The 72,089-nt window shown below is 44.2% G+C and overlaps 2 protein-coding genes across 2 annotated transcripts; both read left to right on the top strand.

Annotated features, from left to right (window-relative positions):
- Positions 1-8,530: 8,530 nt before the first annotated feature.
- LOC109733188 (uncharacterized) lies at positions 8,531-10,868 on the top strand. The gene is made up of 3 exons (XM_073506760.1): positions 8,531-8,660; positions 8,737-9,364; positions 9,506-10,868. The coding sequence occupies exons 1-3, from the start codon at positions 8,531-8,533 to the stop codon at positions 10,866-10,868; spliced, it is 2,121 nt and encodes a 706-aa protein (XP_073362861.1).
- A 7,400-nt stretch (positions 10,869-18,268) lies between these two features.
- Positions 18,269-19,066, top strand: LOC141040643 (uncharacterized). Its single transcript, XM_073506761.1, has one exon. The coding sequence runs from the start codon at positions 18,269-18,271 to the stop codon at positions 19,064-19,066; it is 798 nt and encodes a 265-aa protein (XP_073362862.1).
- The last annotated feature ends 53,023 nt before the right edge of the window (positions 19,067-72,089 follow it).

Genomic DNA, 72,089 nt, shown 5'->3' on the forward strand with positions numbered 1-72,089 from the left:
TTATCAATTCCAGTGGAATCTTGATCTATCTTCTCATTAACTTTGGGTTCTTTTTCTCGAAAAAAATTCAGAGTAACTCCTACCTTAGATCCATATTGGGTGATTTGGTTGTGGATCTTTTTATCCAAATTCTCGATCAACTCTACAGTGGCAACTTTATTTTCGATAATTTCAAGCCTTTGCATCACATGTTCCAAAGTTAAAATAGTTCCATTAACCAAAAGAGGCAGCGGGCCAAACAAATCTATCATAGCATTATAAGAATCAAAATTATGGCTACCCAAGAAATTCCCTCCGGTAATGGTGTCAAGAATATATCTGTTCCAAGGAGTGATGCCCACTTAAAAATTGCGAAGAAGAACGGAAGTAGATTGCTTCCTAGTGGATCTATTCTGAGCATTGCAAATTCTATACCAAGCATCTTTTAGATTTTCTCCCTCCCTTTGTTTAAAATTAAGAACTTCATGATAGGGAGTACTAACAATGATAGAAGGACTGGCCATGACGGCAAAACAAACGTTCTAACATACAAGCAAACAAGAAGCAAGCGGAAAAAGGCGAACGAAAAGGGCGAATAAAACGGCAAGGGTGAAGTGGGGGAGAGAAAAACGAGAGCCAAATGCCAAATAATGTAATGCGAGGGAGAAGAGTTTGTGATGGGTACTTGGTATGTCTTGACTTGAGCGTAGATCTCCCCGGCAACGACGCTAGAAATCCGCACGTTGGCGGGAGATCAAATCTTGACTTGACTTGGCGTAAACCTCCCCGGCAACGGCGCCAGAAATCCTTCTTGCAACCTCTTGAGCATGTGTTGGTTTTCCCTTGAAGAGGAAAGGGTGATGCAGCAAAGTAGCGTAAGTATTTCCCTTGGTTTTTGAGAACCAAGATATCAATCCAGTAGGAGGATACATGCCAGTCGCCTAGTACCTGCACAAACAATCAAGAACCTTGCAACGAACGCGATAAAGGGGTTGTCACTCCCTTCACGGCCACTTGCAAAAGTGAGATATAATAAAGATAATAAGATAATATTTTTGGTATTTTTGCTGTATAGATTGGAAAGTAAAGATTGCAAAATAAATAGTAAACTAAAATTGTAGATCGGTAACTTATATGATGTAAAGTAGACCCGGGGCCATAGGTTTAACTAGTGGCTTCTCTCATGATAGCATATATTACGGTGGGTGAAGAAATTACTGCTGAGCAATTGATAGAAAAGCGCATAGTTATGAGAATATCTAGGAATGATCATGAACATAGGCATCACATTCGTGTCAAGTAGACCGAAACGATTCTGCACCTACTACTATTACTCCACACATCGACCGCTATCCAGCATGCATCTAGAGTATTAAGTTCATAAGAACGGAGTAACGCATTAGGAAAGATGAAATGGTGTAGAGGGATAAACTCAAGCAATATGTTATAAACCCCATCTCTTTATCCTCGATGGCAACAATACAATACGTGTCGTTTCCCTTTCTGTCACTGGGATCGAGCACCGCAAGATTGAACCCAAAGCTAAACACTTCTCCCATTGCAAGAAAGATCAATCTAGTAGGCCAAACTAAACCGATAATTCGAAGAGACTTGCAAAGATATTAAATCATGCATATAAGAATTCAGAGAAGAACCAAATATTGTTCATAGATAATCTTGAGCATAAACCCACAATTCATCGAATCTTGGCAAACACACCGCAAAAAGAATTACATTGAATAGATCTCCAAGAAGATCGAGGAGAACTTTGTATTGAGATCAAAAGAGAGAGAAGAAGCCATCTAGCTAATAACTATGGACCCGATGGTCTGTGGTAAACTACTCACACATCATCTAAGAGGCTATAGTGTTGATGTCGAAGCCCTCCGTGATCGATTCCCCCTCCGGGGGAGCGCCGGAAAATGCCCCAAGATGGGATCTCACGGGTACAGAAGGTTGCGGTGGTGGAAAAGTGGTTTCGTGGCTCCCCTGGATGTTTTCAGGGTATAAGAGTATATATAGGCGAAGGTAGTAGGTCGGTGGAGCTGCGAGGGCCCCACGAGGGTGGGGGCTCGCCCTCCTGCCTCGTGGCTTCCTCGCTGCTTTCTTGACGTCACTCCAAGTCTCCTAGATTGCGTTTGTTCCAAAAACGATCCTCGCGAAGGTTTCATTCCGTTTGGATTCCGTTTGATATTCCTTTGCTGCGAAACACTGAAATAGGTAAAAAAGTAGCAATTTGGACTGGGCCTTCGGTTAGTAGGTTTGTCCCAAAAATAATATAAAAGAGCATATTAAAGGCCATTAAACATCCAAAACAGATAATATAACAGCATGGAACAATCAAAAATTATAGATACGTTCGGGACGTATCAGGTATTGAAGTGGACAAAGCTAAGGTTTATGCAATTGGGAAAATGCCATGTCCTAAGGATATCAAAGGTATTCGTAGTTTCCTTGGTCATGCTGGTTTCTATAGGAGATTTATCAAAGACTTTTCTAAAATTTCTAGGCCTCTTACAAATCTTTTGCAAAAAGATATTCATTTTGTTTTCGATGATTGTTGTTTAGAAGCCTTTGAAACACTAAAGAAAGCCTTAATTTATGCACCTATTGTTCAACCACCTGATTGGAACTTGCCTTTTTAGATCATGTGTGATACTAGTGATTATGCTGTTGGTGATGTACGTTCTAGGACAAAGAGTTGATAAGAAACTGAATGTTATTCATTATGGTAGTAAAACTCTAGACAGTGCTCAACGAAATTATGCTACTACTGAAAAGGAATTTCTAGCAGTGGTGTTTTCTTGTGATAAATTTAGATTTTACATTGTTGATTCTAAAGTTATTGTTCACACCGACCATGTTGCTATTAAATATCGTATGGAAAAGAAAGATGCTAAACATAGACTTATTCGATGGGTTCTCATATTAGGGATGTTGTGTAGGCGCTGTGAGAGTGTTGTCATGGTGCTTGGGCGTGGCATCCAGGGCCCCTCGGTTAGGCCCAAGGATCACACAGATTAATATTTCTACCTGATTCATACAAGTGCAGATAACTGGAAGAACGTAAATTTGTTTATCATGCATGGTGCTAAAATTGTATGTTGTGTTGTTAAAATTGATGTATTTGAAATTGTAGTTCTTCATGTAGCAAAGAGAGACAATGAATTAACAAAAAGTTTATTCTCCCTATCCCCAGTATACCCTGATTAGTGTCAGCAGGAAAACTAATACACATTATGTATATTTTGTTGCAGATTTTGCACCAACTTGTTTTTCTTCTGAATTCTGATGAATGACACACATTCATATGTGATTAGATCTTAGAGACACGTATCGATTTTATTCAGAACCGAACAACTATATCTTTTGTCTTTGCGCATTCAGAACTTTGCTAATTAATTTATGTTACCGTTTGTAGATATTTTAAGATATCCTTCTTTTAAATGTAAAATAGCAGTTGAATTTCTCACTGAACTGTTGTTGATCTGTTCTTGTGCGAATACTTGATAACGGGGCCCACTTTTATAACTAGGTTGCTTTTCAGTGCAGCTTTCATGCTGAAATTTTCATGGTAGACAATTTCAATGGATTAATTCCATTAGTCTTCGTTCTGATGCTCCTGTGCAGTTGATATCATCTTTGTTTCAGCTACCTTGTTGATATTGGAACACATTCCATGTTAGTGTTGTTATGCACAGATATTTTTATTATTTTTTGTTTATAGTTGTGCTGCTGGCTTAGGGCATGTTTGGTAGGGTGTATGAAGGGTGCATGAGAGTAAAAGTTTCCTTCAACTGCACACGTATCTTCCTTCAAGCTTACCTGGTTACAATAGATGACTTTAAGCTTCAATTCATTGATCCGTTCCACTTGCTGTCTCACTTTGGCTCTGTTTGCTCCTTTCAAGCAAGAGTGGACTACTTCAGTTGCTGCCTATTCGTGGGAGTTCTCTGCTACAGAGGAAAGCATAATCTATATGTTCACCTGTTGTGTTTATGAACTTAATTTTGTGAAAGGTTTAGGTACTTCTGTGTGGCAGCCGTGTCATATTCTTCACCTGTTCTGTTCATCAACTTATGTTACTACTTACTACTTTCATGAGATAGCAGCGCTGACCACATGATTCTCGTGTTTGTTGTTGCCTGAAGCTTAAAGTAGCAACCTTGTGTTATATAGGTCTTGCCAGATACTCCCTCAGTAAATAAATATAAGAGCGTAAACACTCTTATATTTTCTACCAGAGGGAGTAGAAATTAGGTGATCTGCAGAGAATATGAAAAGCAAATGAGTTGGGGAAGGACAAAGGGGTACATGCAAGAGAGGTACGTAGATGGGAAGACAGGACCCAAGGGATAGTCTTCTGCTCGGTTTGGTTCTGGTTCTAGTATATTTTCATTTGTCCAACTCTTCAGGCCTCTATGTCCCATCCCCCAGCAGGACCATTCAAATTAGTGTTTGAAGTTCGATTCTTGAAATTGAGCTGTCAAGATTGGTTGTTTTAGAATTCTGTAAATACATGCTAGATTGAGTAGTGAATTCCTGCCGGCTGCCGAATTGAGAGAGGATAAATGATAGCAGCACAAATTGGTTATTCCTAAGGCTTATTTGGTTTGGTGAGGAGATTAACAAAACAAACCCCTAAACGGGCCTCCAAGGAAATGGTTATGAGAGTACATGAGCAGATGTGCAAGAAAAATGCTCATCTTTTTTCTTCCACCAAAGGAAGGACAAATGCTCATCTGTTTTCATGTAGCCAAGTCTCTTCTAATGATTGTTTTAATCTGTTTCCAGATGCGACATCTGTAATCATACCTGCACCCTTCATCCCAGTAGTAAATTGCACTGGACTCATACATAAATACGCGCAAAACATATATCATTATCACTTTTAAATATAATTGCATTTCATGAGAGGAAACAGAAGCAAATTAAGGACAATATAGCAGTTCTTAACATAAATTCTTCAGACTACATAGTTGAGAACATACTATGGAGTACTCCCTCCGTCCCAAAACAAGTGTCTTAAGTTTGAGCAATGATTCCCTTCAACCGGCTGATTTCTTGGATCTCATCCGTCGCCTCGATTTTTTTGGCAAGTTCTGCAACATCACCAATGTTGCACCAGTTTCTTCCGTAACATTAGCTATATTGCAAAAAGACGAAGACGATAAAAGAAGGACGCTGATAACGCCCACAGGTGGGAGCAACACTCGCCCACACGCCCTATAACACACAGATTACGCCATGTCACCGCATGCATGCATGTGGAAATCTTTTTAGATTTCCAGTTTTTAAAATGTTTTATCTCTTAAATGGAAAATCCGATTGAAGATCCGTTTTCACCATTAAATCCATCGCGACGAGATCTTCGAAACTAGATCTCATATCAATATGTTTCGACAACATTTTTGAGGGGGTTAAAAGTTGACATGTCTATTGCACATGAATAGTCATGGTGTTCACAATGAAGTTGCCATGATATGTTTCAGGTATTTTTTTCTACCTTTAAGAGTAAATTTTGTCATATTATAAAACGGGGAATTAAGAGACTAGACTTGTCATGAACCATAAACTAAAATTGCCATGACACATGCACTTAAAATTGCCATGCTTCATAGAAAAAATAATTTCCATGGTCAAAGTACTGGATTTGCCATGGTCAAAATACTAAAATTGCCATGATCTATAAATTAATTGCCACATGGCAAATTTTGTGTGAACACTATGGCAACTAGAGTGTAAACACCATGGCAACTTTTGGCCCAAAAAAAATATCATCGAAACTTATCAACATGGGATCTAGTTTTGAAGATCTCATCGAGACGGATTTAATGGTGAAAATGGATTTTTAATTAGGAGATAAAAAATTAAGCCAAAACCTAAAAAGATTCCCGCTGATGTCATCTATTTTGACGTGGCAAAATGAATGGTAATGGAGGCGTTTGGGGCATGTTGCTTCGTGCCACACGTGTGGGCGTTATCATATGGACAAAAGTAATTCTGAAACAAAGCCTGCTACTAAAAAACTCTACAATAAAGCCTCAGTTGCAAAAAAATTGCAAAAAGATGAAGGCGAAAAAAAAATTATGCAACAAAGCCTCTGTTACAAAAAAACTGCAACAAAACCTCAGTTGCAAAAAAATTATGCAACAAGATTTTGTTGCAGAAATTTTCTGCAACAATACTTATGTTGCAATGATGGAGGGCGCCGATGCACCAGATCTGATGGCCCGTGAGCCAGCCGATCTTTTAAAAAGATCAGCTGGTGGACGTGTAGCAGTCCCAATGATTGGGATCATCCGACGGTAGCGACGCGTGCGTCCGTCGCCTCCGTGGATGTTGGATCTGATTTTAATCAACGTATTACCTAGATTAGGTTTCGAAACTCAGCCGTTGTTGCAATTTCCCCCACCGCAACGACTAGTGTGTTGCGGGATCTGGATCTGGATCCCACAAGAGCAGTGGCCACTCGTGCATCTCCCGAGCTCCATGTCAAGGCAACGCCTCCTCGTGCTGCTTCGACCGCCTCCACCGACGACTCCTCCTGCCGCTTCGACTGCCACCACCGACGCTCGCCGCTAGCATAGGCGTCGCCGCTGCCGCCCTCCTCCACAACGTCGGCCATCGCGGTGCGCACAAACTCAAGCTGCATCCGCCGTCCTGTGGAAGAATCGGCGTCCGCGTCTACCGCGAGGGGCTGCATCCATCGTTGCCCTGCCGTCCCAAGGGAGCTGGCCTTTCTTTCGGCTGACATGGTCGCTGCATGTTGCTTGCTACAGCAAATTAATGCAACAAGGTCTCTGTTACAAAATAAGAAAGTAACAAGACCTCTGTTGCAAAAAAAGGCACACCGGTGCATGTAGCTCCCGCTTGCACAGGGCCCGGAGAAGGGTCCGACCACTTTGGGTCTATAGTACACAGGCTTTCCCTACATTTCTGTAAGAGGTTGATTCCAGAACTTGAACCCGTGACCTCATGGTAACAAGACCTTTGTTGAAAAACGAATTAAATTGCAGTAAGACCTCAGTTGCCAAAGAAATTGCAACAAGACCTCTGTTGCAAAAAACACTATAACAAGACATCTATTGCAAAAATAATCTGCAACTTGACCTATATTACAAAAATTTCCGCAACATAACCCATGTTGCGGAAATTTTCTGCAACACGACATTTGTTGCTGCGGCAGAAGGTGAGCCTCGATCGCTCAATCAATCAGATCCAACAGCTCACGATCCACCGGCCGATGCGTAGCAGCGCGCATCTAGTATTGGTTTAACGTGAATCGAAATCAGCTTGTAGGGACTTACATCTCTTCCTCTCTTCCAGTTCTCTATTCTGAATTCTAGTACAACTCTCAATCCTTTGTGGGAAAGGCACGCTTGTGTACCTGCCACGCTATCATAAAAGAAAAAAAAATTGTGTCTTGACATTTTCTAAAAGTAAATAACATAGGATAAGTTACAGCGATGAAAAAAATGGAACCTAATTAATACTTCCCATAACCATTTCGCTGCTAAAACTAGGACTCGCCTCCATCCATTGAATCTTGTTCACATAATGCTACTTGTGTTGTTCCTCTCGGCCTCACTAAACCGTGGAACCACACCAAAATCCAATGCTCGTCGGAGTGCCTCCTTCACTGAGGTGAGAAGCTTCATGCATGACCGTGTCGTCTGGTATGTGTTCTTTATCTCGTCCATCCAAGTATTCATTTCGCTAATATATATCACCCTGCCCCTTTCCTTACCCCAATTTGTTTTCAGATACAATGGAAAACAGTCATGGCGCTCAGGGCCGGATCTGGGCCTATGCGGCCTGGTGCGGCGGCCAGGGGCCCATATCTAAAGGGGGCCCATAATTTTGTATACCCTTATATATATATATATATATATATATATATATATATATATATATATATATATATATATATATATATATATATATATATATATATATATATATATTACTATACATCTAAAAAAATAGAAGCCTTGGCCCGGCCGGCCGGCCCAGCAGTCCAGCACGTAGGCGCTCGACGCCTCGACAGGAGCGGAGGTCGCGACGGATCGCGAGTCGCGACGAGTCGACTCCTCGAGGCTGGACTGGTCCTCGTATCTAGAGTCCAGACTCCAGCGTCATCGGTCATCTTCGCCGAGTCGCCGATCGGCGATCGCGTCCAGCCTCCGAATCTCCGATCCAGGAACCAGGATTCGATCGCCAGGGCCTGCGCTTGCCTCTGGGCTCTGGCTCCTAAGTCCTATCGCCCCTGTCTCCGACACTCCGAGGCTCCGACGATCGCTCCGGTGTCTCCGAATCTCTGATCGCCCTTCTCTGGTATAGTTAATATGGGGCTTTTTTCCTATCTTTTTTCTTTAGATGACGCGTATAATAGTAACAGGAGAGCTCAATGTTTAATTCTTTATGTAATGTTGTTGATTACTTCATTATTTTAGGTGATATGGCACCGAAACATAAATCCGGTTGTGCGAAAAGGAAAAAATGTAAAAGGGATCTTGCACTTGCTGAATCACAAAAAGGGGCTCTAAAAATGTATTTTCCGGCAACAAGTAGTGTTGATGTCAATAATGATAATCAAATTGAAGAATCTGAACATGATCAAGATGATGATCATGATTCAAATGTTGATCATGAGGTCAATGAACAGTCCTCGGGCCAGGGTAAGTAATTAAATACCTTCAATTTTTTGCAGAAGTAAGTTAGTAACTAATTATAATTTCTTAAATTTAAATGTAGGTCTTGATGTTAATAAGGACAATACGGAGGAGGAAAATTTGCAGCCTTCACCCGATGCTCCGAATATTGATGAGCAGGTTGATTCTCTGTTATCTCTATACGATCCTAGAACATGGGATAATCTTGACAACAGCAAACAGGATATTCTAATTGAAAAGGGGCCTGTGAGAGAAATGGATCTGGTGTTCCCAAAGGATGATGAGGGTAGACATTTCTCATATTTTCACTACACCAGAAAGTTAGCTAATGAAGAGGTTATTCACAGAGAGTGGTTGGTTTACTCTAAAGAGGTTGACAAAGTTTATTGTTTTTGTTGCAAGTTATTCAAATCAAATCAGAACAGGTCATTGCTAGCATCTGATGGATTGAGGGACTGGAGACGTATTAGTGCAAGACTCAAAGAACATGAGGTTAGTGTTGAACACTTTACCAACATGAATACATGGAATGAACTAAGGTTGAGGTTAAGCAGAAACAAAACAATTGATGATGAGATGCAGCAGAAGGTTGCAAAGGAAAAAGAGCGTTGGAGACAGGTATTGCTCAGGATAGTTTCTTTAGTGAAGTTTCTTGCAAAACGTAATTTGGGATTTCGAGGAACAAATGAGAAGCTATTTGAACATAATAATGGCAATTTTTTGGGCTCAGTTGAAATGATTGTTGAATTTGATCCGGTGATGCAAGAACATATTAGGCGCATTCAAAACAAGGAAATACATCATCATTATCTTGGCCATGGTATTCAGGATGAGTTGATCTTACTTCTTGCTGATTCCGTCAAAAAGTTTATCTTAAAGACCATCAAGGATGCCAAGTATTTCTCTGTTATATTGGACTGTACTCCAGATGTGAGCCATGAAGAACAAATGAAGCTAATTGTGCATTATGTGAATATGTCAAGTAACATTCCAAGAGTCGAGGAGTTTTTCCTAGAGTTTTTAAAGGTTCATGATACATTAGGATTAGGGCTTTTTAATGTGTTGATGGATACATTGGACTCTCTTGATCTGGACGTTGCTGATGTAAGAGGGCAAGGTTATGACAATGGTTCTAACATGCAGGGAAAAAATCAAGGTGTTCAGAATCGCTTGCTTGAAGTTAATCCCAAAGCATTATATATGCCATGTGCATGTCATAGTTTGAATCTCACTCTTTGTGATATGGCAAAATCTTGCGAACATGCCATTTCATTCTTCGGTATTATCCAGCGTATATATGTACTGTTTGCACGTTCTACTAAAAGGTGGAAGATTTTGCTTGATAATGTTCCAGGTCTGACTCTCAAACCTTTGTTTGATACTCGTTGGGAGAGCCGAATAAAGAGTGTGCAACCTATAAGGTACCAAACTTCCCAAGTAAGATCAGCTTTGAAGGAGTTGGAGAAGACTGCTAGGGAGGATAATGATCCAGCTACAGTAAGTGATGCTCAATCTTTGTTCAAAGCACTTGGGCAATTTGAGACTTTAGTTGGTATGATTATTTGGCATGACATACTATTTTCTATTAATATGGTGAGCAAAATGTTACAAGAAAAAATGGTGTGCATCGATGCTACTCTAAAACACATTGATGGGGTCAAGTCATATTTTCAGAAGTATAGAGATGAAGGCTTCAATTCTAGTATTGAAAGTGCCAAAGCCATTGCGTTGGATATGGGCATAGAGCCCCAATTTCGTACAAAACGTAAAAGTAGAAGGAAGAAGCATTTTGATGAAATCAGTGATGAAGATGAAGATCTACAACTGTCAGCTATTGAATCCTTCAGAGTTACATACTTTCTTGTCATTGTTGACACCGCAATTGCTTCATTGTCTAGTCGATTTGATCAGCTGAAGGCATTTGAAGATTTGTTTGGTTTCTTATTCAACTCAAATAATCTGAAGTCTTTGGATGAAAGTAGTCTACGCAAATCATGCACCACTTTTGCAAAAGCTTTTACTCATAAGAAGTCGCGAGATGTTGATCTTGATGATTTTTTCTCCGAGTTAAAAGTATTGCAACTAACCTTGCCAGATGCTTTGATGTCAGCACTTGAGATTCTTCAGTTTTGTTACCGCTGCAAATTGCTATCCAAATGTATCAGTTGCCTATCGGATCCTCTTGACTATACCTGTGACTGTAGCCTCAGCTGAAAGAAGTTTCTCTAAACTGAAACTATTGAAGAATTGTTTGAGGTCAACTATGTTACAAGACAGATTGAATGGCTTGGCTACATGTTGCATTGAGAAGGATATCTTGGATAAAATTGATCTTGAGATTATAATCAATGATTTTGCATCTAGAAATGCCCGGAGAAGCTTTTTTATGAAGCATTGACGCATTATTGTCATTGGACTCATTGGAATTATTTTTTATTTAAGGTAATCAAATTCGCGGCAAATACTACTTGTTATATTTTAAGACTACAATGTGTGGTTTGATGTTACATTTACTATTTTATAAGCAAAACTACATACATATATGTTTATTTTTAGATATGTGTACATATACATTAGACTTAGGGCCCATACCATTTACTTGGCCAAGGGCCCCGCCCAATATAGATCCGGCCCTGATGGCGCTGGCAGGATGCCACCATTGATATGAGTAAATGTGAGACCTAAATGTTATTGTGAATATGGTTAGTTCATATTCTTTGCTGAAAACCTGAATGATGGCTATACTTATTTGCAACAACAAGATCAAACAGAGTTTGTAAAAGTTGTTCTTTGTCACTTTCAGTTTATCAACTGAATTGCTTGAGGACAAGCAATGGGTTAAGCTTGGGAGAGTTGATATGTCTCCATCGTATCTACTTTTCCAAACTCTTTGCCCTGTTTTGGACTCTAATTTGCATGATTTGAATGGAACTAACCCAGACTGACGCTGTTTTCAACATAATTGCCATGGTGTTATTTTTGTGCAGAAATAAGATTTCTTGGATTGACTTAAAAATTTACAGAGAATATTTTTGGAATAAATAAAAAATACTAGCTAAAGAATCAACCAGAGGGGACCCACCAGGTGACCACAAGGGTAGGGGCGCGCCCTACCCCCCTGGGCTTGCCCCCTGGCTTGTGGGTCCCCTGGACCTCCTCCGACCTGAACTCCAACTCCATATAACCCTATTTGGGGAGAGAAAAATCAAAGAGAAGGATTCATTGCGTTTTACGATGCAAAGCCGCCGTCACCTCCTGTTCTTCATCGGGAGGGCTGATCTGGAGTCCGTTCGAGGCTCCGGAGAGGGGGATTCATCGCCATCATTAGCACCAACCTTCCTCCATCACCAATTTCATGATGCTCACCGCCGTGCGTGAGTAATTCCATCGCAGGCTTGCTGGACGGTGATGGGTTGGATGAGGTTTATCCTGTAATTGAGTTAGTTTTGTTAGGGTTTGATCCATAGTATCCACTATGTTCTGACATTGATGTTGCTATGACTTTGCTATGCTTAATGCTTGTCACTAGGGCCCGAGTGCCATGATTTCAGATCTGAACCTATTATGTTTTCATGAATATATTTGTGTTCTTGATCCGATCTTGCAAGTTGTAGACACCTATTACGAGTTATGATCCGCATACCCCAAGGTGACAATAATTGGGATTCTTTCGGGTGATTACTGTAGTTTGAGGAGTTCATGTATTCACTAAGTGCTAATGCTTTGTTCCGGTTCTCTATTAAAAAGAGGCCTTAATATCCCTGAATATTCATTAGGACCCCGCTGCCACGGGAAGGTAGGACAAAAGATGTCATGCAAGTTCTTTTCCATAAGCACGTATGACTATATATGGAATACATGCCTACATTATATTGATGAATTGGAGTTATTTCTGTGTCACCCTAGGTTATAACTATTGCATGACATAATTATCCATTGTCTACGAGCTTTTAACATATTGAGAAAATGTGATATGTGGTCTAGTTGTTGGGAAAATTAACAAATATGAATTTTGACTTTATTTGCAAAATCTCTCTGGAATTTGTAAAAATGGGCATAGCTTTTGCATACGAACTCGGATGAAAAAGTTTTTTATATGAAAAATCATCTATTCGAAAAGTTAAATCCGAATTAAATAGGGGAACTTGGTTATACATTTTCAAAATCCTCAAAAACCTAACAGAAAAAAAGTTACGGGGCTTTTAAGATCTAGAGTGGAAAAAATCGAAATTTTTTAAAACTGTGGTAAAACAATGGTCAAACTAATTATTCTAGAATATTAGTGTTACTAAATAATTATTTCAGTTATTTTGAATTTTGGTCAAATCTGGTCAAACTGTGGTCAAACAATGGTCAAACTAATTATTCAAGAAATATTAGTGTTACTAAATAATTTGTTTTTTAAAACAATAGTTTCAAACTCAAACAGTGAAATGTGTCACTTCATGCTCAAGCAAAATTCCTGAGGGTTAATAGGATTGACATCTTACTATTGTCAGGAAAACAACAAGTGTAGACTTGGAAACAAGGGAGAATAGAACCCGGAAGTTAAGCGTGCTCAGGCTGGGGGAGTAGGAGGATGGGTGACCGTTCGGGAAGATGGGTGACCGTTCGGGAAGTTAGATGATTTGGAATGATGAGGGGTGATTAGAGATTAGAGGATAAATTGAGCAGTGATGAGGGGTGATGATTAGAGATTAGAGGTTAAAATAATTAAGAAATTTGAAAATAAAAAAAATCAAAAAAAATTCAAAAAAATTCAAAAACAATCATAAAATTTCCGTTAGTCCCGGTTGGTAACACCATCCAGGACTAAAGGTGGAGCTCCACGTGGCCGCGGCCTTTAGTCCCGGTTTGTGTAAGAACCGGGACTAAAGGGGAGAGGCATTAGTAACGACCCTTTAGTCCCGGTTCAAAAACTGGGACTAAAGGGCCTTACCAACCGGGACAAAAGCCCCTTTTTCTACTAGTGATAGTAGTGGGGTTGGTCCGAGTGACGGCCACTACACAACTCATGCCTTTTTTCCATTCAGGTCCACCTCCTTATCGAGGTTGTGGTGACCTCCTGATTTTTTTAAAAACATATCAGCATTTTACTTTGGAAAAAGCGTTAATTTCTGGAAAAGGCAAAAAAACTTGAAATAGGAAGATTTTTCAAAATTCACAAACATTATTTGAAAACAAGACCATTTTTAAGGCGGAGAAACGGACATTTTTCGAATTTGTGAAACATTTTTGTAAATGGAACTTGTTTTGAACTTTCAAAACCATTTTGAGAAATGTGTTTTTTATCACGAACATTATTTTGAACTTGTAAATATTTCAAAAAAATATTTTTCGAATTACTATTATTTTTAAAATGAAATTTATTTTGTATGTCTTGAAAAATTTTGGCTTTTTTTAAAATGCGAACATTTTTTTAATTTCGAGAAAATAATGAACGAAAATATAAATTTAAAGTTCCCAATAATTTCGAAAATTGGAACAAAATTTTGAAATTCTAAGATTTAATGAAAAGTATTACAAGAAACGAAATTTGGGAAAATTAAGAAAATAAATTTATCAAAAAGGAAAATATATCTTGGAAGGGAAATTGAAAACTGAAGAAAATACACAGAAAAAACGGAAATGGGCCGGCCCAACATTGGGCGACAGATGGGAAGCTCCAACTATATGTGGCTCTGTGCGACAAATAAGTTTCTCCAGCAGCGTGCGCAGGGTATAAATGTGGGGCTTTTCTGGGCCTTAGCGCGTGCGGCCCATGTACGAAATTCTGGACAAAACTCTTTTGTTTTCTTTTCTAGCAGCTGGACCACAAAAATTTAGTACCACCTCGGATATAAAAAAAATATTTTCGGCCAATATTGGTTGTCCTGTGGGAAACTCAACTATTTCTCGCCCTGTGTGGAAAATACAATTTTCCCAAGTGCGTGGGCAGAAGAATACGTGGGCTGGCTTTGCTGGGCCATAGCGTGCGGCCCACATACGAAAATTCTTTTTCGAGCACACAAACAGATATAAATTTTGTTCCACCTCGGATAGGGAAAAAAAATTATTTTCAGCGGTGAACGGATGAAAAAATTGGTGAAACGCACCTTGCTTTATTAGTAGGTAGAGAAATAGAAGTGTGATGATCATCATTCATAGAGCATTGTCCCAAAAAAGGCCAAAAAAAGGGGCAACGCTACGGACGCGGCTAATCTGCTCCCGAGCTCAAATGAGCTCGGGTGAACAGTAAAATCAAAACTAAATCAAAAAAATTCCAAAAATTCCAAATTTTTTTGAGAGAAACATTGACAAAAGTTCTAAGTGCCTGCAAAAATTCGTCATGAAATCACATTCCTAGAAGGCGTGGCAAAAAAAAACAAAAATAGTACTATGAAAAAGCTACTTTCAAACGCATTTTGGAGCACTGAATTTGTTTTTTTTGCCACGCCTTACAGGAATGTAATTTCATGATGAATTTTTGCAGGCACTTAGAACTTTTGTCAATGTTTCTCTCAAAAAAATTGGAATTTTCTGAATTATTTTCGATTTTTTTTCGATTTTACTGTTCATGCCGGAGGATATGAGCTCGGGATGAAACGATGACTTTCGCAATGCTACTATCTTTTTCCATACTTGTGCTTCAAAGTAGCACCATGATCCTTATGATAGATAGTCTCTTGATTTGTCACTTTCATATACTAGTGGGAATTTTTCGTTACAGAACTTGTCTTGTATATTCCAACAATGGGCTTCCTCAAATGCCCTAGGTCTTCGTGAGCAAGCAAGTTGGATGCACACCCACTTAGTTTCTTTTGTTGAGTTTTCATACATTTATAGCTCTAGTGCATCTGTTGCATGACAATCCCTACTCCTCACATTAACATCAATTGACGGGCATCTCCATAGCCCGTTGATTAGCCGCGTTGATGTGAGACTTTCTCCTTTTTTGTCTTCTCCACATAACACCCATTTTTATATTATATTCCACCCATAGTGCTATATCCATGGCTGACGCTCATGTATTGCGTGAAAGTTGAAAAAAGTTTGAGATTACAAGAGTATGAAACAATTGCTTGGCTTGTCATCGGGGTTGTGCATGATGAGAGCATTCTTGTGTGACAAAAATGGAGCATGAACAAACTATATGATTTTGTAGGGATGAACTTTCTTTGGCCATGTTATTTTAAGAAGACATAATTGCTTAGTTAGTATGCTTAAATTATTATTACTTTTATGTCAATATTAAACTTGTATCTTGAATCTTTCGGATCTGAATATTCATACCACAATTAAGAGGGTTACATTGAAAATTATGCTAGGCAGCATTCCACATCAAAAATTCTGTTTTTATCATTTACTTACTCGAGGACGAGCAGGAATTATGCTTGGGGATGCTTGATACGTCTCCAACGTATCTATAATTTTTGATTGTTCCATGCTATATTATATTCTGTTTTGGATGTTTAATGGGCTTTATTATACACTTTTATATTATTTTTGGGACTAACCTATTAACCGGAGGCCCAACCCAAATTGCTGTTTTTTTGCCTATTTCAGTATTTCGCAGAAAAAGAATATCAAACGGAGCCCAAACGGAACTGGGAGTGGACGTCAAGCAACAGACGAGGAAGCCGCGAGGTAGGGGGCGCGCCTACCCCCCATGGGCAAGCCGTCCACCCTCGTGGGCCCCTCGTTGCTCCACCGACGTACTTCTTCCTCCTATATATACCCATATACCCTGGAAACATCATATACGAAGCCAAAACCCTATTTCCACCGCCGCAACCTTCTGTACCCGTGAGATCCCATCTTGGGGCCTTTCCCGGCGCTCCGCCGAGGGGGCATTGATCACGGAGGGCTTCTACATCAACACCATAGCCTCTCCGATGATGTGTGAGTACTTTACCTTAGACCTTCGGGTCCATAGTTATTATCAAGATGACTTCTTCTCTCTCTTTGGATCTCAATACAAAGTTTTCATTGATTGTCTTGGAGATCTATTTGATATAACTCTTCTTTTGCGGTGTGTTTGTCGAGATCCGATGAACTGTGGGTTTATGATCAAGTTTATCTATGAACAATATTTGAATCCCCTCTGAATTCTTTTATGTATGATTGGTTATCTTTGCAAGTCTCTTCGAATTATCAGTTTGGTTTGGCCTACTAGATTGATCTTTCTTGCAACGGGAGAAGTGCTTAGCTTTAGGTTCAATCTTGCGGTGTCCTTTCCCAGTGACAGCAGGGGCAGCAAGGCATGTATTGTATTGTTGCCATCGAGGATAAAAAGATGGGGTTTATATTATATTGCATGAGTTTATCCCTCTACATCATGTCATCTTGCTTAAAGCATCACTCTGTTCTTATGAACTTAATACTCTAGATGCATGCTGGATAACGGTCGATGTGTGGAGTAATAGTAGTAGATGCAGGCAGGAGTCGGTCTACTTCTCACCGACGTGATGCCTATATACATGATCATACCTATATATTCTCATAACTATGCTCAATTCTATCAATTGCTCAACAATAATTCGCTTACCCACAGAAGGGATAAAAGTGAGATATCTTGGATTGCCACCTTACATTGGAAAGGCAAAATCAAGTGCTTTCCAGTATATAAAGGAAAAAGTGTGGAAGAGAATCCAAGGTTGGAAAGAGAAGTTATTATCGAAAGCGGGAAAAGAGATCTTAATCAAGGCAGTAGCACAGGCAATCCTAGTATATGCAATGGCTTGTTTCGACCTAACCAAGTCCTTATGTGATGACCTTAGTTCCGTAATATGCAGACTTTGGTGGAGCCATATGGATAAGGTCAATAAAATCCACTGGACAAGTTGGGAGAAACTATCTAAACCAAAGAGAGTGGGAGGTTTGGGATTCAGAGACCTGCACTCTTTTAATATGGCCATGCTTGCAAGACAAGGATGGCGGCTACTGCAAAACCCTTCCTCTATCTGTGCACGAGCACTTGAAGCGAAATATCATCCCGGCCGAAGCATAATTGAAGCAACGCCACAAAATGGGATGTCTTATGCACGGCGCAATATTTTGAAAGGTGTACAACTCTTAAAGAAAGGCATAACTTGGCGAGTCGGAGATGGAAGAAATATTAATATTTGGAAAGACCCTTGGCTTCCAAGAGGCATCACCAGAAGAGTTACCACACTGCAAGGACGAAATTTAGTCACAAGGGTGGCGGAACTTATTGATCCAATAACTAATGGTTGGGACAAAGACCTAGTGTGCCAAACTTTCAATGCAGAAGATGCTAAGATAATCCTACAAATCTCCATTTATGAGCATACAAAGGACTGTGTGGCTTGGCACTTTGACAAGAAAGGGATTTTTTCTGTGAAGTCGGCATACAAAGTAGCAGTAGATTGTGCAGAAAGGGAATCAAGATATGGCCAGCCATCTAGCTCTGCAAGCAGAGGAGAAACAACTAATTTTGAATGGAAGAAAATATGGGCCTTACCTCTCCCGAATAAAATTTTGCACTTCCTATGGCTTATGGCAACATACAGCTTACCTTTAAGAATGAAACTGAGGAATAGAGGTATGGAAGTGGATACTAGATGTCCAGTTTGTAAAAGATACGATGAGGATGGGGGGCACTGCTTTCTGAAATGCAAGAAAGTGAGGAGGCTTTAGTGGCTAGCCCAAATGGAAGAAATCAGAGAGAAACTTCTAAAAGCAGTGACCCAATAAGTATGTTCGATGAGATATTTCGCCTGACCGAGGAAGATCGCATGAAGGTGTGTATTCTGTTCTGGGTGTGGTGGCATGAGAGAAATAAGGCCAATGCCGGAGATCAGATGAAATCTCTAGATGATATAATTGCTTCTATCAACTACCATGTGTTTGAATGCAGGAACCATAAGAAGCAGAGCAGCACCCAGAAACAAGATTCTATCATATGTTGGTCTCCTCCCCCAAGTGGGATCCTCAAAATAAATACTGATGGTGCTTTTCATGAATCATCTTTGTCTGGTGGATGGGGTTTTACTGTCAGAAATGACAGTGTTGTGCTTATGGCAGCAGGAGCAGGAAATCTGGAACATGTATCCAATGCTCTCCACACCGAAGCCCTGGCCATGCTATATGCAATCAGCACTACTACACAAATGGGATGTAATCGTGTGATATTTGAAACAGACTCCGTGGTGTTGAAGCAGGCGATCTCAAGCGAGGAGTATGACTTGTCGACTTTAGGTGCCGTGTTTCAGGAAATAAAATTTCAGTTGAATGTGGCTTTTGATGATGTAAATGTTAGTGTTTGTCCAAGATCTTGTAATGTAGCAGCTCACAGCCTAGCAGCAGATGGTGTAAGATTAGGAGATGGTGAATATGAAACTTGGCTAGGCTATTTCCCTGAGTTTGTTGTAAACTCTGTAGCTGGCGATTCGCCCAGTCTAAATTTGTAATGGAATACAAGGTTCTTCCGTAAAAAAAAAGCACTAACTTGTGCTAGAGACATCCATTTGCGAAACAAGCTTTTTCGGACGAGGGGAGTATATCAATACATGCAAAACTCATGAAATAATGTTAATTGCTTCCTAACCTCATGAAATGGTGTGATAAGGCAGAACATATATCGTTATCACTTTGAAATATAATTGCATTTCATGAGAGGAAACAGAAGAAAATTAAGGATAGTATAGCAGTTCTTACATAAATTCTTCAGACTACATACTTGAGAACATGCTACGGAGTACTCCTCCGTCCCAAAATAAGTGTCTCAAGTTTAATACAACTTTATACTGGTGAGATATACAAAAAGTTATACAAAAAGTTAGTAGTTACCAGTGAAAACATCTGAAACGATACTGGTGAGATATACAAAAAGTTCTAGTTCGAACATCCGAAATGGTCAGTATGTAAGAACACGAGAACATGCATAGCAAACCAAGGGTCCTACTCAAAGATGAACGGGTGCACACCATCTTCTTCTTGCACCTCAAAGAACGGAAATGGCAAAATGCTCGAGTGAATTGCAAAAAACATCGACATTGAAGACTAGGTTTGCAGAAACCACAAGTCTACGTAATTGTGCCCAAAACCACTAACTTCTTTTCCAATTTTTTTTCAAAAAACACTAGTTGACGAATTTGGACGTTTTGATGACGATTATGATAAGTGGGCCCCACTTTTACTGACGTGGCGTAACGGTTTACAGGCGATGCCGTAAGATTGGGGATTTTACACCAACACCCTTCTTCAAAAACTTAAAAAGCAATCAGCTCCCTCCTCCTTGTCTCTTCTCTCTAGTCATGTGCCATGGCCTGCCCTTAGCGCTGCCCCCTTCCACCCTGGAGCAGCAGCTGCCGCGAGCGCCGAAGCACCGGCAGCAACAGCTTTTGCGGGCGCGAAGCTGCTGGGGGAGCCGAACACCGGAGCAGAAGCTGATTTCGCAAGCGCTGGTGCCGGGCGGGGGCGGTGGAGGGCACGACATAATTTTGGTAACAACGCGTATAGAGGAAACTTTAATCCTAGGCCGTATCCTAGTAATTTCTCTAATAATTATGGTAATTCCTACAACAATTCTTATGGAAATTTTAATAAGATGCCCTCTGAATTTGAGACTAGTGTTAAAGAATTTATGAATTCGCAAAAGAATTTCAATGCTTTGCTGGAAGAAAAGTTGCCTAAGATTGATGAATTGGCAAGGAACATGGACAAAATTTCTCTTGATGTTGATTCTTTGAAACTTAGATCTATTCCACCTAAGCATGATATAAATGAGTCTCTCAAAGCCATGAGAATTTCCATTGATGAGTGCAAAGAAAGAACTGCTAGGATGCGTGCTAAGAAAGATTGCTTTGTGAAAGCGTGCTCTTCTAATTTTTATGAGAATAAAGGTGACGATCCAAAAGTTATTGATGTGTCCCCTATTAAATCTTTGTCTTTGCAATATTAATCTTGATAATGATGGGACTAAAGATGATCCACCTTTACCTAGAAGGCGTTCCAAAAATTCGGAGTTTTTAGATCTTGATGCAAAAATTGATAAAAGTGGGATTGAAGAAGTCAAAACTTTCGATAGCAATGAACCCACTATTTTGGATTTCAAGGAATTTAATTATGATAATTGCTCTTTGATAGATTGTATTTCTTTGTTGCAATCCATGCTAAATTCTCCGCATGCTTATAGTCAACATAAAGCTTTTACCAAACATATCGTTGATGCTTTGATGCAATCTTATGAAGAAAAACTTGAGTTGGAAGTTTCTATCCCTAGACAACTTTATGATGAGTGGGAACCTACTATTAAAATTAAAATTAAAGATCATGAATGCTATGCTTTGTGTGATTTGGGTGCTAGTGTTTCCAGGATTCCAAAAACCTTGTGTGATTTGTTAGGTTTCCGCGAATTTGATGATTGCTCTTTGAACTTACACCTTGCGGATTCTGTAGGGTAACGCAGCAGAAAACAAAAAATTTCCGACCTACGCACCAGCCCAGGACCACTATGGAGACTGCATACAAGGTTTGATCTTTTTCGTTACCGACTCGTAGCACAGCGGGAAGTAGAGTCGATGACGATCGGCGGTGCAGATCCCCGCAGCTAGGATTTACAACCTCCCAACCGCGAGGATGTATACCCTCATCTGCTCCTCAGACAGCCCTCCGGGAGGCACTCGAACAGTCCCCCGGACGGTGTTGCGGACAGCCCTTCGGGAGGACCTTCGAAACTCGGACGGTCACTCGGACAGCCCTTCGGGAGGACTCACAGAACTCGGACCGTCACTTGGACAGCCCTTCGGGAGGCACTCTCAAAACAGCCCCTCGGGCAAAAGGATCGAAACTACGACCTCTCTACGGGGTTGCACACATACGGCGTCATCTATCCGGCAGGGCTTCGCCGTCCAAAACTAGTTCCTGCCGGAACCCAGACAGCCTTTCGGCTCTACGAAACAGTTTCGCTGGGAGGGAGAGAGAAGCCAGATCATGCATGGCACTTGTATGTGAGAAAGAGTGTGTCTTTAGGCAGCCCCCTCCACCCCTATTTATAGGCCAAGCCCAAGGGTGGCTTCTCCAAGAAGCCATGGGGATAATACCAAAAGGCCCTCAAGGTGGCTTCTACAAGAAGCCAAGTAAAAAGCACTTTCACTATACATGACGACATTTTTCAGCGTCCGTTCAAACTGAAAATATTTATGTGGGCTCAGAACATATCCAGTACCCACAAAAACAATTTTCAACGCGTTCAGAAACAATTTCGGTTTAGTGATTTTCATCTGCGAAAAGCAAACAAGAATGTGTTTTTACTATTCATGAAGACAATTTTTCGCGTCCATTAAATCCGAAAATATTTCTGTGGGTCTAAGAATAATTCCAGTACCCACTAAAATGATTTTGGATTCGTTCCAAAACAATTTCAGACAAGTGAATTTCATGTGCGAAAAACAACCAAAGCGGTACCGGCAGCTCCGGAACATTTCCGGTTTTTATCCCGAAAAATTCCCAAAAGTTTCCAGAATAATTCTGACACCCTCCAAGAATTATCACGCGTGTCCCGAAAGCAATTTGACTTCATGGTATATCCCGAAACAACTTTTCGGTTTTATGAAACTATTTCGCTATTCTCTCTCCGAAACTCTTCCATTGTCTCCGAAACTTTTTCGGCAAATTTCTCTCAGACTCCCTGTCTAGTATTCACCAGATAGATGACCCTTAAGCGTGTGACCTTATAGGCTCGGTGAAGTATATACATGACCCGGAACCCCTTCCGATCAATGATCAACATCGGAGCCGTGGACACCCATATTGACCCCTATACCCACACGAATGAATATTCGAGTGAACCTCCAGTTGCAGTGAGCTATTCCTGTTGCTTCGCGATATGTCACAAACACCCGAGGTGAGATTTATTGCATCCCCGTGGACGAACAATTTGTCCACCATGCAAGTTACCTCGTTACCGGTTTTGTTCTCTTTTCTCGTTTCCGTGTTCCGGCATCCCTGTGATCAAATCACACTGTGTCTAGCCTGATGATGATGGATACCATAACACCGAGAGGGCCCGAGAATATCTCTCCATCGTCGGAGGAGCAAATCCCAATCTTGAGCTATCAAGTTACTTGACACACTTTTCCATGACCCCGTAAGCCGCCGTAATAGCCACCCATTTACGGATGACGTTTAACAAACCCCAAAGTTCATCAAGCAAGTATGAAGAAAATCGATACTCTCATGGTCTTAGGAATTATGCAAACATTAACCATCTCTGTGTTATCAACCATAAACTTGTGACGAATGAATCTCATAGCATAACATCAATCCGGGTCGATTCAACACAAATGTTCTCTTAACATTGTGCCCTCAAAGTTGCTGGCATAGACATGCCCATGATCAGGAAAACAGAACCATCATGCAACACTTGAGGTAGTCTTAGAGGCTAGACTAGGAATACTTCTTACCATTTATTATTCCACACGTGCATATGAGTCTTCCTCCGAGCCTCGTGTTATTGCAGACTCGAGAACCATAGCAGTTATAGCATGGAACATAAACATAATATGAACTCGGAGATAAATAATATCATTTATTATTGCCTCTAGGGCATATCTCCGACAGACTCCCACTTGCACTAGAGTCAGTAATCTAGTTAATGCTAATGCACTTTACACCTATGGCATACTGGTGTAAAAAATGCTTCACATGTGGTATAGCCTAATGCCATCAGATCTGACAACTTCAGCTCCATGTGTATCTCTGCATATCCTCACATTTTCATGCTTTCACAAAATTCATATTTTGTGTGGACTTGGCTTTGTATATATGTGAATCATTGGTCGAAACCTGATTCCTCAGACTGAGTTATGGAGCAACTATCTGCAATAGTGTTCCATTGACCAAAGCCTTCCTGGAACCATACTAAGTTCATGAATGAACTATATGATTCAACATCTTTGTCTTTGTCGCTTCTAAAGCGGCAACATACTTCGCCTATGTTATAGAATTCGCCACAGTAACTTGTTTGGAACAATTTCCAACTAACGTGCCACCATATTGTGTATTAGACAAAACCCTTAACTTAAATCGAAAATCGCATGGAGAAAAGCTGAAGACTGTATCGATGTAACATTTTACAACGAACTCTTCATGATCTCCGCTTGCGAGAAAACATATCATCAGTACTTACTCTAGTACTCAATGACATCTTTCTCTGTTGTCCCATGATCAGTACTTTGATCATATTAGTATCCATACTCGCAACACCTTGGGAGTATCAGACGTATCTGGTTGTTTTACATACCATGGAATACATGATTAATCCAAACACAAAAGTGTGGGGAATCTGCATCATGTATTTTGCTCATCAGTGTTTTGGGACACCGAGTCTTGCAAAAAACTCTTCCATGTGACTCCGGCAAGAATCACTCCCTGGCGGTTTTAAATGCTAAAAGGTTTTAGCACCTTGTCAATATGTATTCATTGCTTAGCCCTATTAGGTAAACCTATCTCCATAGATCATTATGCCTAATATTGAGGCTATTTAGCTTAAGCACTTCATGAAAAAACTATTTTCAAATAAAGTCCTAATTCGTGTCAAGAAATTTATTTCCAATTAACAATGTGTCAAGCACACAAGGTTTTTAGAAATATTATTACGCTCCCACTTACTTTCTTGAATTACAAGCATCTTAGTTACCCATTGATGAAGTCAAACCCCTTTGACCATTTCATCAAAGCACGAAGATTCCAACTCCATTTTGCTCTCTTCTGTCCATGCTGGAACTCTGAAGTTTGCACCCTTGCTAGCATCCTCTGGATAGACAAAATTCCTTGGACTATAACACATGCAAGTCCTTGGTTTCATTTCCATCAGATGGAAATCCTATTGTCATCCATGTTTCATATCTCATGATTGAAATATGTATTAATTGCTAGTTCAACCCGAACCGACTTTAAGCATCACTACGATGAAAACAACCTCATCGTAGTCAACTCTTGAACTTGTTATTTCAACAAGTCGAGATTTATGGATAAAACATTTTTATCCTTATCAGTTTTAAGTTCCATAAATATTCGTTAGACTCTAAGTGTTCCGAAAGGTGTATCAAGGTTTTAATCTTGAATCACTTATATGGAAACTAACTCGGGTTGTATTGGCATTTAGCCAATTCCGGAGTCAGGGCCCATCAACGCTTCCTTGTGTATCGTAGGTATAATGTTGTCTAACAACAATATCTCATTTGCGCACCTGAGAGGTTTGCACAAGCCTTGCCTACGTGGTTCAGCTACAAGTTCGACCGAAGTTCATACATTTTATTGTAGAGACTTCCGTATCAGTCGCAGTAGGAAACATTGGCATTACTTCCAAGGTCTCTTTCCTTTGATCTGATGACGAAGATACTGTTTATCTCGTCGAGTTGCACTATTCTCCCACTCAACTTTTTGAAAGAATCATTCTCTTTAAAAGCACACCGTTTCGCGGCAAAACTATTTGCCTCGGTATAGTGAGGGAGGAATACCCAACATTTTGGTATGACCTACAAAGTAGCACTTGTCTGATTTGGAATAGGTTTGTAACCTTTTACACAAGCCCCATATTCCAAATGTTAAGAAAAGACATAACATGGTTGGGCGTACCATACCATGGCTTCATTTCAACACACCCGATGTAGCTCTTATCAGTGTAAAAGCCGCAGTCTCTAAAGCATCACTTTAAAAAGGATAATGGCAAATTTATTTATGTCATCTTTGACCTTACCATGTCATAAATGGTTAAATTACATCTCCACGGACTTTTCACTTGCAGTGGTGTTCCGGGAGGTGCAAGTTATGAAACCCCTTTCACAACTCATCAGACATTCGCTAAACATGTAACTCAAATATTCCTTTGTGCAATCAAATTGCAGAAACATAATTTTCTTGTTACAATAACTTCTACTTCATTTTTAAAAACCTTTCGAATGATTTCAAAAGATCCAGACTTACGTCTCATCAAGCAAATATCCATATATCTACTTGAGTCATTTCTGAAAATATATGAATCCACTACTTGCAACAACATTTATTGAACTACACACATCAAAATGTATGATCACCAATAAGTTTGTTGCTCGTTCCTTATGGCCTGTGAACGGTATTTCAGTCACTTCTCTTTTCGGAGAAAAGTTGCAAGTGTCAGATGATTCAATAATCAAACGACTTCAAAATCCATTACAATGGAATTTTTCCATGCGGGTTTCTCCAATGTGACCAAATACAGTGCCACACATGTGTGGTATTCTCATAGTCTTGTGACATTTAGCGTCAGTGTTATGGATGTATTATATTTACCATCAATATTCATAACATACATCCATCTTGGATGGAAGCATTGCCCTTCATGTTATTCATAATACTTAACAACAATTGATGTTTTTATGAACAACTCTTTTGCAACAAACATTGTGCAATGGGCTAGAGTGTATGAAACTCTAAAATGAATTATGAAAGTAAACCCAGAGCTATTGTATTATTATCAATATTCATAACATACATCTCATTCATAATGAAAGTATGGCCCTTGTGTTATTCATAACATCGAACATAAAAGGTTCTTGTATTAACAACCTTCTTGCAAGATACCTTATGCAATGGGCTAGAGTTTGTAAAACTCTAAATGAATTATGAAAATAAATACAGACGGCAATACACCGATGGAAGGTATAGTAACATTTACTATGTTCCCTGTGTATACCTTAACCTCATTTCTGCCTAGTCTTTTTAGGCCATAGTAGCTCTTACAATGATTCGCAACTGAATGCAATCGAGCGGGTATCTTTGTGATTAACTCACAATACCCAAGAATTAGTGATTAACATGTTTAACCATAATTCCCAAGAACTATATCTTTGACCAGCCTACTATACATCAAAAACTTTATGACATTCATACATGAGCTAGATATTCTAGTCATGTTTCTTTCTACCTTTATACTTCTAACAGTTTAACTTTTAGTATTTCTCCTACTCGCAAAAGAAGCACCCAACTTAAGAGTGGCCTTAGCCCCCGACTTCCTAGGTGCGTAAGTCATACTAACACCCTTTGGACACCCTTTGGACACTTCCTTTCTCTTTAAGTTGTTGTTTTATTCACCTTTCATTATATGACATGCGTTCTTCTGGACCCCTTTCACAACAATCAAATGCATAGGAAACACTTTTACTAATACTTGCAAACAAACATTGCTTTGTTTGTATCTGAAAACAATTTTCAGATCCATGAATATCATATAACTATCCCAACTTTCGAAGTTTGCGTTTCATGGAAGCAAACATATTCCACTTGACCATAACAGAATTCTAGCTTTTGGATCGAAGGACGAGAGTCACATGATCCATAGCATTAGCGGGAGGATACGGAAAGCATGCGATAGGACAACGTCCTTCTCGGCACTTTTGAGGACAATCCTCACATTACGTTACCAATCGTAAAGTTTTAACCAGATATTTAACAGCTATTCATTTTAATAGGGAAGGTGGAAACGCGAGCCATCATTCTACAACTATTTTGCAAGAAACACTTAGAAAGTGTTCATAGTTAGTTGCACAAAGAATTAAACATGTTAATTCAACAGTGCTCTCCCACTCAAATCAATATCTCTCAAAATTGATTGTGAATGATACAAGACCCACATTTCAATTGTTCGCCATTGGTGTAACACCACTGATGACGAAAAATCTCAACCGGTAGGCCAACTTGCCAATCACATCTCTATGTGACTCTTGTTCATCTTTCGATGTGTGTGTTCCGAGCTCATGACGGTCATGCCTGAACATCAAGACAACCAAGTGATCTCGCTGCGAGGTCTCAACTCACCCGCCTCACACTTCTCTAATCGTCCGTACCCATGTGACATGGCGCACCCCGAAAAGATAGGTGTCATGACGGTGCTACACTTGGGAGAACACTAACTACTTGGTATTTTTGTGAGAGATCACCCTAATAAAAAGCGACAACCATGCAATCAAGAAGGGTGCATCATAAGGGATAAACATCTCAGGCAATTCATAATAGCATGATATGGTATAGCCCTTTCTGACAGAGAAGTATTTCATTTCTTCGTCTTCGGCATTCGTGTTGGTGTTCACCTTCGCGAAGATTGCCACCACCTTGTCGATGCACCAGATAATATTGCTATCTCCATAGCGTATAAAATTAATGCATTACATAAGGTTGACACAGAGGTCATTAAAGTGCAATCATATGGCTCCAGCCATCATGCCGAATCATGACACACAGGTCATGTTAATCAAATTACATCATATAGTCATCTCATACATAATTGAATTAGTATGAGCACTGCTATACCACATCACATGCACATCCTGCAAAACCAAGTTAGACGCCTCTAATTGGTTTATGCAAAATTTATTTTACGTGGCTTCTAAGGTTTTGACTTAAACCGCAGCGACCAACGTTCATCATCAAGTATGATAGTTCATGTCGCTAGATTAACTTTGCAGGGTGTATGAAGCACGAGACAATAAAATCTCGAACCCCATACTAAACTTCGTCATACGCATGACCCCCGTGCATATCATATCTGCATTGCCCTGTCGTCTGCGAATTTCATCTTTCTTTTGACTACGGCAGAACCCAAAGAACTGATAGAACTTCAATGATCAATCAGGATCACGGATTGCCAGAACTTTGTCAAATTCCACCATGCCGTATTGAGATTGAGCAAACGCAAATTCTAGGGAAGCAACAAGAACATCGGGTAACAGATTTCATCTATCACCCGCATAAATAATTTTCAGCAATAGATCTCATCTACTACCTAATTATATTATGCAATACCCATACATCTCTATGTATTCTAGATCGCAACCTACATCTACGCATAGCACGGCTCATGATGCCACTTTAGGGTAACGCAGTAGAAAACAAAAAATTTCCGACCTACGCACCAGCCTAGGACCACTATGGAGACTGCATACAAGGTTTGGTCTTTTTCGTTACCGACTCATAGCGCAGCGGAAAGTAGAGTCGATGACAATCGGGGGTGCAGATCCCTGTAGCTAGGATTTACAACCTCCCAACCGCGAGGATGTATGCCCTCATCTGCTCCTCAGACAGCCCTCCGAAGGCGGTCCAACAGTCCCCCGGATGGTGTTGCGGACAGCCCTTCGGGAGGACCTTCGAAACTCGGACGGTCACTCGGACAGCCTTTCGGGACGACTCACAGAACTCGGACCGTCACTTGGACAGCCCTTCAGGAGGCACCCTCAAAACAGCCCCTCGGGCAAAAGGATCAAAACTACGACCTCTCTACGGTGTTGCACACATACGGTGTCATCTATCCGGCAGGGCTTCGCCGTCCAGAACTAGTTCCTGCCGGAACCCAGACAACCTTTCCGCTCTACGAAACTATTTCACTGGCAGGGAGAGAGAAGCCAGATCATGCATGGCACTTGTATGTGAGAAAGAGTGTGTCTTTAGGCAGCCCCTCGACCCTTATTTATAGGCCAAGCCCAAGGGCGGCTTCTCCAAGAAGCCAAGGGGATAATACCAAAAGGCCCTCAAGGTGGCTTCTCCAAGAAGCCAAGTAAAAAGCACTTTCACTATTGATGACGACATTTTTCAGCGTCCGTTCGAACTGAAAATATTTATGTGGGCTCAGAACATTTCCAGTACCCACTAAAACAATTTTCAACGCGTTCAGAAACAATTTCAGTTTAGTGATTTTCATCTGCAAAAAGCAAACAAGAATGCGTCTTCACTATTCATGAAGACAATTTTTCGCGTCCATTAAATCCGAAAATATTTCTGTGGGTCTTAGAATAATCCCAGTACCCACTAAAATGATTTTGTATTCATTCCGAAACAATTTCAGATAAGTGAATTTCATCTGCGAAAAACAACCAAAGCGGTACCGGCAGCTCCGGAACATTTCCGGTTTTTATCCCGAAAAATTCCCAGAAGTTTCCAGAATAATTCTGACACCCTCCAAGAATTATCAGGCGTGTCCCGAAACCAATTTGACTTCATGGAATATCCCGAAACAACTTTTCGGTTTTACGAAACTATTTTGCTATTCTCTCTCCGGAACTCTTCCATTGTCTCCGAAACTTTTTCGGCCAATTTCTCTCAGACTCCCTGTCTAGTATTCAGCAGATAGATGACCCTTAAGCGTGTGACCCTATAGCTTCGGTGAAGTATAGACATGACCCGGAACCCCTTCCGGTCAATGATCAACATCGGAGCCGTGGACACCCATATTGACCCCTATACCCACACGAATGAATATTGGAGTGAACCTCCAGTTGCAGTGAGCTATTCATGTTGCTTCGCGATATGTCACAAACACCCGAGGTGAGATTTATTGCATCCCCGTGGACGAACAATTTGTCCACCATGCACGTTACCTCGTTACCGGTTTTTTTCTCTTTTCTCGTTTCCGTGTTCCGGCATCCCTGTGATCAAATCACAGTGTGTCTGGCCAGACGATGATGGATACCATAACGCCGAGAGGGCCCGAGAATATCTCTCTATCGTCGGAGGAGCAAATCCCAATCTTGAGCTATCAAGTTACTTGACACACTTTTCCATGAACCCGTAAGCCGCCGTAATAGCCACCCATTTACGGATGACGTTTAACAAACCCCAAAGTTCATGAAGCAACACTGCAAAAAAGGACACATCCGTGACATTTTGGGCCGAACGAATTTTTTTTCTGTCATACATATGACACTTCTATGACGATAATTGTGACAAAACCCGGTATCATCATAGATGTGGTGGGCTCCTACTTCTATGACAAAAAATCATGACCGAAAATGGGCTTCTCGTCCTGGGCGGGCCGGAGACACAGCTGCATGACATTCTTTGGGCCGTCCATGACGGAAAAAACCGTGGTAGAAGCGAGGGGGAGGAAAATTTCGGGGAGTTCCCGGTTACGGTGGGAGGTTGGGGGCCGAGCGATGCGCGTTTCTCTCGTACACGCGTACGCACGTGTGTGCGAGGTGTTGGCTCTAACTGAACCCGAGCGAGGCGTTGGGCTCTAACTGAACCCGAGCGATTGCACTACAGGGTACGCGTTACTGAACCCGAGTGATCGATCGATGGCTGTTAACTGAACCCGATCAAGCGATTCCTTCTCTACTGCTGCTAACTGAAGCCGATCGATTGGATGAACAGTGAGCGTTGCGGGGGGGTGGGTTGGATGAACAGTGAGCGATGGTGTTGCCTCTGGATGAACAGGACCCCGTGGTGTGGAGGGTGGATGAACAGTAGACGGTGGAGGGGTGCCCGTGGAGGGGTGGTTGAACAGGACCCTGTGGTGTGGAGGGCTGGATGAACAGTAGACGGTGGAGGGGTGCCCATGGAGGGGTGGCTGAACAGTAGTCGGTGGAGTAGCGCGCGGTGGAGGCTGGATGAACAGGAGCCCGTGGAGGCTGGAGGAGGTCGACGGTGGAGATGAACAGTATCGCGTGCAGTCCCGTTTTGCGGTAAGCCACACCCCTCCCGATGAACAGGACCCCCGTTTCGACCGTAGGAGGTCCGTTTAGCGGTACGCCACACCCCTCCCGATCAACATGACCCCCGTTTCGACCGTAGGAGGTCCATTTCATCCGTTTTGCGGTACGCCACACCCCTCCCGATCAACAGGACCCCCGTTTCGACCGTAGGAGGTCCGTTTCCTCCGTTTTGCGGTACGCCACACCCCTCCCGATCAACAGGACCCCTGTTTCGACCGTAGGAGGTCCGTTTCCTCCATTTTGCGGTACGCCACACCCTTCCGGATCAACATGACCCCGTTCCGAACGTAGGAGGTCCGTTTCCTCTGTTTTGCGGTACGCCAGGCCTCGTGTCCATCGCCTGTTCCGTCCAAGCCCTCTCGATGAACACGACCACGCATTCTGTTCCGACCCAATCGGTTGTCTCCCACGCGTTCCGTTGCCTCCCGATGAACACGACGCATTCCGTTGCCTCCCCATGAAAACGATGCATTCTGTTGCCTCCGCATGAACACGACGCATTCCGTTGCCTCCCCATGAACACGACGATGATGCTATTTCTCCGTTCCGACCGAGCCATGTACACGAGCCCTGGCCGTACGTATGCGCGAGTAGGCGTTCGAGACCCCGCCTGTATGTACACATACGTGGTCGTATTTTCTTTCTTGCACCCTGGCCGTTGTACGTACGTGTACATGCTACGTGCGCGCCTCTACTACGACACGTACGTGCCTCTACTACGATATGTGCGCGCCTCTACATCCACCAGTATATATGTACGTACACGTTCGCGACTAGAATGACAACGCTACATACGCTTCGACCAGGTGGGTCCCGACTGTCAGGCACTTCCTTGCATGCGAAGATGTAGCTGGTGGGTCCTAGCAGTCAGGGGGGTGAATCACTTTTTTTGCCCGGACGCACTTCCTTGCGTGCGAAGATGTAGCTGGTGGGTCCCAGCAGTCAGGGGGGCGAATCGTTTTTTTTTTGCCCGGACGCACTTCCTTTCATGCGAAGATGTAGCTGGTGGGTCCCAGCAGTCAGGGGGAAATGTTTTTTCGTGAAATACGGTGGCCCGCCCGGTGGGTCCCCGCTGTCAGGTGGAGGAATAATTATTTTGCGCGTAATAAGGAGGCACTTCCTTGCTGCGGCCGTGGACCCAGCTGTCAGCCTCTCCACGTACAGTCCACGTCCGATGGAAGTCGTTCCTTGACCACGTTGACCACGCCGCGCCGAGAGCACCACGGCGGTGGACGATGGCGAGGACTAGGAAGGGGATGACTCGGAGCCGGGGAAGACGCAGCAGTGGATGCCCTCGCGAAGAGGAGTACGATGGTTCACTGGTTCGGCTGCGGTATGAGGCTGCTGTCGCCGCAGAATAACAGGGGGTGTGGGTGAGTGGAGGGAAGGCCTGGCCAGCGGTGGGAGTAGTAGGGGGCGGTGAGGCCTCCGCAGCATCACAGCCGGCCACGGAAGGCAGAAGCACGCGGCACGACCGTCACTGGTTTGGGCGGCTGGAGCAAGAAGACCAGAGGTTGAAGAAGCACTACGGCCGTTGGATGAACATCGTACGGTAACAGGAGCTAGAATCGTTCATATTGACTAAGTTGACAAAGCCCTCCGTCCCCGTCAACTTGGTAGGCCCACAAGTCAGCCTTCTACTATGCTGGGTTCCAGCTGGCAGGGGGAGTATTCATTTTTGTGTGTGTAATAAGGAGGCACTTCCTTGCGTGCGAAGATAGCTGGTGGGTCCGACATGTCAGCGAGGGGCACGTTATTTTCACGAAATACGGAGGCCCTTCCGGTGGGTCCCAGATGTCTGGTGGAGTAATCATTATTTTGCGCGTAATAAGGAGGCATTTCCTTGTGTGCGGCCGTGGACCCAGCTGTCAGCCTCTCCACGCACACTGTACTTCCGATGGTGTCGTTCGTTGACCACGTTGGCCAGGCCGCGCCGAGCGCATCCAAGGTGGTGGACGACGGCGAGGCCCCGGACAGCAACGAGCCGGAGATGGGAAGACGCGGGAGTAGAGTCGCAGACGGAGAGGTGTATGAGGGTTAACTGGTTCTAGTGCGGTGTGGTTCGGCAGTCGGTGGAGAAGAACAGGAGGTGTGGAGGGGTGGAGGGATGGCCTGGCCAACGGTGGTGTAGCGCTTCATACCGAAGCGTGCTAAGCAGAGCTGCTAGCAGCAGGAAGCGGGAGGTGGTCCCGGAGGCGCTGGAGGAAGAAAACGAGAGATTGAAGATGGATGCCGGTCGTTGGATGTAAATCCAACGGCTAACATGTCAGAATTATTTGTTGACTAAATTGACAACGACTTGCGTTGGCTTCGACCTATTGGCCCACATTTCAGCCTCCAAAAATGTGGCACGTATTCAACCCATTTTTCAGAATTTATAGTCTTTTTTTTGCGCGGTAGAATTTACAGTCAATTTGATCTTTTTTTTGAATTACAGCCATTAGCTGGGCTGGGTGAACAAATAATGTAGCGTCCATGCAGCCCATTTATTTTATTTCCTAAAAAATTACAGGCCATTTGCACTTTCTCGAAATACACGATTTTCCTGGGCTGATTCTAATTATAATGTTGAGTTGGGCCAGCAATGTTATCAAAAAATAAAAAGGGGCTGAGCATTTTGTTATAAATATATTTAAATAATAAGTGATATTATTACATTTGTCCTTAAATCTTACCAAGCTTTTGTACACAATCACTAGGATTTTCGTGCCAAAACAATCCAGGAGTTTATTTGTTAAGAAATTATGTTTATAAGTTAATAAGATGTGGGATATTGTTTTCTTACATATGTATCTGTTAAATATATGATGACAATAAAAATAATATATAATAACATATAAAATAATTTAAATATATATAATATAGTTAGAAGGGAAACATAAGTTGGACCTGGCATTCCTATTCTTATATAGAAAAATAGAAAAGACCTCTGCGTTTTCTTCAAAAAAATACATAAATTGGGCTGCCAAAAATAAAACCTCGGATGGGAGGTCCATAGGCCGGTCGATACATGACGGCCCTAAGAAAATACAAACAGGCCTATGGACCTCCCATCCGAGGTCGTGGGCTGCGCATGTTAAAAATGAAAGCCTAGACGGGGCAGCCCAAAACCACGTCCAACACTTGCCAAAACTTCGTCCCTCGTTTTCTCTGTGTTTCGCACACTCGACATTGTGTGGGCATTTTGACTGTGCATCATATGAAGATGTGCTATGCATGAATGTTGATCAGCATGATCTTAACTGGCTGGTAGTTCCATTTTCGACCATGAATAAAACTTCCAACATGATGTTAACCCTATTTGAAAAGGCCATGTTAATATAAATGCTCTGCGTCTGAAAGTTGCAGTTTCTTATCTGAAACTAAAACTTGCAGTTTCTTCTCTGAGAATCACATTGTCTGCACTTTTGTACTCCTATGAAACTACATTTCTTTAAGTGCTAAAAATAGATCTCTAGAATTCATAAAATACTTCATATGCTCAATATTGCAAATCTGAAATTCAAAAGACATTCATATCTGAAAGTACCCTCAAAATACACAACACAAAACACAATTCACAACCTGCAAATACTGACAACCCTAAGCTCCTCCTGAACATTCACAACCTGCCCGACTATTGGGCTGGGGGGGGGGGGCAGCCCCCTCCTATTCCTCGGCGGCAGACAGCCGCCCCGTGAGACGATGTGAATGGCGAGGGAGACGATGGAGGGGAAGCGTTGTCGGGCCAACTGCTTTTCTCCTCTTGCAGTTGGGTTCGGTCGACGAAGACTCCACTGGCTCGCTCTGGCAGGACACCCTCACAAACGGCACCCTGTAGATGCTCGATCCTTCAATCTCTGGTGGATGCTCCATCTGGGATCGATACTCCCACCACCGCTCCCTCACGATCGGATTCGGTGAATCCGTTTGCTCCATGGCCCAGAGGAGCAGCTCTATGTACTCCGGCGCGACTCCCTCCGGGAGTATCGCTGCCTTTTCGCTCTGTTGCAGATATGTGGCCATGGATGTCGCCGTCGCCGCTAGTTGGTCCTTGTTGTCAAACCAAGACTGTATCTCCAACATCCTAGCTAGCTTCACAGGGTCGCCGTCTGCGATCCTCATGTATCGGTTGTACTCCTCCATCGATCTACTTCTCCACAGCACCTTCACTCGCCGGCGGTGGTTTTTGAATGGAAGAGGAGAGGAGAAGTGCTGGTTTTGGATTAGAATGGGAGAGGAGCGACGCTGGTTTTGGACTAGAACAGGAGAGGAGGGGCGGTGGTTTTGAAATGGAAGAGGAGAGGAGCGGCGCTGCATTTAGATTGGAACAGGAGAGGAGCGGCGGTGGTTTAAGAGGAGAAGAGCGGAAGAGCGGCGCTGGTCTTGGAAGTATTTTTTTGTTGTTTTGCGTATTTTGGGTCAAAGTTTGACCACGTACTGTATTTGACAAGCAAAATGTGAATGCATGTCACCAAAAATTGTATCGTTTGGCTCGTATCCGAATGTACTTTCAAATTATATTATTTTTGCAACGTATAACATATATTTTATTTGTGAAAATCATGGTCAATTATGACCCAGAAGAAAAGGTAGACTAGTTAATGTGGGGTCGCTTTCTTAATTGAAGGGTAAATTGATTTTGATTTTGATCCAGTCACAGCGCCCCGGCCCTCTCGTCCAATCCTAAATCGCTGCCGCACGCTCCTCTCCCTCTTCTCCATTGCAAAAGCACCTCCTCTCCTCTCCATCATCTTCATTCCCAAACCACCGTCTCGCCTCTCCCTCTTCTGATTTTCTCCATTGCAAAACCACCTTCTCTCCTCTCCATCATCTCCATTCCAAAACCACCGTCTCGCCTCTCCCTCTTCTGATCTTCTCCATTGCAAAACCACCTCCTCTCCTCTCCATCATCTCCATTCCAAAACCACCATCTCGCCTCTCCCTCTTCTCTATTGCAAGACCACCGTCTCTCCTCCCATCTTCCAAAGCTAGCACCGGACCACTCAGAAGGACATCTATGGAGAGGATGCAGCAGCGAATCAGGCAGATCGCCGGCGGCGACCAGGCAAAGTTAGCCAGTTTGAAAGAGATCCTTAGTTGGTTTGAAAATGAGTGGGAGATTTCAAGGACGGTGCGGGCCATGTGGCAATGTATGTGAAAGAGCGAGAAGGCCGTGATGAGGGCGGCGATGTACATGTACTCCTCGGCGGCAGTCATGCTGCAGTCCTCCGAGTTCATCGAGTATCTCCTCTAGGCGATGGAGCAGACTGATTCGCCCGAGGCGACAGTCAGGCGGAGGTGGTGGGCGTACAGGTCGAAGGTCGAGCACCCAGAGGATAACGAATCGATCGAGTATGGTGTGCCGTTCGTGAAGGTGCAGAGCCAGCCGGAGCCACAGGAGTATTCGTTCTGCCACCGCAAGAGGAGGCCGGATGGCGCGACGTCGCTTCCCCGCCGTTCTCCACGATTCCCTCGACGCTCGCCTCGTTTCGACGGCGGCGGTAGGATTTAAGGTAAGCTTCGCACTAACCTAATCTTCCACCTGCTCATGCTTACAATCAGTGTGACAGCTAATGAAAATCATGCTTACAATCAGTCTCCGAGTACTACGCCAATCACCCTAAAATAGCTCTAGACCTTTGGGTCAAAGTTGTGACACAGTGTACAAATAAAGAAAAATAGATTGGTGCTTCTTTTAGACAAGAGTACTCCCTAGAAAACTGCCAATATAAGCTACTAGTATTTGGTTAGGTGATTTGCTGCCGAGAAAGATCCGTCCACAGAGAGTGCCACACATCCCACTGGTGGTGGTGGATGCCAATGCGTGCATGCATCATGGTTGGTGTCGGTAATTTTTACTTGGCACACCTCGCACTCTGCATATATGCCGGTTCCATACGTACATTTGTGCAGTTCCACCAAAATGCAGCTGAATAACCCTGTTTGCACAGATAATGAAAAAGCGTGATTACATTATAGTGGCACTAGTTGATGAAACACACAAAATAAATAGAAGAGAATATTGCGATAGTATCATAGTATGCCATGCTGCGAGGGCGAGATGGGCCCTGCGACGCCTCATACGGTACGCCTCATACTAGACATCGTCCCAAGTCTCCCAGATACACCTTCTGCCAGTGATGAACATCAGTGTACAACGGTAGTACAAGGAGGCGCCTTGAGACATTCAAATCTCTATTTTTGTACATATCAACTAAAATTAAGCACCCCAGTTTGCAGAAACGCTTAAACATTAACAATGGGACTAGTTGATGAATCATACATTAACAAAGAGAAGCACTTACTTTATCTACATTGGAAATGAAATGATAGAGATGACACTCGCTCTATTTTAACTAGATTATTACTTCATTTTATCAGTGACACAAGGGTCGAGCAGGTGGCAAACGAGGTGTACCGTGCGTCGCAAGGATGGAGACCGGGGGTGCTTAGACTGGGATGCTGAAGCTGGCTCTTTCAGTCACCAACATGGATGATTCAATTCATGGGACCTTTTGGTGCAGTTCACCTAAAATGAAGCAATGTCCCGTGAGCTAGCAGCTTCTTCTTCAACTTTTTTTACAAAAAGGGCTCCAGCCCCGGTCCCATTTCCATCAGAAAACGAAACCCATAGAGCTTCTTCTTCATTAGTTGCAATAAAATTGAGCAACATCAAGGTTGGTTGTGAAGCTACTGGAATGCTCAACGATAATTTGGATATCATTTGTGCAGTTCAACTAAGATCGAGCGTGAAATGTATATCTCTGTTTGCACAAAAAAGGTGGAAAGGAGGGTGACTAACAAGTGATGAAACATGCATCAAATGAAAATAAGCATGTTCCTTATCTGAATGGCAATCCTACAAGGACAGTAGCAATTTCTAAAGCACTGGCATTGCTAGATATTAGTGTGGGCATTAGGATTAACTATGACAACCATTAAATACGACATTACTTTGGGTACGGGAGAGTAGGCGGACCGGGACAGTTGCATTTCTAACGAAAAGAACCAACTTATCTTAATGGGAAATTTTAGCAGGACATGTAAAGAAGTGCCATTGATTCATATTACTGGAGGCATTACATTGAAAACAACATTGGTTTAACGTGTCCTTACTTTTAACAGTGTGACTGCTACATTTTACCAGTGGCATTACATAAGAGTGGCTCGGGGCAACAAACATCAGAACAGGATATCTGGGTTGGTCCCATTTTTGTTCGGTATAGCCACCTTATACTGTGTGAGGCAAGCAACTCTAGTGCTGGACTTACTCTGTTGACTTGTCCCCCAGTCCCCACTTTCTTTCCTTTTTCAACCAATAGATCGGGTTTATATTGAGTTTGTATTGCGTTTCCCTTTATTTCCCTATTAGACCTAGAGACCAGTTGGATAGCCAGTCTCTGCTACCTTTCGCCCCCATTATTTCCTCTTTCGACCAAGTCCTAGATTCAGGTAACAAATCATCGCCCACCCCCACCCCCTTTCTTCCTTGTTTGAACCAAGTAGTACTAGATTCGAGTGCATGAACTAGTTTTACCTCTTAAACGTAAAAAAATTAGGTGGGTTTCGAACAGCCGATTGATCCTATCTACGAGGGGGCCTGAGAAATAGTAAAAGATACAAATGCAGCGACGTCAGGAGCTCGGGAAGTAGAGCAAGGCCGGTTTCGAAGGAAGTTATACCTGATGGTCGCCGGGATGTCGCTAGGTGGGCGGCGGGAGGCCGGATCAGCCCACACTACGGCAGCGAGGAAGAAGGGGTCGGAGGCCCTCCCTCGCGAGAGGTCCTTGGGAGAGAACGGCAAGGCAGGCTGATCGGGACGCGCCCAGCAGTGGGTAAGAGTCGTCGCGAAGGAAGACCGCGTGAACGTTGCACCTTCTCACCTTCCCCGGTGGAGAGGATCCGGCTGGATCAGTGACCAGCGGTGGGCAGAGAGAGAGAGAGAGTGTGGCCACCACTGTCGTGTTTAGATCTGGAGAGGCCGAGACAGTGTGAAGAGAGCAACACTAGCAAGCAAGCGCAGAGGCTCCTGCCTATATAGTGGAGTAGTACTAGTTTTCTTTTGTCTACCGGAGCCGGCTTGACCTCGTCAATGACTGTCGAGAAGTCTTCCTGCATGTGGCCCGGAGGGGCAGTTGTCATTTTGATCTAAAGCGCCGGATTATAATATATAACACGAAACAATGCCACATGACAAGAAATCATAACCTCACTGCCCAAAGGAGACAACATGAATCCCGACGGACAAACTAGACGAGGAACAAAGCTCAAATTAAAGATAAACTCGTAGAAAAGGGGTCCGTCGATAGATGTCCTAATTAACATAGCCGGCTTGACCTAGATGGCAGTAGAGTAGTCACTGTTCGTGCATGTGCCCCCAATGACTAGCCCAACTCAGTTGTCGCTGTTTAACCCTCGCAGTGATCCGAAGCACATGACACCTAATTTTGCGAGATGACAAGAAACCTTTTTTTAGATTTCTCACCACAACTATAGCCATGTACAACACATCATGCACGATATGTACACGATAGCCAATCCAGGCGTGTCTGCTGGAGTCTGGTCACATGTGTGGACGAACTAATCTTCCGTGTCTTGCAGGGATCATCCAGGCACCAACGTAGTGCAACACTTCTCTAGTACTATCGCTCGTCTCCCTCTTCTATTAAGTCACCCGACTTGCGGGGCCGGGAAGTGTGCCTATGGTCGGTTCTCAATTTCCGTCCCACATGTGTGTGCAAACACAATATGACACGCGTTCTATTCGGAGACCAGCGTGCCAGACCGACCGACCGTCTGGGCTGCAACGCGAACGCGAGGGGCGTGCTGTATACTCCGTACATGTGTACCGTCGTTTTCTAGACGCTTTGCTCCATGGCACGGGCGCAATCCATGGATACAAAATTAGTATACTGTATACTATTTAAAAGTCGAGGGCGGGGCTTTTCCTGCGCGGTAGGCGGCAGGGCAGTTCCGCCTAGTCGGTTCGACAGATACGCGAGAAGACGAGGGAGTAGGCTGCTGCAAACGTAGGGCTGTGTGATTTGACAGCGAGTTACTGCTGGACAGGTGGGGCCCCGTGATTTGACTTGCCATTATCATTTTAACTGCGGCGCTACGACCGGCGTGAGTCTCCCGATTCCTGACCACCTCCATACAGGTGCATCTCCCAATGCTCCACCATGTAGTAGAGGCTGGCTCTTGCATGAGAGCCCACTTCTCCACTTTTTCCTTGCCTCTCTTTCCTCCAAATATGCAAAAATGCCATGTAAAGTGCACTATTGTACTTACTTTTACTTGCTCCTACAGGTGCTTAAGCTTGCCACATAGGCATAAAGTCTGATGTGGCAAGTTAATCAAGAAGAGAGAGACTAGTTTGGTGACCCAAGGAAGAAACGGTGCTAAGCACGTGTACCTAGGTGAAAAGACAATATTGAGTCTATAGCTAATTAAATGAAGCAAACTTAGCAACACCATTTCATTGGAAGAGGTCACTCCTTGGCAAATGCAATAAATACTAGTACTCCCTGTGTCCCATAATATAAGAACGTTTTTGGCACTACACTAGTGTCAAAAACGTTCTTATATTATGGGACGGAGGGAGTACGAAGAAAGAGATAGAGAGGAGTAAAAAATACACTTATAGCCAACCTTATAGCCAACCTTGTTGTAGTATGAGTGACTAAGTGATGACTATGTATGACATGCCAACATCAGATAGCCTAACGCACCGTGTTAAATCTCCAAGGGCGCGACCGCGCGAGCAACGCGACGGTCGTGGTAGGCGCGACCATGATACGGGCTGCTGGCAGCCCTTGGATCTGAGATCAAACGGTCGCATGCTAAGTTGCTGAAAATTTACAGAAAAACCCTCCAGGATAGGATATTCACCCATAGGTCTAGAATCACGCCATGCAACCGTTCGATCTGAGATCCAAGGGCTCTCGGAAGCCCGTATCATGGGAGAATGGAAAGCCACTACCCTGCCGTTCGCACGCTGGCAGTTCGCTCCTACTAGTCCCCGCACGTCCTTCAATACTACGGCGGTTCGCTCCTAGTCGTCCCGTCCATTCACATTACGGCAGTTCCACTAATCCTAACCCTCCTCCCAAATCCATGGCGTCCCAAATCTCCACGATCGGCGGTGAATACAAGGTTAGAACCATCACCGGCGATGAGTTCGACGTCATCTACACCCGTTCTTTCGCGATGGTGAAAGGATGCCTTTCTCGCTTCAAACGCATGTTCGAAGACTCAGATGATGAGTGGGTCGTTGGGCTAGATGTTGAGTACACCACAGTCCTGGGACGAGAGAAGGATTTAAAGGACGAAGAGAGGAAGAAGCCCGCCGTGATCCAGGTTTGCGTGCATGACTTATGCTTGGTCTACCACATATGCCATGCCGACGTTGAGTGCCAGGATTTTAAGGACTTCCTCGAGAGCAACCTAGTCAAATTCGTCACTGTAGACTTTGGTAATGACAAAGAAGTCCTGCGTCAGATAGGCCTCGTTGTAGGAAACACCTTCGACCTCCAGAAGAATCGGCTGGTGTCCTCTCGTCAGCCTTCAATGCTGACCCTGGCAAGAGCCATGGTTCATCCTTCGTACGGTAAACTGGAGAAACCTCCATACACGGTTCATCGTCATGCATGGCAGCGGAATGTACTAGATATATACCACATCCACTACGCTGCAATGGATGGCTACCTTTGCTTCAATATCTACAAGTTTTGGATGAAGAGCAACAGCCAAGTGTGCGGTTCAAGCAAAGAAGTATCGGCCAATTGGAAGAGGGACAAGGACGAAGTCGAGGATGCGGACGAAGACTCCGAGTAAGGTGGCAGTGTCGTTGCTCATGGTGGTTCTAATGCAGTGTCTACCGGAATAGTTGCAAAGTTTAATTTCAGGTGTGCTTAATTTAATTTGAGGGGTGTGTTGTGCTGAGCCCCCAGCAGAACTATGTTATGTTTCTTCTCGTTACCTTAACTCTTCAGTACGTACATACTAGTATTTCTTACATTTCATCTTTTAGTTGGTATAGTACTACCACTCGTTTCTTCACATTATATACGTACAATATATATGGCCAACATCATATAGCCAGCAGTTTAGTTGTCAAAGAATTTCAGGGTGCTTAGTTTTGTCAAAGAATTCCAGGAAGCTTAGAGGGTGCTTGGATCCAAGGGACTTATTTTAGTCTGACTAAAAATAGTCTCTTTAAGAGGCTAAAGTTCCAAGCACCCCTGACTAAAGAGGGGCTACAACGAGTCTTGAGACTAATTTTTTTAGTCAGGGGTAACCCTACTAAAATGTGGATTAGTCCTCTATCTACACATTTAATTCCTCTCCTTTAACACAGGCGAGTTCTGGATTGGAGGGTTTGGAGGATAATAAATGCTCATTAACTTGATTTTAGCCTTTTTAGTATTTGGATCCAAGCATGGGTGAGGCTAGCATGTTTTACTCCCACTACTTTTAGTCATGGGACTAAAACGTATCCAAGCACCCTCTTAGTTTTATTTGAGGGGTGGGTTGTGCTGGACACCATTATTGTGACTAGCCTTTTCAATAGTACTATATGCATAATTTGGCGACGAGCGCTCTCTATATGTACCACCTTTTTTTAATTTCAAGTTTTGCTCCATGGCCCAATCCATCGATACTACTGCTGTACAAAAGTATACATTTTTTAAAAGGCTAGAGGGCGGGGCAGTCTAGCTTGGTCGGTTTCACGAGAGGCGAGGGCCTTTGTGATTTGACGGCTCATTACTGGTGGAAGGCGGGGCCTTGTGATTTGAATGATCGTATAAATGCGCCGACGACCAGATCGAGGAGGAGCAAAGAACCGTGCGGTATACTCAAGTTTTCCACTGGAGTAGTACTACGACGGAGGAGCACGAAACACGGCAGCCCCGTGCCATATGGCGATAAAAAATGATCTAATTTGCTAGTCATCTCGTTGTTAGCATTGTTCTATTCATTCCCTAAAAAAAACCATTGTTCTATTCATGCCTCGCAGAGAACGTGACACGTGCGGCGAAACACCCGAAGCAAAAGATGAAACACAGGAGCAAAAGAAGAAGGAAGATTATCACCCCAAATGATCTAATGCGCCGCGGAGTCATAACTGCTTCTTCATCGCCTCCACGACCTCCATCTCCTTGCGCGTCTCCTCCGCCATCTTCTTCATTCTGTCCATGATGCGGGATTTCTCGACGCGAGCCTTCATCATCTATTCCACGGCCGCATTACGTACCGTGACAGCAGCCGGGTGCTCGATGCGGAGCTTCGCCAATTCCTCCTTCTCTTCCATGAGGAGGGCCTGCAACATCTTCATCGAGGAACTACTATTCTCATGCAGCTTCTTCCAGCCGGTGTTCTTCTCCTTCAACAGGTCGATCTCGTGGCAGAGGTTCGCCTTGTCCTCCTGAAGTCGCAGGATTTCGCCGGTCGCCTTCTTCTCCGAGGCAATGCTCTTCTTCAGCAGCTTCACCAAGCCGGCGGTCAACTCCCCCTGCTGATTGAGCTCAGCGGGCATGTCGTCGAGGCTCTCCTTTAGGAACTCCATCAAGCCTTGGATGAACTCCTTCTGCTTATTGAGCTGATCGGGCATGCCGTCGAGGGATAACGACTCCAGCTCCACCGGCTCGGCATGTTCGCCTCCGCGGCTAGGGCGCTCTTGGGAGCCATCGCCTGCCCGTGAGAGATCTTTCGAGGTGTCTGCGTGGCGGCGAGCCCTCTCTTTTTTTCCGCAGCCTTGGTTGCCGCTCCCTTGTCACGAGTAATTCTCGACCTAGAGCTCTACTCACCGGCCATGGCAACGACGGACGAAGAAGAAGCACTTATGAGGAGGAAAGGTAGAGTAATTTTCAGTTAAGTAGTTCCCCTTTTTATAACCTAAGTACTGGCATTAGTACTAATACCTGCATAGTGGGAACACGTTCAGGTTTGGTACGTACTAGTAGGTGTGAGCAGGCTTTCGAATGTGATGGGAACAATGTAAAGATTAATTGATGGTTTTGGTTTCGAGGCCCGAAACGGCTCCTCGATGAGTTTAGCGGAACATAAATTTCAAGTACTACACTGCTCAAATGCGTAAATATTATGTTACTGTCAAAAATTGGCACAAAATACGAAGGAGACCAATGGAAGTACTACTAGCAACCCACAATTTAACTACTCGCATGCGCGCAGTGGAGTAATAATGTCTTTCTTCCGCCCTCATGTCCACTCAATTTGCATGCGCTGTATTAATTGACCATCAATGAAGTGGACAACTTTACACGCGTCAAATTATCACATGGGGTGGATCTTGGTACAAAATTGCGTCCGCCCGTGTACCCGCGTGTGCGTGCGAGGGAATGAGTGCGTGCGTGGCGTGCGTGCACATCTTCGCTTCGTGCATGTACCGCCAGTATGGCTCAGGGAGGACGAGTACATTCTTCTGGAACCAGCAGCACGTCACTGTGATCAATCCACGCAAGGAGGTCGCGACAACGCCTCCACATGTGCCACGTGGCTTCATGAACTGTAAGAGAGACACTGTGTAGCGTGCCATTGGTATTCTAATTTGCGTGTTTTGCACATACTCGAAGTACTAGTAAGGTACACGTGCATTGCACGCATCAGATTTTGCAACCAAATTATGAATAAATACCACACTATAGCATGTAAGCTCTGAGTCATATATGCCTGATGTAGCCCTTCGTTTAATTCTTATAGTTCATCTCATTCAAAATCAATTAGTTTTTATAAAAAAACTAAGAACGCGGGAATAGGAAAAACATGGGATTATAGTGGAATGTCGTCTTGAATCCTACAGGATTGTATGAGTGTTTGATTGTGCATAGAAAAAATGCAGAATTCTTTCAAAGAGGTTTGAGTGGATGAGATGTTTCCTATGAAATCTAGTGCAAATGAATCATATGGAAAAATTCCTATGGTTTACAATCCTATGAATCAAACAACCAAGATAGGAAAAATTCCTAATGATTAGAATCCTCCAAAATTCCTTTGAGAATCCTTTGAATCAAAGAAGCCCTTAACCTATTTTATGATTCATGGAATTGTGCGTTGTAAAGCATAAAGTAAAAAAAGTAATGGCAATTCAACTAGAAAAAAAGTTTGGGCAGTTATGATACGGAAGATTCTAGAACAAAAGAGAACCACTATTGTTTTGAGGTTTGTGCATTATGCTTAAGTTCAACCATGGAGTCTGCTAGATTGTACATGTGGCAAAATCCGGTGGGGGGCTAGAAGATGGTGCGAGGGGCCGAGTGGAGGGAGACTATGAAGGAATGCACAAGTGCGAGATCGATGTTTAGAGAGAGGGGGCGAACACGTGCGCTGTTGCGCGCAGTGGCGGAGCCATGAAAAATAAATGAGCTAGGGGGCCAAGCATTGCTAATCCTTTACGAGGAGGGTCAATTCATGAACTTAAACCATTTTTATCAGCAATTGTCTAACGATCACATTCATATTAGCCTCGATATATAGTGATGTTAGGGGGGGAGGGGGGGAGGGCCCTTACTGCCCCCAGTCTTCGCCATTGTGCACGCGTCTGAGAGATGAAGCGGAAGGCATGGATGATGAGAGGGGGACGTTGGATATATAATTAATGTGGGTGTATTAGCTATATATGTTAATCCTATATAGAGGGGTATAGATTGATCGATGTGGACGTGGGAAAGAGGGTGAGACCTCACTGGATATATCGATTGATCGGTTTGTGTGGAAAACTATGAAAGACCTAGCTATATACACACATACATAGAGGAACATCGATCGTTGCGCATGCACGCGTGAGAGATAAAGAATGCCCGATATGATGGAGAGGGGGATGTGCGTGGGTGTGTGCCTTCATGGGAGACCGACCTGAAGAAAAAGATTGCATGCGTGCGATGGATAATGCCGACTGGTAGTGTGTGTGCATGCATGCACGAGAGAAAGTTAGTGGTACAATTATAAAGAGAAGACTACTGTGTGGGTGTAAAAGAATAGGTGAGGTCATAATCAATGTAAAGTTGAATTCAAATATTTGAATAAGAGATCCTGATGTTTGAAACCCATGCATGCGTGAATATAACGGAGATCTGCGTGGTGTGGTTTGGAAACGGGCATGTTGTAATGTATACACATTGAACAAGGTCAGACTGATTTGAATTTGAGATACTGATGGCAGACATCATTTGGCCACTATGCATCCGTGCATGGACACACTATTCTAATTGGAGATGATGGGCGGCTTTCGCATCACATATCTATATCTATACCCCTATATATATTATATTTTATATTTTTTATATTGTGTGCGGTAACATTAACTTTGAAAGATGGTAGTTGGATGAGGTGAATCCGATTGTCCAAAGATGGCAAATTTGAGCACTACTGGCCGTTGGATATCATCTAGATTCCACCAGGTTTCGCCACATGTATAATCTAGAAGACTCCATGGTTGAACTTAAGCATAATGCACAAACATCAAAACACAAGCACTTCTTATTTGTTCTAGAATCTTCCGTATCAGAATTGCCCAAATGTTTTTCTACATGATTCGCCATAATTTGTTTTTAATTTATGTCTTACGACGCACAATTCCATGAATCTTAAAATAGATTAGCTTTCTTATAAAAACTAGATGATTTTGAATGAAATGAACTATAAGAATTAAACGAACATCTACATCATGCATATATGACTCAAAGCTTGCATGCTATAATGTGGTATTTATTCATAATTTGGTTGCCAAATCTCATGCGTGCAATGCACGTGTACCTTACTCTAGTCTAAATGGTGTTTGTGTGTGTGTTGTGCGTGTTGAGGTGCAAATTGTCTTTTTTTTGGTACACGTTAAGCTTGTTCTTCCGAAATTTCAAGCCGCACCTTGTTATGCCGAAAATTCAAGCTAGCGTCTCTGTCTATCGTGCTGCGAAACTCCCGCCTCTTCAACCCATGCCTTGTTAGCCCGAAATATTTAAGATATATCTTTGTCTCATTGTGCTCCGAAAACTCCCTCCATCTCAACCCGCGCCTTGCTATTCCGAAATTACAACGCGCGCGAAAACTCCCACCTCCTGTGAAATCCCGACACGCAAAATGCCCGTGGTACCCCTGAACCGAAAGAACCGCCTCAAATCGGTGGGGGTACTTTCATAACTTACCCCACATTTCGGACAAGCGCGTCTCTAAGCCATGGTTCCCCACTGCCATCCCATCCGCCCACCCATTCGTACGCCGAGGCCGCGTAAACCCGCGACGAAACCCCACACCCTGCTCCGTCCGTCACCCAGCCGGAGCCTCTTCCCCGACGACGTCGTCCATAGCAACACCTCGACGTCCCTCATCCACCGTACCGGATGAGGATCTGTCGTCGATCTCATCATCCCGCCGGTTCAGCCACCCCGTCCTCCACCTCCAAGGAGCTGCCCCGACGTACCCTCGTCTTTTGCGCCACCTCCATTCCCACACCGCCGTCTTCATCCGCACCACCGGAAGAGCATCATCATCACCGTTTCCTCGGATGAAGCTGCGGCCTAATCGGTGCCACCAAAGAGGTTGTACACTAATCGCCGCATTCTCTTCTTGATTCGATCTCACGATGGTGCCGGCGCTTGGTCCCAAGCCGACACGGCGGCTCCATCCACGGCGGCGTCGCCGGCCACTTCCTCCACGGCGTCGCTCCCTCGGCGGCGACGTCCACATCAGTAGGAGCTGCTGCTGCTTTAGCTCTCGCTCGCGCTGCTGCTCTGCTCTGGCTCTCGGTCCCCTGCCTGGTCTGCTCTTGCTATTGCTCTTGCTCGCGCTGCTGCTCTCGCTCTTGCTCTTGCTTGCGATGCTACTCCGATTTAGCTACACTTCAGTCGACTGAATCAACTTTTGGGTCAGTCAATTTTCATGGGGTGGGGGGGGGCTCGCCGGGGTGAAGGAAGAACCAGCCGCAGCGGGGAGGGGGCTCGCCGGAGAGGTACCCTACTATCTATCTTAGGGTTCAGGATGGGGGCGGTGGTCGCCGGCGGTGGCGGGGCGTTGGCGGGGCGGTGGCGTGGGGATCGCCGGAGAAAAAGCTCGGCACGGGGGGGCTAGAGGGATGGCCGGGGTGGTGGCCGACCGGCGGTGGGGAGTGTTTTCGGGGCGGGTGGGGCGGCGCACCGCCGGCCATGGCGGTGGGGGGCTGCTGTTTGGCCGGTGGTGGCTGGCGTCTCAGGGGGTGGAGGTTGAAGATGAACCGCAAGCCCTTGATTTCGTATCCAACGGCTGCAAAATCGACTGACCAGAGATGAAAAAGTCAGTCGACCGACATAGCCTCACCTTGCTTGCGTTTAGTTACGACAGCAAAATTCAGTTTCGACAGTTAAGTTCAGTTTCGACAGTTAAGTTCAGTCTCGACAGTTAAGTTCAGAGATGAGCGGCTGATGTATTTTACATCTAGCACTTTGTGGTTATGTATTTTACGTCATGTATTGGAGATGCTATTAGAATTCCACTCAGGTTAATGTTGTTCGTTGTCTCTGTTGTCCTGCTTTAGCCTCGGCGTCGTACAACTCACCGGAGCTGATCCAACGACGAAACCCTCCATCACAGCGGAGCAGTACCTCGGGCTCCATCTCCAGACGCCTAAGATCTTCTTCCCCTCCTCCGACAGCCAAGTCAGCCGGAGCATCCTCACCGGCCAACCCAATCACGCTGAGGTCGACATGGCTTCGCAAGAGAGGTTGTACACTTGTTGCATCTCTTTTTTACTCTACATGTTATATATATTGTCCACTGAGCACTCATAGTAATGGGAAATACGATTATTTTATCCTACTATATGACAAGCAGTGAGGTACCAGGCAACTTAGCTATCCGTGATGGACTCTCTTGAACGCCATCATTATTTATCTCTGCGCGTTTGAGCTGTGCAGTTGTCGATGGGCCTGGGAGTTGAGCTAGTATGACAGTGGCCTGGGTCCAAAGTAATAGAAGTAGCACAAAAACATTTTTTTAGTGTAGGATTTTCCTTGCTCAAGCCTGCCTACTAGAATCGCCAGTGCTTGAAAGGAAAAGTGAATGAAAAAAATCAGAATTGGAATGTTTCCTATGGTACTACTTTTCATGAATTTGGTGCAAACGAATGGAGCAAAGGAAAACTGTAGGATTTGTTCCTTTAGTGTCTCCTTGAAAGAAAAACCGTAGGAATTCTAATTTCCACTTCTCCTCCTTTTCATATTCCTATTCATCAAGCACAAGACTAAGAGATAGTAGCATAATAGAATTATAACCGTACATTTTCTTGTGGTTTGACTTAATCTCACCATGCTTTTTTGCATCATGTGATCTTCCAATTGTTGTGAATCAAACACCCAGATTGGCAGAAATCCTGTGTTTTTAAATTCTCTGTTTTGCACGTGCATTCCTATCCTATTCCTGTCTATTTCCTATCCCTGCATTGTTAGAATCCTCAAATTCACACAAGCCCTTACTCAATTACTTCTGTTATAGATATGTGTCAAAGAAAACCTTGTGTGGTTTGTCCTGCTCCTGCGGCGCTGTGTTCCACCCCAGCTCAGCTGCTCCAACGACGGAAGGGTTCACCACAGTAGGGATCCGCTCTCCAGACTGTCTTTCGCTGCCTCAGATCTTCTTCGCCGCCGCCGGCAGCCACGGCAACTGCATTACCATCATCAACTGAGCAGATGACCTTGAGGACTACACGGGTCTGCAAGAGAGGTCGCACTCTTTCGTGTATGCTTACGTTATGCGTCGCTTAATATGATGACATGCTACATTATCGTCGTGTTCACCTATTAGACTCCGAGTCAGGTCCAAACTAATGCTGAAACTTGAGTTTTTAAATGGTTGTGGGGTACATATTGGGGCACCAATCAGTACTATCTGTCTACTATCTGGTTAATCTCCGGTGTCTACTATGAGTTTCATGTTGGGTGCACACAAACATTAAAGGAGCCATTATCTGTATTTTTTTACTAAAGCTATTATCTGCCTGCTATCATTGGTTTTGGGTCTATCCACAGTTTGCTACCATCACTCTGGATTTGTGCAGGCACTCCTTACATAATCTCACTATGTTTTATTCCTATGCATGCCAGTTATTGTACACAATGGAACTGATCATGTAGAGCAAAAGAGACGAGCCTTGCGTGGCAATAAAATTTCATGCAGACATCGTTCTATGGTGGGCGCAAAGGCAGCCCCCCTCCACCCATTTCGGATCGTAATCAAGAGGAAGATAACTGTTCTGAGGGGGATTCAGAAGGAGAAGACCACTCCTATTTACCCCATGAGGTCTTCGCTCTAACTTGGCATGCTGATGTTGGTAATATCATGCATACGGTGCCTTGCATTGCTTACTGTATACATTAAAGATGTCATCTGCTTAGTTTAGACATGCTTTGTGTCAATGCCATCTGTTTAGTTTCTTTATCGTATATGTGAATCATGCAATGCCATCTTGTCTAGCCAGGCATCATATATGTGAATTTTGCAATGCCACCCTGGTTAGCCAGTCATCTTATATGTGAATTATATCATCCCATCATTTTTTTATTACGTGTTAAATTTGTCAACAATTTTGGTACATTCAATTACTCTTCCTGTGCATCAGCCATTCGGCACGGTCATGGAAAAATCTGGAGTGGAAACAAGGTCTTCAGAGTAGACAATGCTATCTGACGAAGCGCATGTCTTGCTGGTTACCGATAGCTCCTCAGAGGAGGATTCACAGACAGATGACCAGTGATATCCCCCCCCCCCGAGGTGCATGCCCTAACTTGGCACGGTTATGTTGCTCATATCGTGCATATGGTATCTTGCATTGCTGTGTCATTTGCTTAGTTTAGACATGCTTTGTGTGAATGCCACCTGTTTAGTGTCTAATTACCATATATGTGAATTATGCAATGCCATCTTGTTGCAAGACATTATATATGTGAATTATGCAATGTTATCTTGTTGCAAGGCATTATGTATGTGGATTATGCAATGCCATGCTGTTTAGGCAAGCGTCATATATGTGAATTATATCATGCCGTCCTTTTTTTGTATTTCTCATTGCTTTTGTCGACAATGTTTGTATATTCAACTGCTCTTCCTGTGCATCAGCCATTTGAATTGGTTATGGAGAAATCTGGAGTGAAAACAAGGTCTTCAGAGCAGACAATGCTACCTACTGAAGCAGATATCTTGCTGGTTACAGATAGCTCTTCAGAGGAGGATTCAGAGGCAGATGACCAGCCCTATTATCCCCTGAGGTGTATGCTCCAACTTGGCAGGGTTATATTACTCATATAATGCATATGTTGTATTGCAATGCTTAGTTTTTACATCATATACTCAATATTGAATGCCATCTCCTTAGTTGACACATCATATATGCGATTGCCCTCTGCTCACTTCCTTAGTATATAAATCATATATTTGAATTATGTCATGCCATGATGTTTACATAGACAGCATGTATCTGAATTATGGCATGCCAACCCATTTTCTAAAGACATAATATAGTTATATCATCTCATCCTGTTTAGATAGTCATCATATTTTAAATTTTGTCATTCTATCCGTGAATTATATCATGCCATCATGTTTCCATCGATGGCATGTTTGTGATTTATGGCATGCCAACCACTTTAATAGACACATCGTATAGTTATATCATGTCATCCTGTTTACATAGTCATCATATTTTGAAGTATGTCATTCTATCATGTTTAGTTAGCCATCATACATGTGAAATTGTGTCATGCTATCCTGTTTAATTAGCCATCATAAATGTGAATTATTTCATGCCCTGTTTTCTTCCCTACTATCCATTGCACCTGTCTATCTTACAATGTCTGTACATTCAATTACTTTTCTTGTTTATCAGCCATTTCAACTGGAGGGAGTGATGGCAGTATCTGTGGGAGTAAAAACACGGTCTTCAGAAAAGATAGTGCTACCTGTCCAGGTAGATAGAACCACGGTTGTACTTGCCCAAGAACCAGCCCCACCACACATAACCCACACTCATGCAGATTGTACCCCTACCCAGTTGGACAGAGAACCAGCTACACCCCTTCTAACCCCAACCCCAGCAGATAGACACCCAGTTCCCGTTGACACAGCACCGTCTCCTCCACAGAGCACCCAAACACGAGCAGTTGTAAGGCAACTGCAGTGCCCAAATCACGAGGACCACCACTCCGAACCCGAAGTCAACGCTTAAAGCAGAAGAAGAATTGTTCTTAGGTCAGGTTCCGTAGCTATGGTTCATACTAATTTGCTCTTGCATCACTGTATTTACTGATACCAACTAATTTCAAATTTGAAGGATGCAATTGAAAGTCCAATGGCGCAACAGGTATGTTTTAAACCTGTTTCTTCAACGTGTTTGGCTATTTGCTGTTGTAACTTACTCTATGTTGATTTCAGTTTCAATTGAATAAACAGTTATGTTCTCATGCCATGCACATTACAAGTGTTGTTATTGCTGTGTAGTTTCTCACACTTATATTCTGTCTATGCTGCTTTGTCTTAAATAGATATGATTCGAACTGTATCTATCTTGATTTGGCAACATAAACTAGAATGATATAGACCATACAGTGACCATACTACATAGATATATGTTTGTTTCATGCTGTTATCCTGTCCACCTTACTACTGAACTGGTTTACCGAAATGAGTTTCATATACTACATTGTAAACCTGAGATGTGTTTGTTTTTTCTCTTTTAGAACATGGATAAAATATTGAGAAGAGTACCTTGTTATGCAATGGTAAAGGAAGTAATGCAGATAAGGTTCAAGATAGTGAGACATCCCTGTTGGTCTCCAAGAAAGCTGATAAAAACTATATTGAAGACACTGAGACAACCCCAAAGTCCTGTCTTGATTTAGTGTTTGAGTTACTGGCTACCACTGCTGGCACCAGCTCTTCGAACTCATTGCCTGAATAGTTCGACTTCTTGAGTCTCAACTTCATGTTGAAATACATCGATCAGATGTTATTCGACAGGAAGCCAAAGGACTGAGGAAGTCCCTGCAGAATTCAGATGCATACTTTCTGGTGCAACAGCAAGCGCTTGAGAACTTAAGCGCGAAACATGAGAAAGTTAATAAGCTTGCTAAGCATCTTGCCAGCATTATGGGTACCCAGGATATTGTTTCTTGAGCTGTTCTGAAGTGGTTTCAGTTCTGGACTTGTTTTGATGCGGCGTTTATATGCTGCTGTGTTCCCTATATTTGCACTAGTGGCGAACTTTGATGCCCAGTGGATGTAATGTGTGTAATAGCCGTGATAGCCTAGTGTAAGTTCCTTGCTTATTTATTTCCTTGTTGTCTTGTTTATTTGTTTGCTTGTAGTCAGTGCAGTTCTTTTTCTGCGGTTTGCTAGTGGCTGCAATAACCTATTTTTTAAAACTAGGCCACAATAACCATGGGCTAATATTTACTGCAGTGACACTCGGCCTCCTACGGGCCATAGAAACAGTGGGCCTTCTACGGGCCGTATAAACAGTGGGCCTTCTACGGGCCGTAGAAATAGTGGGCCTTCTATGGGCCGTAGAAACAATGGCCTTCTACGGGCCGTATCATCAATGGGCCTTATACGGGCCGTATCATCGATTGCCCAAACATGGGCCAAACAGACCGCATTCTGGTCGTAAACGGGCTAGAGTTGGAATCGTCCGTTCATGGGCCGACCATAACGGGCCATCGTTAATAGGCCATATTTAATGACGCTATGAAAACGGCCCAACGTATTAACGGACCACAAACGGGCCGACTGTAACGACGGGCTGAATTTGGCCCACAAGCAGAAAATGATAGCGAATGCTGGAAAATAGCCCAAGAATAAATGGGCTCTGAGAAGGCCGAAAGATAACATGGGCTGGAAACGGCCCAACGGAATAACGAGCCGTTAATGGGTATAAAGTGATACACTGTTCATTACAGGCTAGTTTCACCACGGGCCGTTAATGGGTGTAAAGTAATACACTGTTCATTACGGGCCAGTTTCAGCACGGGCCATTAATAGGCCAAGAGTTACATAGGGCCTCATATGGGCCGAAAGACGTCATGGGCCATACATGGGCCAGAAGTGAAAACAGGCTGGAATCATATTGGATGGCCCAGATGACACTACTGGGCCTAATTCGAATAGGGTGTAACGGGCCTTGGGTTAGCGGGTTGTAAATGGGCTATATGCGAACAAGCCGTTAACAGGCTTTCCACGGGCCGGCCCGCCAGCTTTTGACCAAGTCAAACGGGCCGGCTTTTTCACATGAATGGGCCACTGTTGGGCCGTGCCACGTGTCGACGTATCCACTACTAGGAAAAGGGCTATAGATGGAATGGCCACTAATGGCGCACCAGACATGTGGTGCGTCATTGCTATGTAGCAGTGGCGCACCATGTGCTGGTGCGCCATTAGTGTGAAATACACTAATGGCGCACCAGACACACGGTGCGCCATTAGTAACAAAATTTTTTATTTTTTATTTTTCCAGACATACTAATGGCGCACCAAGGCACAGTGCGCCATTACTAGTTCTAACTACTAATGGCGCACCAGCCACATAGTGCGCCACTACAATATTTTTTTATTTTTTACTTTTTTGCAAAAGTACTAATGGCGCACCTGGGGACAGTGCGCCATTACTAGTTTAAGCTAGTAATGGCGCACTGTTCCCTGGTGCGCCATTAGTGTCTTTTTTTTGCAAAACTACTAATGGCGCACCACCAGCAGGTGCGCCATTAGTAACCAGGGTTACTAATGGCGCATTAGGTGGTGGTGCGCCATTAGTAACCTGGGACGAGCTAGATATTTTGGACAGCCACACCTACCCACTCACTTCCCCACTTCATTCTCTCCTCCTCCTCCTCCAAGCTTGTCTCGGCTGCCTCCTCCTCCTCACCTCATTTGCACCATAAATTCATCCAAATTAAGTGGTTAAACCCCCTTTTTTTATAGGTAAGTAAAGGGGAAGCTATCTTTATGTTGTTCTCCCTCGAACAACGTGCACATGCACTTTTTATGTCCTAGCTAGATCTATGTATGTTTGTGGTGTTGCATATGTTTGTGGTGTTGCATATATGTTTGTGTTTGCAGGTACCGGTATTTGAAATGCGATAGTTGCCAATATTTTGTCGGAATGTTGATTCATTTCCGTTTCGGCGAGAATTTTGGCAGTATGCATTCTTTTTGGTCCTCTTTTTAGGGAAAGTCATGCCAAATCATTTCTTGGTTCTAAAATATTGTTTTGCTCTACCCCGCAGGCGACCATGGTCCGCACAATGTCCGAAGGCATCGTGAATAGGTTTTTGAGCTCCGCGAAGGCCGAGATGCTTGAAAAGAACGAGATGGAGATAAGATGTCCGTGTCGAAGATGCAAGCTGAAGAGCCTTATTGCGGACCCGGATTCCGGGCAGGTGCAGGACCACCTGCTCTTGCGTGGTTTCATGGATGGCTATCGGTGGCAAGGTGATGAAGATGACTATGAAGTCGTCCATGGGGGTCGGGCAAGAAATGAGGATGGGCAGCAAGACAACCACGGCGGCTCGGGCGGGCGAGAAGACGAAGAATCTCCAGGACATGATCACGACGGTGATGCTGTACACAGTCATCATGTAGAAGATGCCGGACATGATGATGAGGAAGATGCGGGAGCAGACAAAGGGCATGATCATGAAGATGAAGATGCCGGCGGAGCAGACGACGATGGACCATCGATGGGCTGGGTGTAGGACCCTCATATTCAAGAGCTGCTTCTCAAGCAGACGGATAACGCAAGAGCTGCCGCCCGAGAGAAAGCCAAGCTGGATCAACTGGAGATAGGCGCGGTTACTCCATTGTATGAAGGATGCAGGCCCGAGGATACCCGCCTGAAAGTAACGCTCATGGCTCTGGAGATGAAGGTAAAACACAAAATGACCGACGCTTGCTTCGACGAGAACATGTCATTCTGGCACGAACGTCTTCCCAAGGGGAACAAGTGCCCGACCAGTTTCGAGGAGGCGAAGAAAATCGTGTGTCCTCTGGATTTACCGCACGTGAAATACCATGTGTGCATGAACAATTGCATCATTTATCGGGACGAGCACGCGGAGTCTACCATATGTCCGGTGTGCTGCGTCACTCGATACAAGAAGAGGAAGAAAGCTCCTCGAAAAGTGGTGTGGTACTTTCCGATCACTCCTCGTCTGCAGCGGTATTTCGCGGACCCTAAGGTAGCAAAGCTCCTGCGTTTGCACACGGATAGGGAGGAGAAGAAGCGAGAAGATGACGCAAATGATCCGGAGATAAATAAAAAAGACAAGATGCCGAGTCACCCTAAGGATGGGAGCCAGTGGCAAGCGTTGAACTTCGAACGCCCAGAATTTGGGAACGATCCAAGGAACATCGTGCTGGGCGCGAGCACCGATGGAGTCAATCCGTTTGGCAGCCAGAGAAGCACACATAGCACCTGGCCCGTGTTTGTGTGGATGTACAACCTCCCCCCTGGTTGTGCATGAAGAGGAAGTACATTCACATGAGTATGCTAATTGAAGGGCCAAAACAACCAGGGAACGACATCAATCTGTATCTGGGGCTGCTGAAAGAGGAGCTAGACACGCTGTGGAAAACGCCAGCCAATACGTGGGACGCCGCAGAGAAAGAATATTTCCCTATGAGAGCCGCACTGCTCACGACAGTGCATGACTATATCGGTTACGGATATCTCGTGGGGCAGGTGGTCCACGGATTTTCTGGATGCGTCAGGTGCATGGATGACACAACATATCGCCAGCTAGATAGAGATCCCGGGTCTTCGAAAACCGTGTTCATGGGACATCGAAGGTGGCTTCGCGACGATGACCCATGGAGGAAACGCAAGGATCTGTTCGATGGTGAAACTGAACACTGACGATGAAGACGCCCATTGCTATCGTCGTACTTATGGCGCACTTGGGGGAGGTGCGCCATTAGATAGACATCCCGCACTCCACCTATTCCCCTCGCACTGTGGCCTCCCTCCCTCCCTCGCCAGATCCCCCACTCGACCCCAACCGTACGCCACCGCCCCCTTGCTCTGCCCCCTCCGTCCGTCGCGCCTGCACGCCGTCGGCGACGCCGCTGCCGCTGTGGTCTTGTGCTGCCCCGACGCCGCCGCCCCGACCCCCGCGGGACTCCACCCCCGCCGCCCCCGCGCCCCCCGAACGAGATTGGCCGAGCGCTCCTCTCCTCTCCTCCTCCCTCCGACGAGCGAGGGCCTCCTCCAGCCCCTGCAGCAGCCGGCGAGCGCCGCCCCGACGTGCCCACACCCCGCCTTCCCCTGCCGTCCTCCGCCACCGGCCACCTCTGCAGCAGCTGGCGAGCCAAGGACGGTGCCGTGACCCTCGCCGCCACCTCCCGCCGTCTCATCGTGCGCGTAGCCAGCGGCTGCTCTCCTTCGACCACGGCCTGGGGCGAGCCTCTCTTCCTTGCCTCTATGCTTCTTGTCCATGTCATTGTTCCCTGTTCCTCTCTTGTTCATGCTGCTAGTTACACGGATCAATGGATGTTAGATAGATGTATGTATGTTGATGTTAGTTAGGTATATGATGCTTGATGGATGGATGGATGAGTTGTGCTAGTTTCTTGCTAGATGGATGGATAGTAGTTTGGTTCTGTTTCTGCTGCTGTTTGGTTATGAAGATGAGTAGCAAGTATAGTAGGAAGATGATGCATAGTAGTTTTATGTTGTTGTAGTAGTTCTAGTTGTAGATACAGTAGCAGTATCATGTGCTACAGTAACAAGTGTCATGTTGTTGTATTAGATACAGTAGCAGTATCATGTGCTGCTGAAGATGAGTAGTTGTAGGAAGATGATGCCCTAATGGAAGTGACATGAGTATTTGGCCTGCCCATCATGTTTGTTGGTTGTTTGCTGTCATGTTGTTATTACTTCCATTAGGGCATCTGTTGGTTCATTAATCTTAAGCCCATTATTCCATGGAATAGCTGAACTATAATACTATTATTCATTTATGATAGTTTGTGAGATACAGAAATAGATAAATTTAAGTTTGTAATGGCTAACAGCTAGACATGTGAATCTGTTCTTGATACTCCTTTTCCCTTGTCTTAGAATCATCATATACAAATTAGAACCTTTCTAACATCTGCATATTTCAGGTTTCCGAGGAGGTAAATGAAGTGAAGTCCAGACAGTGCAGCAGCAGCAACACCTCCAAGGTGAGAAATATGTTCCTATTTATCTTTTTTTGCTCAAGTTCTTCAGTACATCATATAATATAGAGAAGTGCAGATCAAGTGGTGCAATCATATACATCTGGCCACTTAAGTCATCCTTCCCTTTAAGCAGAGTGACGCCTTTCGATGTCACATAATAATGTTTGTTGCCAGAACATTCTGCTCTTAGTGTTTGTTTGTTTACAAAGATCCTGCTTATATATACTGATGATGAGTCTTGTTGAAACCTTACATATGTTGGTTCCTGCTTATTTGCTCCAATGGGACAAACTTGAGCTGCTAGCATAAAAAGTGTTGCAGGCGACAGACAGTGAGGAGCTACTGTCAAAAACTTGAGCTACAGTAAAAAAAATCAGTTATGGCATCTAGAATTATGTCAGTTTTGTTTTGTAACTAGAAGACCAGAGTGTTAGGAATTCTGTCCAAACTGTAGTTTTCAGTATTCTGTCCAAACTGAAAACTGTTAAAAAGACCATGTGTTTTTTGATCAAAATATGCATGTAAAACTGGAATAATCAGTCATAAAGAATATCCTCAAGACCATGTGTTTCTTGGATTTCTGTAATGATGATGGAACATTATAAAGCATTGTACTCCAGTGTGTATGAAGGATACAAAAAATTTAGCAACTTCTCTGATTTTATAAAGTTGTTCTTATATGGGTGAAACTTCACTTGTTTTTAGGCTAGTGCAGGGTCTTGCTTTATTGTGATGCCTCTGAATTACTTGTGATCACATTGAGAAAGACTTGCAAAGATGATGATCATCTTTTACAGAAAACAATTTCTGTAAACACGTCAGTAACTTTGCTAGTTTGCTGGGTTTTGTCTCCGACCATTGTGTCGTGATGAATTTGCAGGTACCCTGAGAGGCCCTTGAGTTTGCTGGAATGTCGATTAACTTCCGTTCCGGCAAATTCGGGTACTCCATATGTCCTATTTTCAGCAAAGGTCATGCTGAAATTTTCCATGAATTTTAGCATGACTTTGCTAAAAATAGGACATATGGGGTACTTGCGACTAATGCATGGGCCGGGGTATCTTAGTACTTAGTTAAGTAGGATCAACTGCCCCGCCATTCTTGCTGCATTAAACCACAGGTGGCAATAGAGCCCAGTGATTAGGCCCAACTTAGAATTCCCCTTAGCATCGATAAACCCTAGATGATAAACCCAACATAGGCTTCTATAGGGTGCCTCGGTGTCGATGAGAACCTAAATGATGTACGCTTAGGCTTTTAGGGTGCCTCGACGTCGACAAACCCTAAATGATAAAAGCTTAGCTTTTAGGAAGCCTCGGTGTCGACAAACCCTAAATGATGAGACCATGATCTTGTTCCTTGACAATAACAAACTTTGTGACCAAACTTTTTGTTGGGGAACGTAGTAATTTCAAAAAAATTCCTACGCACATGCAAGATCATGGTGATGCATAGCAACGAGAGGGGAGAGTGTTGTCCACGTACCCTCGCAGACCGATAGCGGAAGCGTTATCACAACGCGGTTGATGTAGTCGTACGTCTTCACGATCCGACCGATCAAGTACCGAACGCACGGCACCTCCGAGTTCTACACACGTTCAGCTCGATGACGTCCCTCGAACTCCGATCCAGCCGAGTGTTGAGGGAGAGTTTTGTCAGCACGACGGCGTGGTGACGATGATGATGTTCCACCGACGCCGGGCTTCGCCTAAGCTCCGCAACGGTATTATCAAGGTGTAATATGGTGGAGGAGGGCACCGCACATGGCTAAGAGATCAATAGATCAATTGTTGTGTCTATGGGGTACCCCCTGCCCCCGTATATAAAGGAGCAAGGAGGAGAGGGCCGGCCAAGGGGAGGTGGCGCGCCCAAGGGGGAGTCCTACTCCCACCGGGAGTAGGACTCCTCCTTTCCTTGTGGGAGTAGGAGAAGGGAAGGGGGAAGGAGAAAGAAGGAAGGGGGTGCCCCCCCTCCCTAGTCCAATTCGGACTAGCCCATGGGGAGGGGTGCGGCCACCTTTTGGGGTCTCTCTCTCCTTTCCCGTATGGCCCATTAAGGCCCAATACGAATTCCCGTAACTCTCCGGTACTCCGAAAAATACCCGAATCACTCGCAACCTTTCCGAAGTCCGAATATAGTCGTCCAATATATCGATCTTTACGTCTCGGCCATTTTGAGACTCGTTGTCATGTCCCCGATCTTATCCGGGACTCCGAACTCCTTCGGTACATCAAAACTCAATAAAACTGTCATCGTAACGTTAAGCGTGCGGACCCTACGGGTTCGAGAACTATGTAGACATGACCGAGACACCTCTCCGGTCAATAACCAATAGCGGGACCTGGATGCCCATATTGGCTCCTATATATTCTACGAAGATCTTTATCGGTCAGACCGCATAACAACATACGTTGTTCCCTTTGTCATCGGTATGTTACTTGCCCGAGATTCGATCGTCGGTATCTCAATACCTAGTTCAATCTCGTTACCGGCAAGTCTCTTTACTCGTTCCGTAATACATCATTCCGCAACTAAATCATTAGTCACAATGTTTGCAAGGCTTATAGTGATGTGCATTACTGAGTGGGCCCAGAGATACCTCTCCGACAATCGGAGTGACAAATCCTAATCTCGAAATACGCCAACCCAACAAGTACCTTTGGAGACACCTGTAGAGCACCTTTATAATCACCCATTTACGTTGTGACGTTTGGTAGCACACAAAGTGTTCCTCCGGTAAACGGGAGTTGCATAATCTCATAGTCATAGGAACATGTATAAGTCATGAAGAAAGCAATAGCAACATACTAAACGATCGGGTGCTAAGCTAACGGAATGGGTCAAGTCAATCACGTCATTCTCCTAATGAGGTGATCTCGTTAATCAAATGACAACTCATGTCGATGGCTAGGAAACATAACCATCTTTGATTAACGAGCTAGTCAAGTAGAGGCATACTAGTGACACACTATTTGTCTATGTATTCACACATGTATTATGTTTCCGGTTAATACAATTCTAGCATGAATAATAAACATTTATCATGATATAAGGAAATAAATAATACTTTATTATTGCCTCTAGGGCATATTTCCTTCTCTTTTTTCCTATTTAGAGCGAAACTTGGCCCACAACGATGAGGCCGGTGGTTCGGGCGGCAAGCAATTCTGGGAGCTGTCCCAGGAGATGGAGGAAGAACCTCACCACTATGAAGACGCCGCGGAAGACACCGATCCTGACTACACAACCCCTAGTGGCGTCGGGGATGACACCACTGATGGTGCCGCCGAGGATGCCACCACTGATGATAGCGGCGCACGCACAGATGGCAGCCAACCGAAGAGGCAACGGAAGGACCGGCGCCCGAACGTGCTCGGCACCGTCAAGGAGGAATTTACAGAAGTGAACTCCGACGGGCATCCAACGGTGCCCAAACATGTAGTCAAGGGGTACTCGGTTCAGCTCGGGTGCATTCTCCGGAGCACCGTCTCAATCAACACCGAGAACCTAAGGCATAAGGACCGAGGGAATTTGCGCAGCCTCCTCTTCACGAAGCTGCACAAACGATACAAGTTCCCCGCTGAGTTTGCAAACACATGCCTCTCAGGGAATAAAGTGAACAGTGCCACCCTCGTCAGGATGAGCACGACCCTGTCTACATGGAGAAGCATGGTGAAGGCAATGATTGAAAAAGGTGATAGTTATGACAAGATCAAGGCGAAATATCCTTTGATGAGCGAAGACGACTACAAGGAGTTCAAGATCAAGTGCGAGAGCAGCGCAACCTCCGAATCAAGTCAGTGGGGGAAAGAAATGCGGGAGTTGAACTTAGGGGTCCACCAACTTGGTCCCGGCGGTTACAGAGTGGCGGAGCCTATATGGGACAAGGAGGACGCGGAGCGTGCCGAGGAAGGCCTACCGCCCCGCTTCGAGAAATTACGTGACAAGCAGACCAGGAACTTTGTCAAGGCCCGGTTTAAGGAGGACCCGGTAACAAAGGAGCTTACCACGGATCCGAAGACCAGGGCGCTTGAGCTTTTTCTGGTAAGGAATACACCCCCGCGTAATTAGCTCCATATGGTTGCATTCTAATTAATGAAGCCAAATTTCTAAATGGTTCACATTCCTTCCGCAGGAGGCTGAAAGCAGTAGCGCGGGGTCGTCTCAGAGCTCCCCTTTTGACACCCCTTTAAATAGGGCGTTGAACGTAATGAAAAACAAGGATAAGCTCAGTAAGCCGTCGTCAGCTGGTCGTGTCGCCGGCAAAGGCTTGTCCACAAAACGGTCATCATACTATACCGCTGGTGGGCGAAAGGAGAAAAAGACCAGCTCGGAAAGCCAGTCGCGCGAGGTTCAAGAACTCAAGGCACAAGTGGCACGGATTCTGGAGATTGTCCAAGAGCAAGTGCAACAACAACTGGGAACGACGCTCACCGCCATTGTGCCCACCTTGATTCAGGGGCTGACGACGTGGATTGCGGGCGGCCAACAGGGGCCTCCCCCAGTTCCCAGCTTCACGGCCAGCAACTCGCACAACGCGCAGGCGGCGCCATTGGTGTCTCTGGCGGAGGCGGTATTCGTGTCTCCGGCGCCGGCACTGGCATTGGAGCTTAATGCACCCGGGTGTACGCCGGCCGGCACCTCGCCAGCAAGCGGCCCCTCCGTCAGTTGCACGCGCACGCCCGCCGTTGGTGGTGCCTCGACATTAGCCGAGCTCGACGGCATCACGGTAACTAAGCCTCTCGGCCGATGACTTCATCTCCTTGCCTTTGACTGGGCATCCCTGACGCCCTACATGTTTTCGCAGGGCGCCACCGATGTTCCTTGCACTCTCCTGCACTTCGTGGGTGGCGAGTTGGTCGATGTCGCCAAGGGCAGAATCGTTCAACCGGGCAACCGCGTGTTCCACGGTAATCCGATGCCACCCACCTTGTATAGGGTTGAACTGGTTCGGGTGGTGCCAGGCTGCGACGAGTTGTTACCTCCGATTCGACCCGCTGGGGCCGACGAAGATGATGTGATGACCCTCAGCGCCTGTATAAGCTGGCCCCTGCTTTGGCCGAAGAGCCAGATTGGTTTGGGGGCGGGGGACACCACCCCACAGACAAGACTGCCAGTCGTGCCAGCGCCAAGCCATGGCAAGAACGCCGCAGCGCTACCGGACATGCCGGACATCCCTATAGCACAGGATCCGGACATGCATATGGCACAGGATCCGGACGACGACGACAACGACGGCGGTACATTTTCCAACGTCGATAAGTACTTTGCCGAACATGGGTATGGTGACGAGTTCTGCGGGCCTCCTTCTCAAGAACCCAACCCTGAAAAAGACGACCGCGATCTAGCTGGTACGGCAGAGAAACCCAATTGCAACAGGCATCGTCTGGCGTTCAGTTCTCAGGAGACGCCTCCAGCTGCCGCCTTCACCGAGCCTCAGATAGCCGAGGTGCCAAATATTATCAGCCCCAACACGCTCAAGAAGGCGGTCTGTGAGTAGAACTCGATCCCATTACAGTAGATCAGGAAGAAGGGACGGAAACGAAAGACTAACACGGGCGCCAGTGCGAGCCAGACGGCACCGAGTACGATCCGTGCTCAGGACGGGCCACCTTCACCTAAGGATATCTCGAGGAGGGTGCATGTGGCGGGTAGGCCGATGCTACCGACAAATATGCTCAATGCTGCAACCGGTGCTATGCGGAGTCTGCATGACAGTGTTCTTTCTTTGGAGAAGCGGCATCTCAGAGAGAATGATGTGGCATACCCGGTTTTCGTGGCCAAGGTGCCAGAGGGCAAGGGCTTTGTGGATAGCGCCGTCGGGGGTACGATCGTCCTGCGGTTTGATGACATCTTTGCTATGCTTAACCTTCATCCGCTACACTGCACCTTCGTTCGGCTGTTTTCGCTGAGTATGGAGATGCGGATCATTAGAGACAAGACACCGGACATTGTGATAGTCGACCCCTTCTACATGCGTGCCAAGATCTTGGGCAGCGCTGGGGACCGGCAAGTCGCGAGTTCACACCTCGAAGGCGTCATTCTGGCAAACCCAGATAAGGATAACTTCCTCGTGCCTTACTTTCCCGAGTAAGTCATCTCCTAACCGCCCTGTAACATATGATTTCTTAGATTTCGATCGTTCTTTTTTTTCTAACATTCCGTGTTCTGTGCAGTGACACACATTGCACACTCATCCTCTTAAGCCCGAAATATTCCATGGCCACGTATTTCGACCCGGACCGTGACTCCAAGATAGACTACACAAATATCAAGAAAGTTCTTGATGATGCTCTCCCCGGCTACGCCGCATCTGGAGGCACCTTTAAGAGGCCAGTTCGTAGGTACGGCAGGCACGTGTTCACCCACAATACGACGTTCCCCTGCATCAAGCAGCCGCCTGGCGGTCAGAAGGATGCCTACTACGCCCTCCATCACATGTGGGCGATCGTGCGGGACCATAATCACCTTCTGCTACCAAATAATCTCAAAGATTGAGCCGCAAGCTTGGCGGCAATCCAGGACGCGGACATCTGACAAGAATTCTTTCGCATCCAGTCGGAGTTTGCAGAAATCATCCATCAAGAAGTCCTTCGTACCTCGGGGCAGTTCTACCTCAAATTTCAACCGTCCAACAGTGAGATAGACACAACGCTACAAATGCAGGCTGACAACACCCGCGACTTCATGACCATCACGACAGACGGCGGCTTCATCCACGCTCCGGTCCCATGAGTCGAGTCGAAAGTAGTGATGCTATGTGTAGTTCTGAAACATTGATTAGCTCATGTTGTAATTAAACTTTAATGAACTTGTATGTCTCTTTGGTTTGGACAGTCGTTCAACTTAGATGTAATCGATGCTATTTGTTAGTAGGACCATGAATCGTGCTATTAATGTCTTGCTTTTCTCTTCCGATCCTTTTGTTGCATACTTATATATTGCTTATGTATTGTCTGTTGTTTGGCTAGTGCATAGAGATGCCGTCGTATGTCGTGTACAAGGGTAAGGTTCCCGAAGTCTACGACGACTGGGAGGAGTGTCGGAGACAGGTTCACCGTTTCAGCGGTAACAGTTACAAAGGGTACACCACTAGGGCGGAGGCGGAATCTAGATACGCGCGATATCTAGCGGGAGAGAGGAGGGAGCGTTGGAGGAACTGGATGAAGACCAGTTTCATCGCGATGATGCTCATCGTGATGACCGCAGCTCTCTTCTATGTGATGGTAGTTTAGATGATCGATATCGACTTGTAATGTGAAGAAAAACTCGCTACTCGCGGTCTCGAGACTTGTAATGTTCTATCTTTGTTCGGTCTTTTGAATTCGGAGACTAATATGATGAATTGTATTCGGAGACTAATCTTCTATTGTATTCGATGAATCTGCTGTTGCTGTGTGGTGCTGCTTATATTCTGTCCAATAATATATTTTGTAATCTGTGCAAAAATCAGAAAAGCAAAAAAAATCCCTAATATACATACTAATGGCGCATCACACCAACGTGCGCCATTAGTATGCCAAAGGATACTAATGGCGCATCACACCGCAGTGCGCCATTAGTATGCCAGAGGATACTAATGGCGCATCACCCAGTAGTGCGCCATTAGTATGCCGAAGGATACTAATGGTGCATCAGCCCATAGTGCGCCATTAGTATGGCAAAGCACATGGGTATATATGGCCCCCTGGGAGGCATACTAATGGCGCACCATGGCCTATACTAATGGCGCACTGCCTGGTGCGCCATTAGTATACCAGATACTAATGGCGCACTAGCGGTGCGCCATTAGTAAAAAATACTAGTGGCGTGGTGCTAGTGGCGCACCAGTAGTGCGCCATTAGTAGGCAAAACTGGTGCACCACTAGTAAGCCTTTTGTAGTAGTGATCATAGGCGCCTTCTGTCCAATGAGTGGATGACATCTGTCCATTGATGATTTTACACGTGGAAAATCCCCATTGGTCGGGGCTGTTAACGGGTTATCGGATCCAAAACCCGACCCGATAGCTTCACGGCGTTCTGTTACGGTGGATGCCACGTGTCGGTCACCCTTGACGACAACACTTCTGTGACGCGCGATTTATCATCAGTGGAAGTGGACACTTCCGTGATGATAATTTTGGTAATGTCATGGAACACTTCTACGACAGCACATGTATGACTATCTTGATTCTGTCATAAATTTGTCATGGATGTACATGCATGACAAAAAACGCGACCTACTGTGACAAACACGTATCATCACGGAAGTGTATTTTTTTTGTAGTGCAAGTATGAAGAAACTCGATACTCTCATGGTCTAAGGAATTATGCAAACATTAACCATCTCTGTGTTATCAACCATAAACTTGTGACGAATGAATCGCATAGCATAACATCAATCCGGGTCGATTCAACACAATTGTTCTCTTAACATTGTGCCCTCAAAGTTGCTGGCATAGACATGCCCATGATCAGGAAAACAGAAGCATCATGCAACACTTGAGCTAGTCTTAGAGGCTAGACTAGGAATACTTCTTACCATTTGTTATTCCACACGTGCATATGAGTCTTCCTCCGAGCCTCGTGTTATTGCAGACTCGAGAACCATAGCAGTTATAGCATGGAACATAAACATAATATGAACTCGGAGATAAATAATATCATTTATTATTGCCTCTAGGGCATATCTCCTACAGATTCCACTATTAAGAAACCTATGGGAAGAATTAATGATGTTCTTATTGTTTGCAAATAGGAATTATGTGCCCGTAGATTTTATTGTTCTTGATATAGATTGCAATCCTTCATGTCCTATTATTCTTGGTAGACCTTTCCTTAGAATGATTGGTGCAATAATTGATATGAAGGAAGGAAATATTAGATTCCAATTTCCTTTAAGGAAATGCATGGAACACTTCCCTAGAAAGAAAATTAAATTGCCATATGAATCTATTATGAGAGCCACTTATGGATTGCCTACCAAAGATGGCAATACCTAGATCTATCCGTGTTTTTATGCCTAGCTAGGGGCGTTAAACGATAGCGCTTGTTGGGAGGCAACCCAATTTTATTTTTAGTTTTTTGCTTTTTGCTTCTGTTTAAGGAATAAATCTTTGATCTAGCCTCTGGTTAGATTTGTTTTTATGTTTCAATCAGTGTTTGTGCCAAGTTAAACCTATAGGATCTTCTTGGATAATAGTTATTTGATCTTGCTGAAAATTCCAGAAACTTTCTGTTCACGAAAACAATTGTTAAAAATTACCAGAAGGTGATATAATATTGATTCCAATTGCAGAAGATCAATAAACAAATTATTTAGGTCGACCTATTTTTTCTGAATTTTTAGAGTTCCATAAGTTTGCGTTAGTTACAGATTACTACAGACTGTTCTGTTTTTGACAGATTCTGTTTTTCGTGTGTTGTTTGCTTATTTTGATGAATCTATGGCTAGTAAAATAGTTTAAACCATGTAGAAGTTGTAATACAGTAGGTTTAACACCAATATAGATAAGTAATGAGTTCATTACAGTACCTTGAAGTGGTGTTTTGTTTTGTTTCGCTAACGGAGCTCATGAGATTTTCTGTTAAGTTTTGTGTTGTGAAGTTATTAAGTTTCGGGTAAAGATTTGATGGAGTATGGAACAAGGAGTGGCAAGAGCCTAAGCTTGGGATGCCCATGTCACCCCAAGATAATCTAAGGACACCAAAAATCCAAAGCTTGGGGATGCCCCGGAAGGCATCCCCTCTTTCGTCCTCATCCATCGGTAAATTTACTTGGAGCTATATTTTTATTCACCACATGATATGTGTTTTGCTTGGAGCGTCTTGTATGATTTGAGTCTTTATTTGTTAGTTTGCCACAATCATCCTTGCTGTACACACATTTTGAGAGAGACACACTTGATTCGGAATTTGTTAGAATACTCTATGTGCTTCACTTATTTCTTTTGAGCTATATAGTTTTTGCTCTAGTGCTTCACTTATATCTTTTATAGCATGGTGGTGGATTTGTTTTATAGAAACTATTGTTCTCTCATGCTTCACTTATATTATTTTGAGAGTCCTACAAAACAGCGTGGTAATTTTCTTTAATTATGATAGGCATCCGAGATTAAAAAAAGGGGGAAATAAAAAAATTCTTATGAGTGTGTTGAATACTATGAGAAGTTTGATACTTGATAATTGTTTTTGAGATATGAAGATGGTGATATTAGAGTCATGCTAGTTGAGTAGTTTCGAATTTGAGAAATACTTGTGTTAAAGTTTGTGATTCCAGTAGCATGCACGTATGGTGAACCATTATGTGATGAAGTCGGAGCATGATTTATTTATTGATTGTCTTCTTTATGAGTGGCGGTCGGGGACGAGCGATGGTCTTTTCCTACCAATCTATCTCCCTAGGAGCATGGGCGTAATACTTTGCTTTGATAACTAATAGATTTTTGCAACAAGTATACTTTATGACTGATGCCAAGTCCATGGATTATACGCACTCTCATCCTTCCACAATTGCTAGCCTCTCTAATACCGCGCACTTTTCGCCGGTATCATACACCCACCATATACCTTCCTCAAAACAGCCACCATACCTACCTATCATGGCATTTCCATAGCCATTCCGAGATATATTGCCATGCAACTTACCACCGTTCCATTTACTATGACACGCTCCATCATTGTCATATTGCTTTGCATGATCATGTAGTTGAAATCGTATTTGTGGCAAAGCCACCGTTCATAATTATTTCATACATGTCACTGTTGATTCATTGCATATCCTGGTACACCGCCGGAGGCATCCACATAGATTCATAGTTTGTTCTAAGTATTGAGTTGTAATTCTTGAGTTGTAAAGAAAATAAAAGTGTGATGATCATCATTATTAGAGCATTGTCCGAAGTGAGGAAAGGATGATGGAGACTATGATTCCCCCATAAGTCGGGATGAGACTCCGGACTAAATAAAAAAAGTCCATAAAAAGGAGAAAAGGCCAAACAAAAAAATTGATAGAAAAAGAGAGAAGGGACAATGCTACTATCCTTTTACCACACTTGTGCTTCAAAGTAGCACCATGATCTTCATGATAGAGAGTCTCTTATGTTGTCACTTTCATATGCTAGTGGGAAATTTTCATTATAGAACTTGGCTTGTATATTCCAATGATGGGCTTCCTCAAAATGCCCTAGGTCTTCGTGAGCAAGCGAGTTGGATGCACACCCACTTAGTTTCTTTTGTTGAGCTTTCATATACTTATAGCTCTAGTGCATCCGTTGCATGGCAATCCCTACCCACTCACATTGATATCTATTGATGGGCATCTCCATAGCCTATTGATATGCCTAGTTAATGTGAGACTATCTTCTCCCTTTTTGTCTTCTCCACAACCACCATTCTATTCCACATATAGTGCTATGTCCATGGCTCACGCTCATGTATTGCGTGAAGATTTAAAAAGTTTGAGAACACCAAAAGTATGAAACAATTGCTTGGCTTGTCATCGGGGTTGTGCATGATTAAATACTTTGTGTGATGAAGATAGAGCATAGCCAGACTATATGATTTTGTAGGGATAACTTTCTTTGGCCATGTTATTTTGAGAAGACATAATTTCTTAGTTAGTATGCTTGAAGTATTATTTTTTATGTCAATATTAAACTTTTGTCTTGACTCTTTCGGATCTGAACATTCATACCACGATTAAGAGAATTACATTGAAAATTATGCCAAGTAGCATTCCACATCAAAAATTATGTTTTTATCATTTACCTACTCGAGGACGAGCAGGAATTAAGCTTGGGGATGCTTGATACGTCTCCAACGTAGCTATAATTTTTGATTGTTCCATGCTATAATATATTCTGCTTTGGATGTTTAATGGGCTTTATTATACACTTTTATATTATTTTTGGGACTAACCTATTAACCTGAGGCCCAGCCCAAATTGCTGTTTTTTTTGCCTATTTCAGTGTTTCGCAGAAAAAGAATATCAAACGGAGTCCAAACGGAATGAAACCTTCGGAAACGTGATTTTCGGAACAAACGTGATCCAGAGGACTTGGAGTCTACGTAATGCAATCAACGAGGAGTGCACGAGGCAGGGGGCGCGCCTACCCCTCCCCCCAGGGGCGCCCTCCACCCTCATGGGGCCCACGTTGCTCCACCGACATACTTCTTCCTCCTATATATACCTACGTACCCTCAAACCATCAGGGGCATCCACGAAAACCTAATTCCACCGCCGCAACCTTCTGTACCCGTGAGATCCCATCTTGGGGCCTTTTCCGGCGTCCTGCCGGAGGGGCATTGATCACGGAGGGCTTCTACATCAACACCATAGCCTCTCCGATGATGTGTGAGTAGTTTACCTCAGACCTTCGGGTCCATAGTTATTAGCTAGATGGCTTCTTCTCTCTCTTTGGATCTCAATACAAAGTTCTCCTCGATTCTCTTGGAGATCTATTCGATGTAATCTTCTTTTGCGGTCTGTTTTTCGGGACCGATGAATTGTGGGTTTATGATCAAGATTATCTATGAACAATATTTGAATCTTCTCTGAATTCTTTTATGTATGATTGGTTATCTTTGCAAGTCTCTTCGAATTATCAGTTTGGTTTGGCCTACTAGATTGATCTTTCTTGCAATGGGAGAAGTGCTTAGCTTTGGGTTCAATCTTGCGGTGTCCTTTCCCAGTGACAGCAGGGGCAGCAAGGCACGTATTGTATTTTTGCCATCGAGGATAACAAGATGGGGTTTATACCATATTGTATGAGTTTATCCCTCTACATCATGTCATCTTGCTTAAAACGTTACTCTGTTCTTATTAACTTAATACTCTAGATGCATGTTGGCTAGCGGTCGATGTGTGGAGTAATATTATTAGATGCAGGCAGGAGTCGGTCTACTTGTTACGGACGTGATGCCTATATACATGATCATACCTAGATATTCTCATAACTATGCTCAATTCTATCAATTGCTCGACAGTAATTTGTTCACCCACCGTAATACTTATGCTCTTGAGAGAAGCCACTAGTGAAACCTATGGCCCCCGGGTCTATTTTCCATCATATTAATCTTCCGTCAACAAGCTATTTCTGGCGCCGTTTATTTTGCTTTCTTTACTTTTAGTCTCTATCATAAAAATACCAAAAATATTATCTTATAATATATATCAGATCTCACTCTCATAAGTGACCGTGAAGGGATTGACAAGCCCTTTATTGTGTTGGTTGCGAGGTTCTTATTTGTTTGTGTAGGTGCGAGGGACTTGAGCGTCGTCTCCTACTGGATTGATACCTTGGTTCTCAAAAACTGAGGGAAATACTTACGCTACTTTACTGCATCACCCTTTCCACTTCAAGGAAAAAACAACCGCAGTGCTCAAGAGGTAGCAGCCCGCTTCATGGTGAGCTCCACCTCGCGCTTGGCCAGCTCGCCCTGGGCGGCCTTCAGATCTTCGCAAGCTTGGCGGAACCAAGTCTGCGTCTCAGTGACACGAACCTTGAGGTCCGCCTCCGCCTTGTCCACCGTTGCCGCCCTAGACTTGGCCTTGTCTAGGCGGGCGCGGTGGAGCGCCTGGAGCTTCCGTAAGTTGGCGCCCATGGCCTGGAGAAGCCGCTCCTCCGGGGAACCCTCGCCACCGGCGCTCGGCTCATCGACAACCTCGAGCCCGGCGGCGGCAAGCACCTCCTCGTCAAACACCTCGCCCTCGATGGGCGCCCTGGGGCTCGACGACCCTGGGAGGTCGACGAAAAGTTCGTCGCTCACCCTCAGGTACTTGCCGGAGCCAGAGGCAGCGGAGGAGGAGGGCTG

The sequence above is a fragment of the Aegilops tauschii genome, chromosome 2, assembly GCF_002575655.3.
Source record: "Aegilops tauschii subsp. strangulata cultivar AL8/78 chromosome 2, Aet v6.0, whole genome shotgun sequence".
In the NCBI taxonomy this organism is placed as follows: domain Eukaryota; kingdom Viridiplantae; phylum Streptophyta; class Magnoliopsida; order Poales; family Poaceae; genus Aegilops; species Aegilops tauschii.

Bases quoted from the DNA above. Each gene is read 5' to 3' on its own strand.
- LOC109733188 (XM_073506760.1), top strand. From the start codon at position 8,531: ATGTATTTTCCGGCAACAAGTAGTGTTGATGTCAATAATGATAATCAA. The intron at 8,661-8,736 runs GTAAGTAATTAA...ATTTAAATGTAG, and splicing joins TGAACAGTCCTCGGGCCAGG to GTCTTGATGTTAATAAGGAC. The intron at 9,365-9,505 runs TGGCAATTTTTT...CTTACTTCTTGC, and splicing joins AAGCTATTTGAACATAATAA to TGATTCCGTCAAAAAGTTTA.
- LOC141040643 (XM_073506761.1), top strand. From the start codon at position 18,269: ATGCAAGAAAGTGAGGAGGCTTTAGTGGCTAGCCCAAATGGAAGAAAT.